The 72,089-nt window shown below is 39.9% G+C and overlaps 2 protein-coding genes across 3 annotated transcripts; both read left to right on the forward strand.

Moving 5' to 3' along the window:
* The first annotated feature begins 672 nt into the window (after positions 1-672).
* Positions 673-28,336, forward strand: LOC124275171 (BTB/POZ domain-containing protein 6-like). The gene is made up of 4 exons (XM_046710670.1): positions 673-755; positions 15,863-16,140; positions 17,756-17,855; positions 28,304-28,336. The coding sequence occupies exons 2-4, from the start codon at positions 15,872-15,874 to the stop codon at positions 28,334-28,336; spliced, it is 402 nt and encodes a 133-aa protein (XP_046566626.1). The 5' UTR covers positions 673-755; positions 15,863-15,871.
* A 17,539-nt stretch (positions 28,337-45,875) lies between these two features.
* LOC124275135 (BTB/POZ domain-containing protein 3-like) lies at positions 45,876-56,952 on the forward strand. 2 transcript variants are annotated; one of them, XM_046710626.1, is made up of 3 exons: positions 45,876-46,035; positions 55,068-55,348; positions 56,679-56,952. In XM_046710626.1, exons 2-3 carry the CDS (start codon positions 55,077-55,079, stop codon positions 56,935-56,937), a joined length of 531 nt encoding a protein of 176 aa, XP_046566582.1. In that variant the 5' UTR covers positions 45,876-46,035; positions 55,068-55,076; the 3' UTR covers positions 56,938-56,952. The 2 variants fall into 2 exon arrangements, with proteins under 2 accessions (XP_046566582.1, XP_046566581.1); XM_046710625.1 differs by having other exon boundaries at positions 45,877-46,021.
* The last annotated feature ends 15,137 nt before the right edge of the window (positions 56,953-72,089 follow it).

The following is a 72,089-nucleotide window of genomic DNA, read 5'->3' on the forward strand; positions in this document are numbered from 1 at the left end:
GCGTTGATAACATGTAGATTTAAATACTGTTACTGTGGATGACAACAACGTTCTACTGACGTTAGACTGTATGGGAGAGGGGTGGGGGTGAGTGTTATCGTATGACCAGAAATTATTGAGAATTTTAGGAATATGTTTAATTGGATTTCTAGTATAAACAACCTGTACATGGTGATCTCCAACACTGGCAGAGGAGGGATACAGCCTTTCCTTTCGTATACCCTGAATAAAATCAGTGCTTCATTCCTGCATTATTTTCCAGCTATTTACATGATGCAGTGTAACTCTTCTGGGGATGAATGATCTTCCAGTCTTCGGATTCAAGATCAACTTTGTTTTGGAAATGAGACATCTCTTGCTGACGATTGCTGAAAGTTTCTTTTTAATCAAAATTGTGAAACGTATATATGAGAGACATTGTTACAGAGGTGAGACATCTACCTCCAATGTAGATAGGCTTCTATTGAATACAGCGTTGATAACATGTAGATTTAAATACTGTTACTGGATGATAACAACGTCCTTCTGACGTTAGACTGTATGGGGGAGGGTGGGGGTGAGTGTTATTTATTCTGGTCTTACAATACGTTAATCACAGAGTTGTCCTCCGTTTGATATTAAAATAAAGTGCACGTAAAATACACTGATTAAACGGAAGTCGGGTCAAACCAAGAAACTAGGATTACAGGTATCCGACAGGTGAAGGTTGCTCTCGCCCCTCTCTGTGTTCAAACCATCTGTACCATCTTACTCAGGTAAGGTGTACACTGTACGTACATCTGTACGGAACGATGATTTGTCTAGTGTACGGTGTGTGGTGGTTTAGACTAGCCAGAGGTAGCTATTTGTGGATGTTGATAACATGACCACACCCTGATGGTATAACTGTAATATACACATTGTAACAAACCACTTGTACCCATAGATTCCGTGACACGTATACAACTGTAATATACATATTGTAACAACCACTTGTACTCATAGATTCCGCGACACGTATACAACTGTAATATACACATTGCAACAATCACTCGTACCCATAGATTCCGTGACACGTATACAACTGTAATATACATATTGTAACAACCACTTGTACTCATTGATTCCGCGACACGTATACAACTGTAATATACACATTGTAACAATCACTCGTACCCATAGATTCCGCGACACGTATACAACTGTAATATACATATTGTAACAATCAGTTGTACTCATAGATTCCGTGACACGTATACAACTGTAATATACATATTGTAACAATCAGTTGTACTCATAGATTCCGTGACACGTATACAACTGTAATATACATATTGTAACAATCAGTTCTACCCATAGATTCCGTGACACGTATACAACTGTAATATACATATTGTAACAATCAGTTGTACCCATAGATTCCGTGAGACGTATACAACTGTAACATACATATTGTAACAATCACTTGTACCCATAGATTTCGCGACACGTATACAACTGTTATATACATATTGTAACAATCAGTTGTACCCCTAGATTTCGCGACACGTATACAACTGTAATATACATATTGTAACAATCAGGTGTAACCATAGATTTCGTGACACGTAAATAACTGTAATATACATATTGTAACAATCAGTTGTACCCATAGATTCCGTGAGACGTATACAACTGTAACATACATATTGTAACAATCACTTGTACCCTAGATTTCGCGACACGTATACAACTGTAATATACATATTGTAACAATCAATTTTACTCATAGATTCCGTGACACGTATACAACTGTAATATACATATTGTAACAATCAGTTGTACCCATAGATTCCGTGAGACGTATACAACTGTAACATACACATTGTAACAATCAGTTGTACCCATAGATTCCGCGAGACGTATACAACTGTAATATACATATTGTAACAATCAATTTTACTCCATAGATTCCGTGACACGTATATAACTGTAATATACATATTGTAACAATCAGTTGTACCCATAGATTCCGCGACACGTATACAACTGTAATATACATATTGTAACAATCAGGTGTGCCCATAGATTTCGTGACACGTAAATAACTGTAATATACATATTGTAACAATCAGTTGTACTCATAGATTCCGTGACACGTATACAACTGTAATATACATATTGTAACAATCAGTTCTACCCATAGATTCCGTGACACGTATACAACTGTAATATACATATTGTAACAATCAGTTGTACCCATAGATTCCGTGAGACGTATACAACTGTAACATACATATTGTAACAATCACTTGTACCCATAGATTTCGCGACACGTATACAACTGTTATATACATATTGTAACAATCAGTTGTACCCTAGATTTCGCGACACGTATACAACTGTAATATACATATTGTAACAATCAGGTGTAACCATAGATTTCGTGACACGTAAATAACTGTAATATACATATTGTAACAATCAGTTGTACCCATAGATTCCGTGAGACGTATACAACTGTAACATACATATTGTAACAATCAGTTGTACCCCTAGATTTCGCGACACGTATACAACTGTAATATACATATTGTAACAATCAATTTTACTCATAGATTCCGTGACACGTATACAACTGTAATATATACATATTGTAACAATCAGTTGTACCCATAGATTCCGTGAGACGTATACAACTGTAACATACACATTGTAAAAACCAGTTGTACCCATAGATTCCGCGACACGTATACAACTGTAATATACATATTGTAACAATCAATTTTACTCATAGATTCCGTGACACGTATATAACTGTAATATACATATTGTAACAATCAGTTGTACCCATAGATTCCGCGACACGTATACAACTGTAATATACATATTGTAACAATCAGGTGTACCCATAGATTTCGTGACACGTAAATAACTGTAATATACATATTGTAACAATCAGTTGTACCCATAGATTCCGTGACACGTATACAACTGTAATATACATATTGTAACATTCAGTTGTACCAATAGATTCCGTGAGACGTATACAACTGTAACATACATATTGTAACAATCAGTTGTACCCATACATTTCGCGACACGTATACAACTGTAATATACATATTGTAACAATCAGGTGTACCCATAGATTCCGCGACACGTATACAACTGTAATATACAAATTGTAACAATCAGTTGTACCCCTAGATTTCCCGACACGTATACAACTGTAATATACATATTGTAACAATCAGGTGTACCCATAGATTCCGTGACACGTAAACAACTGTAATATACATATTGTAGCAATCGGTTTCACCCATAGATTCCGTGACACATAAACAACTGTAATATACATATTGTAACAACCACTTCTACCCCTAGATTCCGTGACACGTATACAACTGTAATATACATATTGTAACATTCAGTTGTACCCATAGATTCCCCCTGACACATAAACAACTGTAATATACACATTGTAACAATCAGTTGTACCCATACATTCCGCGACACGTAAACAACTGTAATATACATGTGTAACATCAGTTGTACCCATAGATTCCGTGACACGTACACAACTGTAATATATATATTGTAACAATCAGTTGTACCCATACATTCCGTGACACGTATACAACTGCAATATACATATTGTAACAATCAGTTGTACCCATAGATTCCATGACGCATATACAACTGTAATATACACGTTGTAACAATCAGTTTTACTCATAGATTTCGTGACACGTACACAGCTGTAATATACATATTGTAACAATCAGTTGTACCCAAAAGATTGCATGACACATATACAACTGTAATATACACGTTGTAACAATCAGTTTTACTCATAGATTCCGTGACACGTATACAACTGTAATATACACATTGTAACAATCAGTTGTACCCATAGATTCCATAACACATATACAACTGTAATATACACGTTCTAACAATCAGTTTTACTCATACATTCCGTGACACGTACACAACTGTAATATACATATTGTAACAATCAGTTGTACCCATAGATTCCGTGACACGTAAACAACTGTAATATACATATTGTAACAATCAGTTTTACTCATAGATTCCGTGACACGTATACAACTGTAATATACACATTGTAACAATCAGTTGTACCCATAGATTCCATGACACATATACAACTGTAATATACACGTTGTAACAATCAGTTTTACTCATACATTCCGTGACACGTACACAACTGTAATATACATATTGTAACAATCAGTTGTACCCATAGATTCCGTGACACGTAAACAACTGTAATATACATATTGTAACAATCAGTTTTACTCATAGATTCTGTGACACGTATACAACTGTAATATACATATTGTAACATTCAGTTGTACCCATAGATTCCGCGACACATAAACAACTGTAATATACATATTGTAACAACCAGTTGTACCCATACATTCCGCGACACGTAAACAACTGTAATATACATATTGTAAACAATCAGTTGTACCCATACATTCCGCGACTCGTAAACAACTGTAATATACATATTGTAACAATCAGTTGTACCCATAGATTCCGTGACACATACACAACTGTAATATACATAATGTAACAATCAGTTGTACCCATACATTCCGTGACACGTATACAACTGTAATATACATATTGTAACAATCAGTTGTACCATAGATTCCGAGGCACGTATACAACTGTAATATACACATTGTAACAATCAGTTGTACCCATAGATTCCATGACACATATACAACTGTAATATACACGTTGTAACAATCAGTTTTACTCATAGATTCCGTGACACGTAAACAAGTGTAATATACATATTGTAACAATCAGTTGTACCCAAAGATTCCGCGACACGTATACAACTGTAATATACATATTGTAACAATCAGTTGTACCCATAGATTCCGTGACACTTATACAACTGTAATATACATATTGTAACAATCAGTTGTACCCACAGATTCCGTGACACGTATACAACTGTTATATACACATTGTAACAAACAGTTGTACCCATAGATTTTGAGACACGTAAACAACTGTAATATACATATTGTGTTGCGGTCAAATGCTTGAGCTATATTTAGATTGAGATCATGTGATCTAGGGTAAGTCACATGACTGTAAAAAGGGGAGATAACTTGGGAACAGAAGCATGCAATGTACAGTTTCAGTGTGGAGTTCAGTGTTGCAATACGGTTTTCAACCAGCAGCAGCAGAAGTAACAGAAAACAGTGTACACAGATAAAAACACAGAATAAAAGTTTGCTGTGTTGGAACCGTGGGAGTTGTTAATATATGTACAGACATTTGCAGCGGTGACAAAGTTGAAAAACCTGGACAGCGAGCGTGGACTACACATGCAGTTTGACAGTGCACGTGATATTCAGCTAAGTTTGATATTTCGCATTCTAACTTCGGATATTATAATGACAGTTGATTATTTTTGAATGAAGAAAGGATATTGCTGTGGAATATTGACTTAAAGTGACTTTTTAGTGAATTGTTGAATATCCTCTGTATCTTCACACTTCGCACGTGAATTTCGTTCCTTTGACCGGAAGTGACGGCAAGAGGTTTGTTTACAAAGTGGCAAGCACGTTTCCAGTTTAAATTCGCCTCGCCGCGCACAAGTTTGAAAGTTTTATGCAGACATTTTGAATGGGACATTGACATATTTTGTGAATAATTGTATTGTTGACTGATAATTTGTGTCAACATGTCGTCTAAAGGTGCATATGCTCTACCAGAAAGGAACATTGAACGCAAGGAAGACGATATGTCAATCAGATCAAGGACTTTGTCAGAGAAAGGACGTTTGTATAAAATACAAAGATTGAAGGAAGAGAAGTGTAGACTTTGTTGGAATGTAACAAGAGAAAAGAGCATTATTGAAGATTTGCTGAAGAAGAATAATGTAGAAGTGTCAGATATCCAGGAACATTATGATAGATGGAAGGATAAATACAGTGCTTTTCTTCAGTCATATGATTCATATTGCGATATGCTTACACCAGAAGTTGTTGATGCAGATGTTCAGTCATGGTTTGCTAAAAAAGACAGTATGTTTCGTAGTTTTAAGGCTGATATGGAAGTGTGGATAGAAGACAATTCACAGAGCCTTGAAAAGGTTGAAGGCTAGTGTAGCAAGTAGCGCTCAGTCAAAGAAGTCTGAGAAAGCAAGAAATCTTCAGGTCAGGGTTCAAAAGATTCAGTTAGGAGTAGTGTTTCATCTACAAGAATGAAGATGGTAGCAAAGCTGGCAGAGTTAAAGGCACGTTCACAGTGTCTTCAACAGAGACATGCCTTGGAGGAGGAAGAACAGTATCTAAAACAGAAGAAAGAAAAGTTAGAGATAGAGACAGAATTGGCGGTTGCTAATGCTCAGGTAGAAACACTTGAGGTTGGAGACAGACAGTGTGAGTAAAATGAATCATAAAGAACAGTTGAACATGTTTAAGAGTGGTAAATCAAATCCTCCATCAGTACTATGTCCCACTAGCCAGACTTGTGTACCGACTGTGCCTCAGACACAAGTGTTTGAAGATGTTCCACAGAATACTGAAAATGCCACCATGAAAGATGGTCATTGAGAATCAGCGATTAGCTACATTACCGGGCGTAAAGTTCCTGTGTTCAGAGGAGATCCTTTGGATTTTTAAGACATTCATCATGGCATTTGAACATTGCATAGAAAGTAAGACAGACAGTTTCAAAGATAGACTTTATTATCTGGAACAATATACAAGTGGAATGCCAGGGGAATTGGTGCGTAGCTGTATTCACATGGAGCCTGAGCAAGGCTACACGAGAGCTAAACAGCTGCTTCAGACCAAGTTTGGAAATAAGTTTAAAGTAGCTACAGCATACACAGAGAAAGCTCTACAGTGGCATATAAAAGCTGAAGACAGTGATGAACTGAACAGATATTCATTGTATCTGCTTGAGTGTTACAACAGTATGGCAGACATTGAGTATTTGAAGGAGCTAGAACACCCCAAAACATAGAAAATTATCATTTCCAAGTTGCCTTACAAGATGCGGGACAGATGGCGTAGTCTTGTGTTCACTATTCAGGGGAAAAAGGACAAAAAGTAACTTTCCAAGATTTAGTTACCTTTGTTGAAGAACAGGCACAGATATTAGCCCGATCCATTTGCTCACGGTAACATTGAGGATGGGAGACAAGTGCCACCACGAGGTTAACAGACAGAGACAAGACAAGATGAAAGGAACCAGAGGCAGTAACTTTGCAACTAACATCGAAACACCAGACAGAACAATTGTTGACAAGATGAAACATAGAGACATCCAAGTGCCTAGCAGACAGTGGATAAATACAGCAGTGTGTTCCTTTTGTGGGGAACAGCATGTTTTGAACTTGTGTAGAAACTGCGGAATAAGCCATATCCTGAAAGCTTGACTTTCTCAAATTAAAATCTTTGTGCTTTGGATGTTTATCCCCAGGGCATTTGAGTAAACATTGTACTAACAGACTGAAATGCAATGTGTGTGAACGCATGCATGCAACTGTTTTGCATTCTCAGTTTTATGACAAAGACAGTATTGCATTCAAAGGTTAATGCTAAAGACACTAAAACAGATGTGAAGGTTGCTTGTAATAATTGTGTGAGCATGTGTGAAGGTGTGACATATATGGTTGTGGTAGTGGAACAAGTGGCTCTTTGCCTATTGTGCCTGTCAGGGTGATTTTGGAGAATAGTGATAGGTGTTATGAAACCTATGCATTCCTTGATTATGGAAGCTCTGCTTCATTTTGTACAGAAAGCCTGATGGGAGATTTAGGTATAGAGGGTAGGAAAACTCAGATAATGTTGCAAACTATGAGTCAGAAAAAGTCAGTTCAGTGCTACACAGTGACAGGGTTGGTAGTGACAGATTTGAAGGGTGACAACTGTGTGAAGTTACCTAAACTATATACTCAGAAGGAGATCCCAGTCACCAGAAATGATGCATACGATTGGAAAGCTTTGAATAAGTGGTCTTACTTAGAGGAAGTTACATTGCCACAGATTGATGCTGAAGTACAGTTGTTGATAGGAAGTAATGTTCCCATTGCTCTAGAACCATGGCAGATCATAAACTCTCAGCAAGGTGGACCTTATGCAGTACGGACTCTGTTGGGGTGGATTGTCAGTGGTGAATGTGGCAACATTGATGGGTGTCTGACAAGAGTATCAGTGAACAGAATTGGTGTGATGGAAAATTTAGAGAAACAGTTAGTCAGCCAGTACAACCATGATTTCAGTGAAAGACTTGTAGATGACAAGCCTGAGATGTCTAAGAATGACAAACTCTTTATGGACATTATGAACTCTGCTGAGCTTGTTGATGGACATTATGAAATCCCTTTGCCATTTAAGTCATCATCTGAAACCTTACCCAGCAACAGAACACATGCAGAATACAGGGCAGAGCAGTTAAAGAAGAAGTTTTTGCGAAGTGAATCATTTCACAAGGACTATACAGTATTCATGACTGATTTGTTGAAGAAAGGCTATGCGCAGAAAGTACTGACAGATGACAGTCATCATACAGAGAAGACATGGTATGTACCACATCATGGTATTTATCATCCTCAAAAACCAGGCAAAATTCGTGTGGTTTATGATTGTTCTGCACGCTATCAGGGAACTTCATTAAATGACCAGTTGCTAAAGGGGCCGGATATGACTAGTTCTTTGCTAGGAGTCCTATTGAGGTTTCGTCAAGAACCAGTTGCGTTAATCTCTGATATTGAGGCAATGTTTTACCAGGTAAAGGTGCCACCAAGTGATCGCAGTGTCTTGCGCTTTTTGTGGTGGGCAGATGGTGACATCACAAGAGATTTAGAGGAATATGAGATGACAGTACATATCTTTGGTGCTGTGTCAAGTCCAAGTTGTGCTAACTATGCGCTCAGATTGACAGGGAAAGATAACTCAGCATATTTTGATAAAGGATTAACTGATAGCATCAGAAGAAACTTTTATGTTGATGATTGCCTGAAGTCTGTGAAAACAGACATAGATGCCATTAACTTTGTTGCAGACATAAGTGATGTTTGTTCAAGAGGAGGTTTTCATCTCACTAAATGGGTGAGTAACAGTCGGTTGGTTCTAGAGACAGTACCTGAACAGGAAAGAGCAGTAAAAATCAAGGATTTAGACTTGGACCAAGACAAGTTGCCAATGGAAAGAGCATTAGGACTCGGATGGTGCATTGAATCGGATCAGTTTGTGTTCAAGATCTTGATAAAAGACAAACCAGCAACTAGAAGGGGCATTCTTTCCATTACCAGTTCAGTCTATGACCCAATGGGCTTTGTAGCTCCAGTAATCTTACCAGCTAAACAATTATTGCAGGACTTATGCAGGATAAAATGTGGTTGGGATGATGAAATTCCAGACAAGTATCTCTCGTGCTGGAAGAAATGGCTTGCAGAATTGCCACAACTAGAGTACACTTCATTTGACAGATGCATGAAGCCAAATTGGTTTGGAAGGGTTGTTATTTCACAGCTTCACCATTTCTGTGATGCGAGTGAAACTGGGTATGGAGTAGTGACCTATTTGAGACTTGTCAGTGAAACAGGAGACATTCATTGTTCATTTATATTGAGCAAGTCCAGAGTAGCCCCTCTCAAGCAAATAACCATTCCACGGATGGAGTTAACTGCAGCTACAGTGGCAATTCGAGTTGATAATCTGCTCAAAAGAGAACTGGAGATTGCTATTGATGACAGTTTTTATTGGACAGACAGTATGTCTGTAATAAGATACATTGAAAATGTCAACTCAAGATTTCACACTTTTGTAGCAAACAGACTTTCAGTTATCCATGATGGCTCATCTCCACCGCAGTGGCACTATGTTGACTCGAAGCTAAACCCAGCTGATGATGCTTCACGGGGACTCTCAGTGAAAGATTTCATGAAGAGTGAACGATGGAAAAGTGGTCCTGAATTCTTGTGGCATCAGCAAGATGAATGGCCAGTGATTGTTGTGAACCGTGAGATTCCAGGCAACGATTCAGAAGTGAAATGGAAAACTGTAAATACAGTAAAACTCACAGATGCTAGCGACACAGTTATGAAATTGTTTCGTCATTTCTCACAGTGGTACAGACTGAAGCGTGCAGTAGCATGGATTTTCACAGTGAGGAGACACTTGAGGGACAAAGTCAAGGGGAACAATACAGATCTGCAACAGAAGGGTTCAGACATTGAATTAACATTGCAGGACATGGTTGATGCAGCGACTTCAATTGTTCAGTTTGTACAGAGACTTGCATTTGCACATGAAATTCACATCATTGAGAACTCTAAGGCTGGACTTTGTAAGTCAAGTAAGCTATACAAGCTTGATCCCTTTGTAGAAGATAACCTGTTGAAGGTTGGCGGGCGGCTCGACAGAGCATGTATGTCTGAACATACCAAACATCCAGTGATACTGCCTAAGGACAGCAATATTTCAGAGATGATAGTTAGGAATATTCATGAATCTTCAGGACATGTTGGCAGAAATCATGTATTGTACAAGTTACTCAGTAAGTACTGGATTCTTGGAGCTACCTCTTTAATCAAGAGAGTGATACACAGATGTGTTACATGTAGAAGACATCATGCTGGTGTTCTGGAACAGAAGATGGCTGATCTTCCCAGAGATCGTGTTACCCCAAATGATCCTCCATTTACATTTGTAGGAGCGGATTATTTTGGTCCCTTTGAAGTTAAGCGTGGTCGTGCCTTGGTCAAAAGGTATGGAGTAATTTTCACCTGTTTGACTACGTGCAGTTCATATCGAGGTTAGCACTCGCTTGATACCAGTTCATGTATCAACGCCTTGAGGAAGATTTGTAGCAAGGAGAGGTCAGATTCAGCAAATCAGGTCAGATAATGGTACCAATCTGAAAGGCACAGAGAGGGAACCGGGGAGGCAATCAAGCATTGGAATCAATCTACCATTAAGAGAAGTATGATACAGAAGAATGTTGAGTGGATATTCAATCCTCCTACTGGATCACATCATGGCGGAATCTGGGAGCGACAGATAACGTAGTGTCGGAAGATACTTTTTCAGTTCTCAAGGATCAGCCTGTAGGTGATGAGGAATTACACACAGTGCTGTGTGAAGTAGAAGCCATAGTTAACAGTCGGCCAATTTCAAGAGTTTCGGATGATCAAGTGATTTAGATGCGTTGACACCAAATCACCTGCTTTTGTTTAAAGGCAAGCCCGAACCTACCTCCGGGTATATTTTCTGAGGAAGCGATGCGCATTACCCCGTCGTCGATGGAGACAAATCAATACTTAGCAGATCTCTTTTGGAAGAGGTGGTCTCGAGGTATCTTACGTCGTTACAGGTGCGACAAAAGTGGTCAAAGCTCCGGCCGCAATATTCATGTTGGAGATGTAGTTCTCATCGTCGATGAAGCAGCACCTAGAAATTCATGGCTTATGGCAAAAATTGAGAAAGTTTATCCTGATCACAAAGGGTTTTGTGCGCGAGTGTTGAAGTCAAAACGAAGTCAGGTGTTTTGAACAGATCAATTTCAAAGTTGTGTTTACTGCTTGAAGGTGAATGTTGACAATATCAGTTTTCAGTTCTACTGCTAAGCTAGTGTGACAATATCAGTTTTCAGTTCTACTGCTGAGCTAGTGTAGAGAAGTGTACATTTGATAATTTACTTAACCAGTGGATATTTTAGGTTTATTATGCAACCATAATGTGTGTATGAGTGTGTGTATGTGATTGATTCACATTCTCAGAGCTATTTGATGCAGTTATAAAGTTATGTTCAGTTTAAATGTATCAGTTTATGTGAAACTGAATATGTTTCAGATCGTTTGACGCAGAGTATATTAGTATTGTAATTGTTACTTGTAACAATTAAGGGGCCGGAATGTTGCGGTCAAATGCTTGAGCTATATTTAGATTGAGATCATGTGATCTAGGGTAAGTCACATGACTGTAAAAAGGGGAGATAACTTGGGAACAGAAGCATGCAATGTACAGTTTCAGTGTGGAGTTCAGTGTTGCAATACGGTTTTTCAACCGGCAACAGCAGAAGTAACAGAAAACAGTGCACACAGATAAAACACAGAATAAAGTTTGCTGTGTTGGAACCGTGGGAGTTGTTAATATATGTACAGACATTTGCAGCGGTGACATATTGTAACAATCAGTTGTATCCATAGGGTCCGTGACACGTTTGCAACTGTAATATACATATTGTAACAATCAGTTGTACCCATAGATTCCTTCACACGTAAACAACTGTAATATACACATTGTAACAACCACCTGTACCCATAGATTCCATGACACGTATACAACTGTAATATACATATTGTAACAATCAGTTGTACCCATACATTCCGTGACACGTATACAACTGTAATATACATGTTGTAACAATCAGTTGTACCCATAGATTCCATGACACGTATACAACTGTAATATACATATTGTAACAATCAGTTGTACCCATACATTCCGTGACACGTATACAACTGTAATATACATGTTGTAACAATCAGTTGTACCCATACATTCCGTGACACGTATACAACTGTAATATACATATTGTAACAACGACTTCTACCCCTAGATTCCGTGACACGTATACAACTGTAATATACATATTGTAACAATCAGTTGTACCATAGATTCCAAGGCACGTATACAACTGTAATATACATATTGTAACAATCAGTTGTACCCATAGATTCCATGACGCATATACAACTGTAATATACACGTTGTAACTATCAGTTTTACTCATAGATTCCGTGACACGTACACAACTGTAATATACATATTGTAACAATCAGTTGTACCCATAGATTCCGTGACACGTACACAACTGTAATATACATATTGTAACAATCAGTTGTACCCATAGATTCCGCGACACTTATACAACTGTAATATACATATTGTAACAATCAGTTGTACCCATAGATTCCGTGACACTTATACAACTGTAATATACATATTGTAACAATCAGTTGTACCCACAGATTCCGTGACACGTATACAACTGTAATATACACATTGTAACAAACAGTTGTACCCATAGATTCCGTGACACGTAAACAACTGTAATATACATATTGTAACAATCAGTTGTACCCATAGAGTCCGTGACACGTTTGCAACTGTAATATACATATTGTAACAATCAGTTGTACCCATAGATTCCGTGACACGTATACAACTGTAATATACACATTGTAACATCCACTTGTACCCATAGATTCCGTGACACGTAACACACCATGCGGCTATCACAGTATGACGTGTACGATAACGTTGATACCTTAACTGAACTATGTGCATAATTCACACGTCAGCCTTTTGGAAGAGTTTTTATCGAGTTGTGTCCCTTTAACAATCTTGCTCAAGCCAAAACAAGCGTTAAATAGAAATCACTGTTTGTAGTGTCATAGTCCCTTTGTGTGCTTTTTCGAAGCTGAACAGGAAGTTAGGGACGCTGGAAAATTGTGATGAATTGTAAATAATGACATATTTACGTTTCAATTTCTGACAAGCAAACAAGCAAGAAAGCTATATGATGTGATAAACAACTGTAATATACACATTGTAACAACCACTTGTACCCATAGATTCCGTGACACGTAAACAACTGCAATATACACATTGTAACAACCACTTGTACCCATAGATTCCGTGACACGTAACACACCATGCGGCTATCACAGTATGACGTGTACGATAACGTTGATACCTTAACTGAACTATGTGCATAATTCACACGTCAGCCTTTTGGAAGAGCTTTTACCGAGTTGTGTCCCTTTAACAATCTTGCTCAAGTCAAAACATGCATTAAGTAGAAACCACTGTTTATAGTGTCATAGTCCCTTTGTGTGCTTTTTCGAAGCTGAACAACAAAGCTATGTGATGTGATAAACAAATGTAAGATTAACTAAGTTCACATGTAAATACAAGAGCATCACTTTGGCAGTATGGCAAGCCGTTTTCACATTTATTCAGAAATACTAATATCTTAAATTGTTTTAAAGATAACTTGAATGAAATTAGAGATATCTTCAGCTGATGAAGAAGATGAAGAATATCAGTTATATCTGGAAATAATAGCTGATATCTGGAAATGCATTATAGATGTCTTGACTTGAATTATAGATGTCTTGAAATGAATAACAGATATCTGGAAATAATAGCTGATATCTTGAAATGCATTATAGATGTCTTGACTTGAATTATAGATGTCTGGAAATAATAGCTGATATCTGGAAATGAATTATAGATGTCTAGATGTCTTGAAATGAATTATAGATATCTTGAACTGAATTATAGATGTCTTGAAATGAATTATAGATATCTTGAAATGAATTATAGAATTCTTAAATAGAGGTAATGAATTTAATTTTTATTCAAATGTATTTTGAATTGAATTTAGGATATCTTGAATAGAGATATTCTAAACGATTTCCATATATCTTTGAACCAAATACTTCCGGCTACATATATGTGAATACTTCCGATTCTGAAAATGGCGGGTAACCATGTACAACTCGTACTAGTCGAGAGCCACGACATGACCCTACATCAAGGCCGAGAATACCACCTTCAAGAATCCTGTTCAGATTCGTCGCTATATGGCTGAATTGATGCCGATGCGACGTAAAACTCAACTCACACCTATTCAGATTCTAGTGGCAGATTACCATTTTCTTGAGACTTTTTAGAAATATTTCCTGTGGGTGTTTTACTGAAATGTTAATATCAATGTCCTCCCAGATAATTTCATATTTTTATGATAGTAAATTTAGGTAATAATAGGCCTGTAACCCGTTCAATTCTTGTATCACCGGTAGCGAGGTGTCATGGTGACATGTGGTGCGCATGTGTCGAATTTCTATCCGTTTCTAAGGATGTTCTTCATTAACGGTGCACAATACTCTCGTTTCGAGCGCAAGCACTTTGGCAGCATCACACTGAATGTATATATGACGTTATTATCTGCTTTTATGTCAAAATTAATTTAATATCTCTCTCTCTCTCTCTCTCTCTCTCTCTCTCTCTCTCTCTCTCTCTCTCTCTCTCTCTCTCTCTCTCTCTCTCTCTCTCTCACACTCTCTCAACTACATACCCGCCATACCAATCGAAAACCGTTAACATTTCATTAATGATGTCGCAAGTTTCCAGGGGTTTTTCCATTGCGTGAGCGTGTTCGTAAACAAACATGGCCGCCTCCACTATCAAACTTGGTGATTATGTGAGAAAAGATGACAGAAGTTCTGGAGTCTGCAGTATTTGACTTTGGAAAACATGAAACGGCCGGAGTACTTCGTTCAAATTGAAAGAGTAAAATACAGGTTATGAGTCACGAGTAAAAGGCAATCATCTAGGAAAGGTACCAACCAATGATTTCAATCAAAACACTGGATTGTCTGGTCCAGACTCGATTATACACAGACCGCCGCCATATAGCTGGAATATTGCTGGGTGTGGCTTTAAACAACAACCAAACCAAACTCTCTCTTTCTCTCTCGCACGTAAAATACACTGATTAAGCGTAATGAAGTACGTAACCATGTACTTCTGTCATCAATTCTGACAGATTTTTGATAATGTTTGTTTACAAACTCGCCCTTGAATCTCTATTCAAGATATCTTCATTTCAGTTCAAAATATATTCAAAATAACTGAAGATGTTAGTAATTTCTCAATACATCATCTGTTAAGGATTGCTGGAACAATGAAATGTGGTGAGGTGAATTTCTGTTCTTAGTTGTAGTCGAATCATGTTTACACTACTTGGTTTACTTATATATATTCAGTGTTTCACCAACCACTCAGTGATATATATATATGTTCTCGATTTATCTGTTCAGAACCGCACGATGTCCGTTAAAAGACAAGAATCTGGGTATGTGGACAACTGGCAGGCAAGGAAGACTCTTACACAGTGTAATCTGCGCATGCTCGAAACCGAAGACTTCAGTGACGTCACCTTCCGGGTGGGATCACAGCAACAGGTGGTCCGAGCTCACCGTTATGTTCTTGTCAGTCGCAGCTGTGTGTTCCATGCCATGTTCTGTGGCCCCCTGGCGGAGAAAGGGGAGGTGACCATCCCGGATATTGATGCAGACATCTTCAAGGAATTCTTAAGGTGTGTTTAATCTACCAATTTTACAATTCATTTATTACCAAATAAAAATACCTTCTATAGTCGCTAGGCAGATATCATTGTCACAATCTATGTCAGAAACTGCTAACTAAGTTGTTTAATCATAAATGTCAAGCTACGACATGGCATTGTGGACACCGTTATATAATGATGCTTAGTTTTCAGTCAGTCTTTACATATAACCCCAAACCCAAACCATCGACGTCGACGGGTCCAGAGGTGCAATAGTGTTCGATGCTGAAATCTACAAAGACCCTATTTTAGCCCTGTTGTGCAACGACTACGTCGACGCGTCCAGTGATTCAATATCGTTTGAATCTATAAAACTGACCACGTCTATGGTTCAGTAACGAATCAGGCTTTCTGCTTCTGTGCCGTGATATTTTGAACAGAATTGTGTTGGCAAGGTTGACCGATATGGTGGTGATAGCTTCATAATGTGGGGAGCCATATCCTGCACACAGAAATCTGACTTCGTGCGCCTTCAATTCGGTACAGAGACGAAATCTTAAGAAATCATATGGTCCCGATCATTGACCGCCAGAAGGAGTTGATCCAGCAAGAGAATGACAGGCCTCGCACAGCAAATGCCACTGTTCACGTTTATCTTGAACGTCAGCGTTCCAGACGTTAGATTAACTTTCGCTAGCATTGCAAGGGGAATGGACCAGAATTCCACAAGGTCGGATTCAAAGATTTATTCAGTCCATGCCGAGACGGGGCAGAAACGTTTTGGGGGCTCATGGTGGCTACAAACGATATTGAAGGCAACGCCCAACCTTCACTTAGTGAAAATTTTACAAACTATACATTAGAGCTGGGACGGGTAACCTGGATACCCTGGGCGGATGGGTAATCAGTTGGACCCGGGTACCCGTCTCAATACCCGGACCTGTTATGACCATGTGACTAATTCATTAAACAATATAATATGTTATTCTTTCATGATTAATAGGTTGTGTTGTCTTTGAAGATTTAGACATAATTTACTGTCACCTGTTTTGAATATAATGCATGATTTAGATATTAAAAAACTCGAAATTTAAACTTCCGAATTGCAGAATATATTGCCATTTCTTACAACCGATGTCAGGAATTAACATAAAGGGTATCGGGTAGGGTAGGGTAATAGGAAGTGGGGTATCCGGGTAGAAAATATGGACCTGTCTCAGCCCTACTATACATGTGAACAGACATTGTAGCATTTATACTGTGAAATGTGGCTGCAACGGATCCAGAATTACATGTGTTTCTCACTTATTACTTAACAGGTTAAATTCGCGAGTATAGGTTATAGCGCACTGCAATAGGAAGTGCAAACCCTTTATGTTTATCAGCAAAAACTGTTGAATATCAAGTTGAAGTTCAGTGTAGCAAAAATCAAGGAACAAAGTATGTACCAATATCATCTATAGCTAAGCTGCAAGTATTGAAGAATGTGTTGCTGAAAATACAGAAACATTCCATTACCCCTCCATCTTCAACACCCACATCCTCCCCGATGTGACTTCTAATATTTATGGTAAGTAATGTTTAAAAGAGCGGTGATTCACAAGAACAAGTTTGTCTCCAAATGAACCATTGTGATTTATTGTAGGTATATATACACAGACGAGGCCCGAATCGACGCTGAAACAGATCACCGGACTAATGTACACATCCAGGAAATACTCTTGATGCACTGTCACGATCTCTGTGTAACTTTCCTGGCGAGTCCTGTCACAATACTGAGTCAAAAAGAAACTTCACATTCTTTCTTCAGGGCACTATAAAAGAACAAAGAGATGGTAAGATGGTTAAATTGTTATTATTTCATTGCTGAGATCTGTGTGATGTACTCGATACACTGACAGTGCCATAATCAGTTCCATTAGGCTACACCGCCGTTCCAAAACATGGGTATACAGAATGTCAAGTCACAAGAATAAAAATGCGCGAAATTTCTCAGTTCAATATCGTGTATGGCGCCCCGCTCATTCACCACTGCCAAACACCGTCTCCTCATCGACTGCCTGATGCTTGTGAACGCGTGGTTGGGGATTCTGCGCCATTGCTCTTGCAAGGCAGCGCCAAGTTCCTGCAAATTCTGAGGTTGGTTCCTAAGACCACGAAGCCTTCTCCCAAAGTGCATCCCAAACGTGCTCTATTGGATTAAGGTCAGGGGACCTCGATGGCCAGTCCATGGCGTTGATTCCAGCGTTTTGAAGGAAATTTCGTGTCAACATCGCGGTATGCGGCCGAGCATTATCATGCTGGAACTGTAGACCTGGGCCATGAGCCGCCATGAAAGGAACGAGTTCAGGGGTGAGCACCTGGTCGTGATAAGCAGCAGCTGTGAGGGTTTCCACGGATGACCAGAAGTCGGGAGCGGTTGTTCCCACAGAAAGCACCACACCATGCAACTTCCGCCCGAATCTGTCGACTTCCTGTACACAACATTGGGCATACCGTTCACGGCGTCGTCTCCAGACTCTATGCCTGCCGTCCGCGAATCTGAGGGTAAACCTGGATTCATCGCTAAAGGCGACTCGATTCCAGTCTCTCTGGGTCCATCGGAGGTGGCGTTGGGCCCACAGCAGGCGTTGGCGTTGATGAAGCGGCGTCAATATTGGCCACGATATGGGCGTCGAGAATGGAGATTGGCAGCCATAACCCGATTTGAATGGTCTGTGAGGACAGTCGACCTCTAAACATCTCAGCCCTGGTTACCGTGTAGCGGCAGAAATCTGTCACGTAGGTGACGTAGGACGATTGACGGTCTTCTGCTGCGTGACGTCACACGTGGACGACCGACCTGAGGCGATCAGAAGTGGTGCCAGTTTGTTGTAGGCGACCTGCATAAAGTCATACACAGTACGGCGGCTGCATCCCATTGCTCTTGCGGCGTCAATAACTGATCTTCCCGCTTGCAACATGCCAGCGGCGCGTTCCGTTGCACATTTGACAATCGTGGCATTTCAAGTACCGTTAGAACTGTGGTTTAAAAGTGTTTTTCAATTCTTGAGGCCAATGCAAACACGTGCATATGAAGAAAACTTCGATCACGAAGATCACGTGATCGACTGCACGTGCAAAACCTGATTTGGCACTAACGTCATTTGCACGACGAATGGATGGGTTTGAGTGGGTTTTGCTAACGTTTTTCTAGAGTCGAAGATAGGGATCCCATTTCGGATACATAGATGTATCATCAGAGAAAAATTATTCATTATTTTTCAAATTACATTTTGTGAAGTTTCTTTTTGACTCAGTATATACCTGGCTTCATATTCAGTATCCTAACATTAAAGCATTTCTCCATTTGTAGGGTTAAAGCGAAAGCAAATGCAGGAACCTGATGTTTGTAAATACGTCCAAAGATTGCAACTGTGTCACGTGTCAAATATGTTCTGTCGGGAAGCCATGCTATCTCGTTTTCTGTCGATCACAGGATTAAACTGAAAGGTTGTTAGCTGTGTGGGAGGTATAATGACATGAAGGTTCCAGTGGGTATTTCACTGCATGACGAAGATGGCGCACATATAATTGAACCACTGCAGACCGACGTGCAGCTTCTCGGGCATGGGCAGATGACTGACAACTTGTTCTCTGAGTCGGTACTACTGCAGCCAGGCACCACATACATCCTCTGTGTGAGAATGTATTTCAGGGATAAGAAGGTTTACTCGTATCAAATGGCGTTAATGGGTCAGTGGGGAGTCTACATGGGGTTAAATGGAAAGCAGACTGTAACCACTGATGGAGTTCAGTTCACGTTTTCAGACACCCATAATTACATTACAGACCCAACAGTTCTGAAAGGAAACATACCTGACTTCAAATTCAGTATCCCAACATTAAAGTAGCATGTGGGCTGGCGATGAATACATCTACCAAATGGGTGACGCTGACCACAACACCAATCAGATATGTATGTGTACCTCGTGTGGTAGAAACACCTCTATTATCTGATACATCGACGGCAGCTGTTGTCACACGACAAAACAACTCTTATACTTGAAAGCGTTAATCAGGAAAGGTAACTAACTTCATGTTCTATAGTCTCATGTTTCTACTGAATGAGTCAAACCTGCCTCATATCTGTTTGCAAAATATCCTAATCATAAAATGTAGCTTGATTCATAACACATCTTCTAGCAGCATTTGTCTGTTATTCTACTGTACTGCTTTGAATGTGTGAAATAGTTTCTCCACGCTCTATAGAGTGATTCCACCTGCCTACCTAATGCCCGGTGATTACAACGAATGTGATCATCAATACAGTGTGGAACCAACAATGTTTGTATAATTAACATTTGTACTCTAATATTAACAATGTTTTGAAGTAAATATTAAAATCCACTAAAAAGTAAATACAATGGCAGTACAAAATACAGGGGACGTACAAATTCAGCCTTGTACAAATACAGGGGCAATATAGAATGAAAGAAGTGGTTATAGCAACGAAAACAGTGATGATAATATAATATTCACCTAACTGCCACATTCGTCAACCTTCCAAATCAGATCTCGGCTGGGAATATTGGGAGAAATATTATCTTCTCACAATTGCTGGTCTTCTAGAAATGGGGGGTGAGGGTGTGTTTGTGTGTGTGTGTGTTTGTGTGTGTGTGCCCGCTCCTCAAGCTGAAGACCTGGGTTCGATTCCCCGCATGGGTACGATGTGTGGAGCCCACGTCTGGTCGGTCGATCGGTCACTCACTCACTCACTCACTCACTCACTACTCACTCACTCACTCACTCACTCACTCACTCACTCACTCACTCACTCACTCACTCACTCACTCACTCACTCACCCACTCACCCACTCACGCACGCACTCACGCACGCACTCACTCTTGTAATGGGATATGACTAATGATCTACTGAAGAAAGTTCAGGAAGTTTCTGTACTGGAACTTTCGCTGGGTCGGTCAACGCTGGAAGCTTTCGGTTGGTCTAAAAACTTCCAGCCTTAACTCTTTGTCAGATATACTAACTAGTGCACCATGTAACATGAACTTGTTAAAGACATTGTAAACAGGGGCTACAGTCAGCTTTTATTGAATAAAGCGTTTTTCTCTCAAATAATCCCAATAAATATTATTGTTGACGTTGTTGTTGTTGTTGACGTTGTTGTTGTTGCTGTTGTTGTTGCTGCTGCCATATTCACTTTTATTTGTGTTTGTTTGGGTTATGTTCACGTGTATTTGTGAAGTGTGTGAGGGGCACATAAAATACTTGTTTCGATCCCGACAAAGATCTCATGCGCTCATAATCACTATAACAAATGTTATACAATTGTGAAGTCTGGGGTGTAGATTTTACAATGTTAAAAAATATTGACGCACTGCTCCCAGAAAAGCTACACCTTCAGGTTTGTAAATCATTGCTAGGAGTAGGCAAGAAAACGCATAACTGGGCCTGTCGCGCAGAACTAGGTGTGTACCCATTACTAGTACCAATCATCAAAAAGATAATTGATTACAAGTTCCTTATAGATAACACAACAAATACCATCTGATGCCATGGAAGCAGTGTCTGTGATCACAATATAGGCTGGGTTCATAAACTTAATAAAATAAAGCAAACTTTTGAAATAGCGAACACGAATAAATGTAATCTATCTACCATGAATAAACTCCAGTCAAAATGTGAAGACATGTTCAAGCATACATTAAGTGATTCCCATTCTTCAAATAACAAATTAAGAAAATACAGATGGTCAAGTCATCTATGAAACTCGAAAATTACCTATTTCATTGTAAAAACAAAGCTTATCGATCACATTTTTCAAAACAACGGTTAGGTAATCATAAACTCAAAATTGAAACTGGAAGGTATACAGAACCTGCAACCCCTTTAGAACAACGTCTCTGTGAAATGTGCAGTGTCTTAGACGATGAGCAACACCATATAATATCATGTACCAAGTATAACGAAGAAAGGGAATCACTTATACACACAATGCTTTATTATGACCAAGAATTTACTACACTCTCAAAAAAAGAACAATTCTTAATAAGTTTCACGAACAGAAGTCCTGAATTAATTTCCAAAATATGTCACCATATTTACAACTTTATGAATTCTATATCTTACCATAGTCTCCTCTTATATTAATTCCATGTCATTATACCACATGATTTCTAAACAACAATGTTATAATGTACATCATTTATGTGTGAAATGTATCTATATTTCTTGTACCTGCTGTGTTTATGTTTGTAGCTTATAGAATATTGCCACTGTTTCTTCATGGAATGCTATGCAATAAATATCTTATCTTATCTTTTCTTATCATTCTCGACGTCCTTTGCCGAACTCGCCATCATCAGAAAGGTTCCTTTGGGAGAACTACATTAATTAATGTATACGGAAGACTTACTGACATTTACGAAACAATCAACGCCAGGACATGTCTCACTTACGAGGGTCGGTCAAAACGTAGTCGACCTCACCTATAATATGATACAGCTGCAGCTGTTTTTATGTTCCATGAAGGAACAGTGGCAAAATTCTATAAACTATACAATGTATTTACTAAAACAGTAGGTGCAAACATATAGAAATACACAGGAACATTCCACATATAAGGGGCGGTGGGGAAGACCAGTGGTTAAAGCGTTGGCTCGTCACGCCGAAGACCCGGGTTCGAATCCCCACATGGGTACAATGTGTGAAGCCCATCTGGTGTCCCCCGCCGTGATACTGCTGGAATATTGCTAAAAGCGGCGTAAAACCAAATTCAGTCAGTCAGTCCAAATATAAAGTATGTACATTGTAGGAAAACCAAGTTCTATGGATAGTCAAGAAGTTACATTGTAACAATTTTACTTGGAAAACATAGTATAAGTCAAGAGGCAAAATAGTGATGAAAGTTATGAGAGCGGATCACTGAAAATCAGTGATGACACCCGTTGTTTGTGACACCAGGGTAAACAGGTCATGCCCTGCCTGTAGTATACCTTGCATAAACAGGTCATGCCCTGCCTGTAGTATACCTTGCATAAACAGGTCATGCCCTGCCTGTAGTACACCTTTCATAAACAGGTGTGTCACCGTATGCCTTATGCCTACGGAGATCGATGCTGAATATTCTGATATAGCTCTCAAACATGAACTTAAACACTTTAGCATTTTAATTTCTGAAAATATGTTGCTTTTATCGAAAGGAACCCATAGCATTATATGCAGATGTTGACCAAAAAAATTATTTTAGATGCTTGGTGTTTTACTAATCATTATTTAATCATTTGGCTGTTTCCGCAAACAATAGTACTGAATGCGACTCTCAAAAGAATCGTTAGCAATAGGTCCATTGTGTGTGCTCGTCGCGATGAAGAAGAAACAAATTATGAAGATCCGGGTTAGAATTTGCGGTCCAACGTGTGGTCAGGTTCGCTGACTTGGTTGACACATGTCACCGCATCCCAGTTGTGTGGATCGATGGTCATGATGTTGATCACTGGATTGTCTGACTCGACTATTTACAGACCTCCGCCATATAGCTGGAATATTGCTGAGGGAGACGTAAAACGTTTGTGTTCTATTTACTCGCAATGACCAGATATAGTTTCTACACTGACGAAGCTTTATTGTCTGCAAGAGGGGAATGAACTCGTTTTACACGAAGTGCCCACATTGTAATAAACGCAGGCCCAAAATCTCAATTTCATAAATATATAACGGCTTAGCCTCCATATCAACTAAGTTTCATCTGTCGGAAATGGTTAATTTCAAACTCAAACAACGTATGTTAATAGAGATCCACGAACGGCCTGTCCCGTCTGTCGTCCATCAACAGGAAGGGTATTGCTGATAACAAACAGTCGTACAGAATAATGTAAACATTATCTGAATCAGGACGACGTGACATTCACACTGGGGCTGCAGCTTCGGCGACCTCTGTCCGGGTTCAGTGCCAGCACCCGGTGTTTGGGTTCACCCAATATTTCCAGAATGTGATCATTTCCGGTTCCTTCCCTGCATTTCTGTAGACAGGAGCCCAGTCTTATGTCAACAGGGTTAGCTGGTTCTCTAGGGATGACTTTGGTTCCACTATATCCGATAGAAAGGAGCCCAGTCCTATTGGCACAAGGTTAACTGGTTTCATTTGCCATTGGTTCCACGCTATGTATATCAGATAGACAGGAATATAGTCGGATGGGTTACAATGCATCTAGAACAGGTGGTCGGAAACCCAGTCAAGGCTCCAGGCACACATGCACATGGCGTCACACGGGAATGTGTGATCTGATCTGATGGCTCAAAGTTCAATGGCGATTGAGTAGCCTTTCTTGCCGAAAAATGTTTTCTCGTAAACTAAACAATGAACCCTGTGGTATTTGACAAGTTTCTATCGTCAGTTCTATTTTGTGTCCTGGGCTCAATATAGTATTACAGTCGAATTCTATTCACTAACACCCGGTAATATGAAACCGCAGTGTCCTAATAATTGTCCTTAGATCAGGTACACCCCAGACTTCTGAGCTATGGCAAGCCGTTTTCACATTTATGAAGAAATAACTTACTGTAGAAATCCACCCGTGAAGAAGTAGTGATGTTCACTAACCCATACTTGTCGTAAGAGGCGGTTAACGGGATCGGGTGATCACGTTCGCTGACTTGGTTGTCACATTTCATCGTTTCTCAACTGCGTAGATCGAAGCACATGCTGTTGATCCCTGGATTGTCTCTTCCAGACTCGAGTATTTACAAATTGACGCCATATAGCTGGAATATTGCTGAGTGTGGCGTTAGACAACTCACAAAACTGTAGAAATCGTGTTTACCCTTCCAACAAAGAAATTATCTATCATTTGCTCATAAATCCCAAATATCACAGAAACTTCATTTCAAACATATGTTTTGTAATACAAATGATCCCGAGCAACACAAATACATTGGTGATATTATTTAAACCGAGCAACGATATAGTGGCAAGCGAAATCCGTGAAACAAACAACGTAGCCCTTACACAAGGGGTCCTAACAGTGTGGCCCTATCAGGTCATCTGTCGATTTATAGCGGAAGAGGACACTCCCAATGAGGCATTTTCAGTTTTGCTGTTCAGAGTTATCTGCCCTTATGACACGTGACTGCAGAAGTTCCTGCGAAGAAGCTGATGGCTGTTGACAAAACAGCAGCTACATAGTTTTGTTGTAATAATGCAAAGGCGGGTCACAATGTCAAATGACTAAATTCCAGCCAAACATTTTCATTTTGCTTTGATATTGTGTCAACATGCCGGTGTTTTCTTTCCGCGGAAGATTTGTTTTTATTCAATCCATGGCCCATTTGAACCCCCACGTGTGTTAATCAGAGTCCTCAGCTCTTTTCTAGAAGTAACACACAGCATGTTTACCCAGTCAGCGTAGCCGACTGAACGGCCTACTGTGTGTTGATGTAGGGACGCGACTCCTGGAATACATGTACAAGGAGAACAGGGGGTACGAGCACTGTCAGCCTGCTCTCCCTCTATGTTCACGATGGTGTTGGTACCCCCGGGTTCTGAAGGTACGTTCAATTCCTTCAGTGTTCAGACTGGTGTGGGTGAATCCTTGATGGATGAACTTGACGTTCTATGTTGTTTATCTTCAACTGAAGATATAATTTTAGCGATGACCTGGTTCGGTTGTGCACAGCGGTATGGTAGCCCAGTGGTTAATGCGGTATTATGTAGCTCCAAAAGTTGGAGTTCTATTCTCCGCATGTATGTATCGTGGGAAGAAAATGGCTGGTGGTTCTTTGGAATACTGATAAAATACTGATAGAACAGCCTTAAACACATAATGAGTACAAGTGAGCAGGGTATGAATAAATCAAACAAACACAAAACTAAGATTTCTTTCTTTAATCCTAAAACAGAGACCATACAACAGATCTGGAGGTTGGAGGTTGGAGAAAACACTGCTCTATTGATTGGTCTGTGACATTTCGTGTTTAAGGGGACTTTTGCGGGCGGACATTTAACATCTTAATAATTGACTTCATCATGTTCATGCACATTTAATAACGAACAAATTATCTGATTATTTTCAGCTAGCCAGTCGGAATAGCTTTAACAATATATTACTGGCCCGATTCACAATCAGCCATCATTTGGCTAGCGTGCCAGTAGCTATTTCGAACGCTGTAGGTGAGTGAGTGTGTTTAGTTGTACCCATGTGGGGATCGAACGCGACGAGTGAGCGCTTTAACAATTAGGCTACCCCCTACTCCCTCAATAAGTTATAGTTCCAGCAGATGATTAAAGGCTAGACAAGTGAATGAGTGATTTTCAGAGATCCACTTATATAAATTTCACCGCTATTTTACGCCGAACCTGCTTCGGCGGATAGTTTTATGTTCAAAGGGAATGTTAAATCGTTTCTAAGTGACTTAACTATCTATCTAACTAATTAACTCTTCAAATCTCACTTATACAGTACTCTCCCTAATGTACTGTGATGTCACTTGCATTGTGACGTCATAACTCAGTTATGACGTCATAGTCCTAACTGCCAGTTCACCTGATGAAGGGACCTGGAATGGTCTCGAAACGTTGTGAGAGAAATTAAAAAAGAAGTTTAATCCATAAAAATATCTTGGACTTTTCTTTTGTTTTAAACTTTTAATATACAAGCTATATCAAAAATCGATTCGTGCCAGTTGTTATCAGATGTAATGCCACCACCAATGTCACGTCATGGACCACCCAGTCGGTTCTCTAGACAAGCAAGTGGAACACTTAGTCTGAGTCACAGTCACTGGACCACTTTACTTTCCCTACTACGGTACCTAGAGCTAGCCCTCCCTGCAATGCTAAAGCCCCAAATGATATATTTGATATCAGAAGACACGAGGGTGAGATTCTACTATGACGAAACCCTGCATCAAGTTGACTTCAATACAATTTATGTAGTCCATGTGTGCTTGTCACGGACATATCATGTCAAGTATTAAAGTCAACTTTTGAATGTAACCTAAATCTTGTATCGTGCAACTAGCCCATAATACTCAGTTTTCCGTCTATATAATCTAATTTATATAAACGTGTTTATTTTGGGAGAAATACAGTATTTTCCTCTATTAATGCCAATAGAAGACTATTTTCAAGTCTTTATTGAGACTATATCTTCATTATTAGTGAATATAGAACAATTAAAATAATATGTGATGGTAGCCACTAACGTCTGCTATCACATGTCCAGATTTGACTCATAAGATTAATGAATATTTTTTGGCTTTATCATAAAACTTGATGCTTGAGAAACACAGTCTCTAAGTTTCAAGTATCATTTTCAATCTTTCTTGGCCAAGTCAGAGGTTGTCCCCTCTGACGTCCGGCAACTCCCTATAAATTCCCAAACCATTCTAGTTGGGGGGAGTTCCCACGGTGGACTCACTCCAACTAGGACCTCTGGGAACGCTGGACACAGGAATATGTTGGTAAGTTCCTTGTAATCTTACCTTCAGTCTGGCGTTCCAATTATTACTTCACGTAATACACTATTCCTGTCAGGGGTATTTGTATTATTACTGGTTCTTCAGGTCCATATAGGCTTAATAGGAGTTCAGCTCATTGATACGTATTGCAATTTTAATTTGGGTTATTCAGATCTACATGTATAGTCCTAATAAATGTATTAACATTACTGTTTGGTTGTGCTCTTTTTAATATATATTATTTTATCTTGGTTCACTGGTGCGGTCATTATGGTGTCTCTAGACGACCACACATGGTTGAGCCAATGACCCTTAACGCAGGGGTCATTACCGCTGCCAGCACCGTGACACTATTTATCATAAAAAAACACTCTTTGTTAGTTTTCAATGAAAAATGTACATGTCTGAACACAGTACTGCCATTAGATTTGCAGTGCAGCGATGTCATAGCATTGTGAGGGCATCAAGTTCATGACGTCATAGCATTATCATGGCATTGTGCAAAATCTACTGTCAAAACGATTTCTCCTAGAAGATATCGTCTGATGTCACACAAGAGATATCTCCTGTTGAACACAGTTTTGGATGATAAATATATATACTCAGAGACTAGGCGTTATTCCAGCTCTATTTGGCCGGAATGATCAAAATGAGGACGGACACCCAGGTAAAACCCCACCCCACCCACCCCCGCACACAGAGTATGATCTTTCTGTCTTCACACTCTTGTTGCAGCTTGCCAGTGGTTTCATCATTCGCAGCAAGTGAACCCATTGTAACTACCCAATCTTCAGGAGTCTACATTTCTAGATATTCATATCTTTGATGAAGGAAATGTGTCGTCATGGATCTCTTAGCGATATGGCAATTTAATCCAAAAAAAGGACCGCTTGCTTATCTGTTACGTCACAACTCTACCGCGAATCACGTTTTTTGCCAGGTGTTAATACACCACTTGGACTCGCACCTGTCAGACAGATATCGGGCAATACCCTAAACATATCATCAAGCCCCGTAACACTGGGACGGGTTCAATTAATTTTCGCTTTTCCTGATTCAGCTCTTTGATGACATATATTTAGTGCCCGCCTAAAGTCGAACACGTGGCATGGACGGTGAACTGACGAGACTCCAAGACAATCCTCCTCCCCTGTGGTATACACCTATAACACGTATCACCATCCCCAGATTCCACACGTATCACTTTTTTTTGTGTATCTCGGATCCAACATGTGTCGTAAAATGGTAGACTTGCACGAGTCTATAAGTATATGAATAAAATATGAATACATGAATATGAATGAAAAGGACATATTTTCTCTCTATTAGACTGGCGTCCTTAGATGTACAGTCCGCTAATCTAGGCATACCTCATTAAAGGATAGAATTACTTCACATCCACTGGCTTAGCAATCAGTACAACCTTTGAGCAAGGCTAGTAAAATGGTTAAAGAGGAACATTTCGTAGAGCGTTACATCCTGTTCAAATTGAACAGAGACTACTCGGGCACTTGAGGCAGATAAAACCGAACAATGTGATACGTATAAATATACGAGTTGTACTTGGGGTTTTTTTTGTTTTTTACTCCGGACACCGAATTGACCGTATACGCACTGAATTATATTAAAATTGCTTATTGCTTTAAAGTATGGGGAAAAAATATGGTATTTCATGCGACTAACTTGTAATTCCAGAAGAGCCTCAAAGCGTTACCATAGTTAGAGCTGTACCGAAAGAGACAGCCTTTGTACTCCCTGGTAGTAAATTTCTTTGTGGGTGGTGGGGCAGTTTGACGGTTAAAGGGTTCGCTTGTTACGCCGAAGACCCGGGTTCTATTCCCAACATGGGTGCAGTGTATGGAGCCCGTTTCTTATGTTCCCCGACGTGATATTGCCTGAATACTGCTAAGGAGTGACTGAGATGAGAACAGTCAATTTGGTCTGTATTTAACCGAGTCTTGTATTGAGACATTCTCTTCCGAGAGGTTACTCAAGCCATATCTTCCCACGTACTTGGGTAACTTTGGAAGAGAATAGTATTGTGACTGTCTAATTATCTGCCTGATGCTGAGAGTCGGCCAGGGTAACCACAAGTAATATCTGTTGTCTTTCAATATAATCTAAAGTTCTAAATCTTAGTCTCTGAAAATATATATACGGTTTTGATTGAAACGTAGTCGGTCATACAGACCCTGAAGCAAATATATCCAAGAAAGCCCACGCAAGTCTAGATTTCCACAGCTTCAGGTCTGAAAATGAAGAAAGTCTCAGGGCTCCTTTTCATAATATTATGTGCATGTCAGAGAGTAGTTGTTAGTCTAATTGAAACGAATAAATGCATTTAAATTGGAAAAAAGTGATTCAGACAGACTGACTGAGTTTGGTTTTACGCCGCTTTTAGCAATATTCCAGCAACATCACGGCGGGGGACACCAGAAATGGGCTTCACACATTGTGCCCATGTGGGCATTCGAACCCATGTCTTCGGCGCGACGAGCCAACGCTTTAACCATTAGGCTACCCCTGGATGATTCAGAACCCGAGGTCATATAGACTTGCTTCATGTAAGGCTTTTGCATTACAGACGGGGTCGGGTTCCATGACAAATAAGAGTGTACATGCAGGGACCGTGAGACAGACATGGTATGATCATACCACCGACTTTCTGCTGTCCGGTAGACGATCCGAACTCATGAATTAAGACATTAATCGGAATGTCCCTTTTTCAATCTAGGTTTAAAGGCTATATCAATATCTGTCAAAGACAGCGTATCTGCATAAGTTGTGTCGTCATCATCAAAATGCTACAGACCTCCATCGTCGGGAAATCCTAGTTTCAGAACTATCCCTGTTTTAACGCCAATATGTATCACGAGGACACTTACTTCGTTAATACAGACGTATGACAAGTTCACTGAATATTGCACCGTCTGGGAAAACGAGGTTCTATTGAAGCTGGTGAACGTCAAAAGTGGACACTTATAAACCCGTTGAATCAAATTTGAGTGTGTATTGTTTTACGCCGCTTTCAGCAATCTTCCAGCAATATCACAGTGAAGGACACCAGAAATAAGTTTCACACATTGTATTCATGTTGGAAATCGATCTGGGGTTGGTCCGTCTAATGGCTAAAGTCTAGTACATCTTTCACTGATCTGACAAATGTTTGTCTGGGCCGACTTTCATTATCATTGTTTATCCACCCTTCAGATATTTTCCATTATCTTCCAACATATTTTCTTTCTGTTTGTGAATGTCAAAGGTGAATACTGCAATGTCGTTTAATATCATAAAAGTCTTAATTATTGCACCATAAATAAAAGAAAACTTCCAAATTTTTAAGTATTTGAGTGAAATGAATTACAGTAAACAGATGAGAGGGGGATATTATCGGCCGTTCTGTGATAGAACGGGGATCTACACGCTTTGACGTGAATCTATCTAAAATATCGCGAGATTCCTCGTTATTATCCCATTGATAGTAATTCTAAAATGGCGTCACCTTGCCCGCTGCATGCAATCTAAGGTGCGCTTTGTCTGAAACTATCCCGATTTTACAAGTTGATATATACATAACGGCTCCGATACAAGTAAGAAAACCCACGAGATAACCGACTCACTGCATGATGGGTATTTTTGTATCATCAAAACGAAAAACAATCGATGGAAATGATAAGTCACGAATTCTGGCACGTTGCAGACGTGTCGGCCCATTATCAGTCAAATACATATTTGTTGTCGGTCCGTTTGTTGTGACAACATGTTTTCTAAGAGCAAATGTTGGCAAAAATCCTTCGCCAGAACCAATTTCCCGGGAACATGCTGTGTAGGCAACATTAAATTCAGTTTTCTGGGAATATTTTATATTCAGCGGTACCATTGAAAAGAAATAATCTGAGAAAATAAATATTTGACAAAATTATGTTACCTCTTGTTTCAAAAACTAATGTATGTCACACAAAATATATTGTGAAATGTAAATTGTTTTGCTACGTTAAGAGGACACAGTTATAAAACTTCTATTCCCTCGCTTAGGCAGATCCAGAGAGGGGTGGGTGCAGGATTGCGCCCTTTTGTCCTGAAAGTGTATGAAATGACCCGTGAAAACGGGTGAAAATGAAGTGTGCACACCCCCACACCCCACACACACACCCCCTTTCTGAAGAAGCTGTATCCGCCCCTGCCTGAGCACCTCCGAAGATTAAATGGCTAACCCTACTGCATACTCCTTCCCTTTGTTTGTTGCGACGCGTTAAAGTGCTAGCCAGCGTAGCATACCCAGTAGCCTGTCTCACAGTCACTGAACCACAATATTTTCCATACTGCCTTGCTCTCTCTCTTTGTAATACAAAGCACTAAGCAAGTCTAGATTCCCTCAGGTTCCCATTTAACTAAGGGTCCTTTTCATTTGAAATGGGTTTATTTGTTACTATCAAAATTTTAATATATTCAGAGACTAAGTCTTAGTCTACATACCCAGGGAACCAGACTGTCCACAGTGAAGCTTTATCAACAGGGCGTCACAGGGTCTGGTTCGGTACGAGCAAAGTGTCGATGTTAGACGATTATGTCCATTCGCATTGCACACCACCACCACCCACCCCCCGCCCACACACGCGTTAATTTAATATATACTTTAATATATCAGACGAGTTCGAGATGGCAGCTCACCCAGTACACGTTGTCCTTAAAGACCTGATCTCCGTTGTACTTTGACAACAGTAGTTGATATCCAGAATGACAAGAAATCTGATAAATAAGTACATGTTCCAAATGCTGTTAATGGGGACCATCCAAAAGTTGGATTTGACAAAGCTATTGTCCTGCGGGGATAAGGGTATTTGTCAAATTAACCTCACTATGATCAGTAATTTCACTGCTCTGGCCTGACACAAATATTGTATTACATGCGAAATACGACCATGCAGTCTGTGTTTGTTAAAATAGGTGGTATGAATATTCGAGCTATTGTTATAAAACTATAAACGAATGATTTGATAATTATACATTCTAGGTCATGGCATGAAGATTTACTAAGGAGATATGTCCTGCGATCTGGAGTCTAAGTTTCAAAAGGCCCGTTTAATTAGAGACACAGAGTCAGAATTATCAACCCATGCAAGAACAACTAACGGGATCGACTCATCGGGACTTGAGTTATCAGGACTTGATTGATGCGTGTCTTGCTACCCCAATTGCGTCCATCGGTGTCCATGGCCGTCATAAGAACGTGCACAGGCAAGTCAATTGTCCAGCTGAGTCAGAATAGGGTCACATTGCTGACTGATGTGTCTAAACTGGAAGTGTCCTGAACATGTCTAAAAAAAAACGTTCGCTTCGCCAAGGCCTTGAATAATATAACAACGAGAGAGTTGTTTGGCGCTGTTTGAAATCTTCGTAGAAAGATCATGCTCTGTTTTACTTCAAAACTTTGTGAAATGTTAGGACCAAAGGATGGAGCAGCTGGAATATGGATATGCCATCCGTCAAGTCTGGGAACTCTTGAAACACCTGAATGTTTACTGTCAACACTAAATTGCAAAATTCTGTCAGCATTTGATCCGCTCAACAGTTGCGGAAACACATAGAGATGGAAGCTGTATTATATCCACAGTACAAAGTCTGGTACTGATAGGTGAGTCGCTTTTACAATAATCCAGCAATATCACGGCGGGGGGACCCCAGAGAACGGTTTCATACATTTTACTATGTGGGGAATCAAACCCGGGTCTTTAGCGTGACGAGCGGACGCTTTAACCGCTCGGCTACCACACCACCCCTGACGCTGGTTACGTGAACAGAGACAGGCACAGATACAGTACTGTAATTATCCTATGTTTCTCATTTCAGCTAACTAGTTAACAGCACAAACGTACTTGTGAAATATTTAGAAACATGCAATTTTGTGTTGGGCAGGTTATCTAGATATGGTTACGCAACGCCGGGTTCAGGACATCATCACAATAACCTGCTGATATCAAATGGAAGTAGAGTATGTGTTTGTGAAGCAACACGGGACTTGGATGAAGGTGAGTTGGAGTCTCAGGCATGTCCCGATAACAGTTACGTGGACAGCCTCTATAGTCCGTTTGGCTCAAAAGCGGACCGATGAATTGCAATCTAACTCGAAAACTAATAAACAGAACATACTCAATGAAACGCTGATCATAATCGAAACATCATACCCACTTTGTGAGGTTTTTGCAGTCTAACAATCTATCATTAAAATATTGACACAGTTCACTATTTGTTACGAGGGAGGAGTGCAGAGAAAGTGACAGCCAGGTGTTCGAGAACGGATGGAGACGGCACAGCACAGGTTAATGAATAAATAACTTTGTCTGTGAACGTGCTTCTCGAACACCTAGCTGTCCCTTTCTCTGCACTCCTCCCTCGTAACAAACAGTGAACTGTGTCAATATTTTAATGATAATTTGTTAAACAATTTTTTTATTTTTATGACAAAAATTCTGCAAAAACCTCAGAGTGGGTATGATGTTTTGATTATGATCAGCGTTTCATTGAGTATTTTATGTTATTAGTTTTCGAGTTAGATTGCAATTCATCGGTCCGCTTTTGAGCCAAACGGACTGAAGCTGCTTGGCAATGTCGCATAGAAATGTAGGGGAAATAGGATCACTTTATATCTCCCTTGTGTATTTATTAATTTTCGATGGATATTGAATACATTCTACGAGGGGACTTTGGGGTTTAGTGACACTTTCTGTTAATGTAAATTTCTAGGTGGTTTGATGAGAGGGTTCTATCGTCGTGGTCGGTATTATCGCACAGAGACACGCTCATATATCGGTTTCATAACACAAGCCTACTGAGATACTGTGCCGAAAATTTACACAGATAAACCACTCAAAAACACTGCACTAACTGTGTGCCAACCAGTAATTGGTTTCTTCCCTTAATATATGGGACTATGGTTAAAGCTTTCTCTCGTTACGCTGAAGACCCGGGTTCGATTCCCACATGGGTATAGTGTGTGAAGCCCATTTCTGGTGTCTCCTGCCGTTAATATTTAAATGATATTGTTCGTCTTTCACAAATGGTGACTAGATTTTTAAAACCAAACCTACATTCACCGCCAAAACAAGCACACGATGATCACTGCAAACGCAGGCGGACAGTCACCCTATCACTGCACTCTACAGGACAGTGGTTCCAGGGGGTGCTTATGATCAAGGCGTGTGCAGCCGGAATATTGCTAAAAGCGGCGTAAAACTAAACTCACTCACTCTCACCTTAATACCAAGCTCCAGGCAGGATAACTAACAAGTATTGCATTTAAGCACCGTTTAGTATATAGATCTTGAATTAGAATGAGTGATTGAAGTGGATCCGAGATTAGTCACGATGCAAATACAGAACGGGTTTTACAAGAGAAAGGATACGGCGGCTCCACTCCATGTTGTCAGACTGTTTGTTTTACTTCCCTTGTAACAACTGGACGTGGTTTGAACGCAACAATAATAGCGTTGAAAACACATTAGCTGACTCCCTTTCTCCTAAATACTCTGGGCACTTAACTTATCTGGTTGCGTACGTAGGTGAAAGAGCAATGTGGAAGTCGGAAATGTTTAAATTCAACGTATCTAATCTACATCTAGATCTTCTCCACCCCGCACCATTTGTTCTTGAAGTGGCTGTTGGTGTAACGTTGTTGTGGGAGATGCCTCACGACGATGCACACAGCATGCCCAGGTTACTCGCAGACAAATGCTTTGCATAGACCTTCCTCGTAGCGTACCTTTGTTACATCGTAGGGACGGTGGGAGAGCCAAGTTGTTAAAGTGTCACGCTGAAGACCCGGGTTCGATTCAGGACATGGGTACAATGTGTGGAGCAAAAACCATACTCACTCACTCAATAGTTACATGGTACACCATTTGGTGCCAAATATTAGACTCAGGCTAAGGTATCTGAAAAATATATAATTTTGGTTAGAAGGTGTAAACTATAGAATTGGACTGACTGACTGAGTTTGGTTTTACGCCGCTTTTAGCAATATTCCAGCAATATCACGGCGGGGGACACCAGAAATGGGCTTCACTCATTGTACCCATGTGGGGATTCGAACCCGGGTCTTCGGCGTGACGAGCCAACGCTTTAACCACTAGACTACCCCACCACCCCTATTATTGAATTGGAAAGGAACCCAGGTGAGCACTTGAGATAACTGGACTTGTTTTAATTAGGACGATAGTGACACCACATAAGCTGGGCGGAAGGGACTGCTATATGGTTCAGAGGCTGAGAGACTACATCTTTTCATACATGAATGGTAGGCGTTCAATAACATCACACAACACTGTTGGTTGCCAGGGCTGTGTGTCCCAGTAGAGCGAACTGTACACACAACTGTGGTTTTGTACTAAATTAATTACCTGGGGACGGTGGGGTAGCCTAGTCGCACCCAAGGTCCGTGTTCGACCGGTACAGCTGACAGTTTCCACATAGCTCCCTCCATGGTATACAACCGCCTCCGTGCACATGGTGTAGTGGTTTGAGCGTCCGCCCGGAGTGCGGAAGGTCGCAGGTTCGATCCTGGCCGCGTCATACCAAAAGACGTTAAAATATGGTACTTGTTGGCCCCTGCCTGGCGCTCGGCATTAATGGGTACAACAAGGACTGGTTGGCTCGGAGTCAGTATAATGTGTCTGAGTGGGGTATTCGTGCTTAACTGCGGCATGGTATCTCAGTGAGCTAGCACCATAAACCAGCTTCAGTCTCGGCTAGTACAAGCAACCACACATACACACGCATGCACGTCGTCATATGAGCGAAATATTCTCAAGTGCGACGTTAAACCCCCATTTCACATCACCTCACCCTCCATGGTGTACTGGTGTGCAGCCCTTACACCGCCAGACCCTTTATTTGCAGTTCCAATACTAGATTCAGTCTAATCATGATATAAATCACAATACCCGTGCGTTAAACCCAAATTACCAACGTCTACGAAACAATTTGTCGTTCTCCGTTAGAAAGGTACTCATCGAGTTATCCTAAACGACTGGATAACGTCAGTAACACGTGACCCAGTACGTCGCAGTCAGTCGCACATCATGTTTCAACGTAAACACGTGGGTAAATGCAGCAACGCCCTGTCAGTCTGCCACACAAACATACACTCAAACCATTTGTTAAATCAATAGCTTCATGACTATCTCTAAGATAAATTGACTGAACTATACTATATTCACACTTTGCTAAGGATCAAATCATTGATTCAACAGAAAACTATGATGTGGGGTCAAATTTGGTTTAAATGTCTAAGCTTATTGTAAGCATGGATCCTATGTTTCAGTATGTCATTTCATCTTGTGGATCCCATACCTGCTATTGACAGGTGTTGTGTACTTGTCAATGACTCGTTTCATGATTTGCAAAATGGTTGACTGGTGCCATGGCATCCATTTTGATGGTTACTCATGTATCAAGTGCGTAAGATTAGATTAAAGTGACTCTTTGCCTAAAGAGGGGTTACCATATTATTATTTTTCCAGTTATATATGGATACAATTTCAAATTATGAATCTACATTTAAGTAAATTTGTGAATTTTATGATCCTTAGCGAAAGTGTGAGTAGTATAGACCATTCTTAATGAGGCCTCATGAATATTCATATCTGTACCAAAACGAGGCTAAATTGGGCAAGGACACAATCGCATAATGGCGACAAATCTCAATGTATACTTCCTGGTTTCAAATTTCCCTTGAACGGTACATTACGAAACTGTCCAGTAGTTCATTGAAATCGCAGAGGAATGGGAAAGGGCTACAAAAATGTTTCTGTAGCATATCCACGGATTGAAGGGTGAATAATTACTGTACTTCACGACACATCACGATAAATCATATGACCTAGATATCTAGGTTAACGTTTACCATGTTGCGCAGCATTTATGAAGGGAAGCTACTCTAAAGTCACAATAATGGAAATATTACCAAGGGAAGTCAATTACGTTTACTTTATCAACATATGAACAAAGCAAAAGACTCAACGTATTTCCTGACCTGGATTCAAATCATCCACTTCCACATGGGAGTAGTGTTGTTAATTCTTGACCTGGATAATCAAGATTATAAGTAATATGTAGATCAAGATAGCTCTCCTCGAGTGGATCTGGACCAAACACAATTGTATTATTCATGTGATGAAATTATTTGTTTGGTATTTTTTCTGTTTAAAATGTTTTGTCCTATCGACTCTGTTTTATAGATATAGGGTATTTATTCACGCATATATTGTCAGTTGGCGATGTGCGCGTAACTACATGTTACAATCGCAGAGGAACAACGAATCGCCACATCACCATTTAGAAACTATTTATTTCAATCAACATGAGTGGGACACAAAGTGCAAGACAAAACTGGATGCTTTTTTTTCAAGTTCTTTCTTGGCTTATTTAGAGGTGAATAATTACTTTACCTAAATGGACTTATGGTACCTGCATGGGGAATATTTGAACCAATTTTCAATACTGATTTACTAGACCATAGAATTGATTTATTGTAGATCTGGTGTATTTATTCTGTACCACTGTAACTGAAGACCTTTTTAAGGTGAACATATTATCAGATTAACATAACAGTACTTACACTACAGCAAACAATTAACCTAATTAATAACGAACACGTGGAGTGCAGTTAATAAAAATTTATTCTGAAATGGTGTCTTAAAAGTCCAATAACAATAGACACATTCACAATAACTTCCAACTGTAACACTGATGAATAACAATACAATTTTCAGAGGATGCAAATTGAAAATATATTAAGTGCATTATTTATGTTGATAGAAATATCTTTTTAGATTAGTCTGACATGAATGGCAACAATTACAGCTGGATCAATTCATAATTTATCATAGTTTTCTCCCCTTACACATTATCATAATCTCTTACCTATGAATGATTTTTTTTCTGATTCCCAACTAATTCTTTTCAAACAGGATGAAATACATTCTTTTTCATCAATTATTAATTAAACAGCAGCAAATGAGTTACATCTACAACTATGCCATTATGAAAGACCTTTCTATTATCCAGCTAAATCCATCAATGTGTATGTATTACAGCTGTCTCTTTTTTCATCCATCATTTACACAACACAAAAGCACCAAACAATTTCATTTACATTCATGTCTGTCAATTCTTGTGCTGTTTGGTCAAGGTACTTCACAAAACCTGGGAAGATATTCAACAAATAAAAGAGTTCCAGCTAATCAGTGCCAATGTTTGAAATGATGGAATACTGTAAAATGTTCAATCAATTTTTATCATCATACATGAATTTACAAACTCCATACTTTTCAAGTTCAAGTTTTCTGTTCAATGTTTCTATTTTGTCAACCTTTTACATTGTAGGAAAACCAAGTTCTATGGATAGTCAACTTCTTTATTGCAATGAGTGCGACGTTTCGGGTGTAGGTACTAACACCGTTATCAAGCCGAAACGTCGCACTCATTGCAATAAAGAAGTTGACTATCCATAGAACTTGGTTTTCCTTCATCTATACAACTTCTAAAATGCCTCTCAAAGAAGTTATGTACATTGTAACAATTTTACTTGGAAAACATAGTATAAGTCAAGAGGCAAAATGGTGATGAAAATTTTGAGAGCGGATCACTGAAAATCAGTGATGACACCCGCTGTTTGTGACACCAGGGTAAACAGGTCATGCCCTGCCTGTAGAACACCTTTCATAAACAGGTCATGCCCTGCCTGTAGTACACCTTGCATAAACAGGTGTGTCACCGTATCCTTAACGTGTACGGAGATCGATACTGAATATTCTGATATAGCTCTCAAACATGAACTTAAACACTTTAGCATTTTAATTTCTGAAAATATGTTGTTTTCATGGAAAGGAACCCATAGCATTATATGCAGGTGTTGACAAAAAATGTTATTTCAAATGCTTGGTGTTTTACTAATCATTATTTAATCATTTGGCTGTTTCCGCAAACAATAGTACTGAATGCGACTCTCAAAAGAATCATTAGCAATAGGTATATTGTGTGTGCTCATCGCGATGAAGAAGAAACAAACCATGAAGATCCGGGTTAGAATTTGTGGTCCAACGGGTGGTCAGGTTCGCTTACTTGGTTGACACATGTCACCGCATCCCAGTTGTGTAGATCGATGCTCATGCTGTTGATCACTGGATTGTCTGACTCGATTATTTACAGACCTCCGCCATATAGCTGGAATATTGATGAGAGCGGCGTAAAACGTTTATGTTCTATTTACTCGCAATGACCAGATATAGTTTCTACACTGACGAAACTTTATTGTCTGCAATGGGGGAATGAACTCGTTTTACACGAAGTGCACACATTGTAATAAACGCTGGCCCCAAATCTCAATTTCATAAATATACAACGGCTTAGCCTCCATATCAACTAAGTTTCATCTGTCGGAAATGGTTAATTTCACACCCAAACAACGTGTGTTAATAGAGATCTACGAACGACCGGTCCCGTCTGTCGTCCATCAACAGGAAGGGTATTGCCGCTGATAACAAACAGTTGTAGAGAATAATGTAAACATTGTATGAATCAGGACAACAGGACATTCACACTGGGACAGCAGCTTCAGCGACCTCTGTCCGGGTTCAGTGCCAGCACCCAGTGTTTGGGTTCACCCAATATTTCCAGAATGTGATCATTTCCGGTTGCCACAAGTGTCTTCCCTGCATTTCTGTAGACAGGTGCCCAGTCTTATGTCCACCGGGTTAGCTCAGGGCTCCAGATAAGGGCCGTATCGTCACATGTACGGATACAAAATATGCACAGTACGGGTAGCAAATAATTTAGAAAACGTAGCAGGTACGCACCACAGCAATAGTACACGGTCATTTACAGACGTATTTATCTGAAGAAAAATATTGGTTTTTTGTTTGTTGACCTGTTTACACAAGACTATCAATGCTGTGGTGCATATCTACACATGCCAATAATGGTTGTCACCCCCTTCAATTTTTTTTATTGGAGAGGAGGTGCGGGGTGTGGGTGGGGAGGGGGGTGAAAACCATTATTGGCATGAGTAAATGAAACGAAACAATAATGTACTCTTAAGGATTCCCAGTACTCCTGTAGTGAAAATGTATGGAGTACGTACTCCTGATGTTGAAAAATTATCTGGAGCCCTGTTAACTGGTTCTCTAGGGATGACTTTGGTTCTACTATATCGGATAGAAAGGAGCCCAGTCTTATTATCACAGGGTTAACTGGTTCCATTGGCCATTGGTTCCACACTATGTATATCAGATAGACAGGAATATAGTTGGATGGGTTACAATGAATCTAGAACGGGTGGTCGGAAACCCAGTCAAGGCTCCAGGCACACATGCACATGGCGTCAGACGGGAATGTGTGATCTGATCTGATGGCTGAAAGTTCAATGGCGAATGAGTAGCTTTTCTTGCCGAAAAAGTTTTCTCGTAAACTAAAAAATGAACCCTGTGGTATTTGACAAGATTCTATCGTCGGTTCTATTTTGTGTCCTGGGCTCATTATAGTATTACAGTAATCTATTCACTAACACCCGGTAATATGAAACCGCATTGTCCTAACAATTGTCCTTAGATCGGGTACACCCCAGACCTCTGAGCGTATGGCAAGCCGTTTTCACATTTATTAAGAAATTACTTACTGTAGAAAGTACTGTAGAAATTCACCCGTGAAGAAGAAGTGATCTTCACTAACCCATACTTGTCGTAAGAGGCGATTAACGGGATCGGGTGATCACGTTCGCTGACTTGGTTGACACATTTCAGCGTATCTCAACTGCGTTGATCGATGCTCATGCTGTTGATCACTGGATTGTCTCTTCCAGACTCGATTATTTACAAATTGACGCCATATAGCTGGAATATTGCTGAGTGTCGCGTTAGACAACACACAAAACTGTAGAAATCGTGTTTACCCTTCCGACATAGAATTATCTATCATTTTCTCATAAATCCCAAATATCACAGAAACTTCATTTCAAACATATGTTTTGTAATACAAATGATCCCGAGCAACACAAATACATTTGTGATATTATTTAAACCGAGCAACGATATAATGGCAAGCCAAATCCGTGAAACAAACAATATAGCCCTTACACAAGGGGTCCTAACAGCGTGGCCCTATCAGGTCATCTGTCGATTTATAGCGGAGATTTAGAGAAGAGGACACTCCCAATGAGGCATTTTCAGTTTTGCCGTTCAGAGTTATCTGCCCTTATGAAACGTGACTGCAGAAGTACCTGCAAAGAAGCTAATGGCTGTTGACAAAACAGCAGCTACATAGTTTTGGTGTAATGATGCAAAGGCGGGTCACAACGTCAAATGACTAAATTCCAGCCAAACATGTTCATTTTGCTTTGATATTGTGTCAACATGCCGGTGTTTTCTTTCCGCGAAAGATTTGTTTTTATTCAATCCATGGCCCATTTGAACCCCCACGTCTACTGTCCTCCGTTGACAGGATTTTATAATCTATCTTTACTTATTGTTAATCTGTAACTTGTTTTAGTCACCATATGGCTGAAATTTGGCCAAAGTGACTTTAATTTTTAACTCGTTCACTCACTCACTCATGGGACTCATGTTTCGGTTTGGTGGCCCGCATGATACAGTGGGAGGTTTGGAACTCTAGTCGGTTATAATATGGGGGGAAAGCCCGGAGTGATGCAGGCCTCAGACGTTTTCCACTTTGGTGAAACCAGGGATACTCTACAACCTTATATAGTCTCCCTAGTGAAACTTACTAGTATCGTGCTGACAATTCTAGAGAAGTAATCAGGTGTACACACGATCATGGCTTTCTGGCGTACCCCCGGGACGCAACCCTGAGCGGCAAAACGGGTGTCGGCATGGGAAAGCGAATTTCAATATTGTCTATTCCCGGTAAAGCCAAAAGGCGAATTGCTATGAAAACATCGGATTTCCAGACGACCTGCTAAAGGAAATACCTTCCTTCGTTTCACTCAAGACCATTCTCTATAGACGGTGGCACAAGACCATTCTCTATAGACGGCGGCACAAGACCATTCTCTATAGACGGCGGCACAAGACCATTCTCTATAGACGGCGGCACAAGACCATTCTCTATAGACGGCGGCACAAGACCATTCTCTATAGACGGCGGCACAAGACCATTCTCTACAGACGGCGGCACAAGACCATTCTCTATAGACGGCGGCACAAGACCATTCTCTATAGACGGCGGCACAAGACCATTCTCTATAGACGGCGGCACAAGACCATTCTCTATAGACGGCGGCACAAGACCATTCTCTACAGACGGCGGCACAAGACCATTCTCTACACTCGGCGGCACAAGACCATTCTCTATAGACGGCGGCACAAGACCATTCTCTACAGACGGCGGCACAAGACCATTCTCTATAGACGGCGGCACAAGACCATTCTCTATAGACGGCGGCACAAGACCATTCTCTATAGACGGCGGCACAAGACCATTCTCTATAGACGGCGGCACAAGACCATTCTCTACAGACGGCGGCACAAGACCATTCTCTATAGACGGCGGCACAAGACCATTCTCTATAGACGGCGGCACAAGACCATTCTCTATAGACGGCGGCACAAGACCATTCTCTATAGACGGCGGCACAAGACCATTCTCTACAGACGGCGGCACAAGACCATTCTCTACACTCGGCGGCACAAGACCATTCTCTATAGACGGCGGCACAAGACCATTCTCTATAGACGGCGGCACAAGACCATTCTCTATAGACGGCGGCACAAGACCATTCTCTATAGACGGCGGCACAAGACCATTCCTAGACTCATGATCCATCAATGTGACATCGGTGAACAGTCTGTGACTCAAACATTTATTGTTATTTATTTATTAAATTTCTACCATGACTACGGTATCAGACGACGACTCACATTTTTTTGTTTTTCTTGTGTGTTGAGAGTCCCAGGAACGCTAAATTCGGTGTTCACTGTAGCTTGATCGTTCCGCAAAAGCGACACCTAAATTGAGGAGGTTTGGTCCAAAATTCCGCTTTCCCGGGCCAGAACCGTGAAACGTGGCCGCTTGGACGACCTTAACACCTTGTGCCCCAGTATCATACAGTTGGTGGATAATCTATGTATACCACACGTAGTTATGCATCGCAACGTGTCGTGTTTATGGACAAAAAGCTACTACTAAAATAAACATTTACAGAGCCGTCAATTTTAATTGAAGACAAGTCTCATGGGGATTTTGCACCTGGCCAGAGTCGGACGATACAATCATTGAATAGATTCGATTAGATTCAATGTTTGAATTGATGTTTATGTTCCTGTCTCGTTCAGCTGACAGTTTAGAAAGGTAAACATGTACAACTACAAATATCCCAGCTAACCTTTGATAGAGATGAGGACTTCTAAGACGTAAGTTCATATAATGTAAGAAGGAAAAGAAACAACAGTCAAACAATGGTGTGTGGAACTCGAAGGGAGTTCGAGTTATCTTAGGTTCAACACAACCGGGCGATGTGGTAGCTTAGTGGTTAAGGCGTTCGCTCGTCACGCTGAAGACCCGGGTTCGATTCCCAAAATGGTACAATATGTTAAGGCCCATTTCTGGTGTCCCCGCCGTGATAGTGATGGAATACTGCTAAAAGCGGCGTAAAACTCACTCACTCACTCACTCACTCACTCACCCACCCACCCACCCACCCACCCACCCACCCACCCACTCACACTCACTCACTCACTCACTCACTCACTCTCTCTCACTCACTCACTCTCACTCCTCACTCACTCACTCACTCACTCACTCACTCACTCACTCACTCACTCACTCACTCACTCTACACAACCGAAAAATAGCTTGCCACACGAATTGGCGATTAGTTTGAGAACCCTGCTCCCAGCTCAACTATTGTCACTGCTTGTGTTAACACCTCTCAGTTTATTTGTCATATGTATAATCAGTCTTCGAAAATGTGTCAAGTTGGCGAAAGTATATGAAAAAGAGTGAGTGAGTATGGTTTTACTCCGCTGTTAGCAATATTCCAGCAATATCACGGCGGGGTAAACCAGAAATGGGCTTCACATATCACGGCGGGGAAACCAGAAATGGGCTTCACATAGCGGTACTGGAGATTAGTTAACACTCAAAAACACATTTACATAAACTGATTGGGTTGGATTGGATTAAACAACATAATAAACTCCCATAATACACTGATTGCTGATGCGGATTTTATCTTTTGAAAGTCAGTAGATTCTGGTTTTCTTTTAGAAGAGTCTTTACAGAGTTATGTCCCTCACGGTGCTGACATAAGCTCATTGTAGCCTTGTCCAGATCATTCATTTCAGCACCTGCCCTTACTTAATGTACATGTGCTTTATATAAGAGTTGAAATTTGTCGCTCAACACATATTCAGGTTATAGTCGAAGATTTAGTCCAGTATTAGGTAAAATATAGAAACCGACACCGGACCTCCGCTGCCTCTCCGGTGTTATACAGGACACAGAATGTATGCATGCATATACTTGTACATTTGGGATTACACTTTCTTATTGAAGTACAAATTCTAGTACATTTGGGGTTGAGTCCCATGTGACGATTGCTGAAAGTTTCTTTTTAATCAGATTTGTATATATAAGAGACATTGTTACAGAGGACGACATCTATCTCCAATGTAGATAGGCCTCTACTGAAAATACAGCGTTGATAACATGAAGATTTAAATACTGTTACTGGATGACAACAACATTCTACTGACGTTAGACTGTATGGGGGAGGGGTTGGGGTGAGTGTTATAGTATGACCAGAAATTATTGAGAATTTTAGGAATATGTTTATTTAGATTTCTAGTATAAACAACATGAATGATCATGTACATGGTGATCTCAACACTGGCAAAGGAGGATACAGCCTTTCCTTTCGTATACCCTGAATAAAATCAGTGCTTCATTCCAGCATTATTTTCAGCTATTTACATGATGCAGTGTAACACTTCTTGGGATGAATGATCTTCCAGTCTTCGGATTCAAGATCAACATTGTTTGGAAATGAACATCTCTTGCTGACGATTGCTGAAAGTTTCTTTTAATCAAAATTGTAAAACGTATATGTAAGAGACATTGTTACAGAGGAAGATATATATCTCCAATGTAGATAGGCTTCTATTGAATACAGCATTGATAACATGTAGATTTAAATGCTGTTACTGGATGACAACAACGTTCTACTGACGTTAGACTGTATGGGGGAGGGGTTGGGGGTGAGTGTTATTCTGGTCTTACAATACGTTAATCACAGAGTTGTCCTCCGTTTGATATTAAATAAAGCGCACGTAAAATACACTGATTAAACGGAAGTCGGGTCAAACCGAAACTAGGATTACAGGTATCCGACAGGTGAAAGTTGCTCTCGCCCTCTCTGTGTTCAAACCATCTGTACCAGCTCAGGTAAGGTGTACACTGTACGTACATCTGTACGGAACGATGATTTGTCTAGTGTACAGTGTGTTGTGGTATAGACTAGCCAGAGGTAGTTATTTGTGGATGTAGATAACATGACCACACCCTAATGGTATAACTGTAATATATACTCTTTTATTCCTCCATAGGAGATTACAAGAACAGCAGGGAAAAACAATTAAATTAAATCATGGATAATTTGTTATGCGTGTAATTTAAGAGTCAGTATCGTGGCAGAGGCTGTAGAACCCCTCGATCAGCACAGACTGGTACAGCTTGAGGTCATCTACCTGCAGGGTGACTGGGGGCTGGCAGGACAGGATGCAGGATACTATGTCTGCATCAGATCTTGTGTGGAGACTGACACTCAGCTCTATTGGGTTGATACTGGCGATGTTGCACCACAGAGTGTCTCTCGCAGACTCGTTAGCAGCACAGCAACATACAATATGTGTTAACCAGTCGTTGTGATCACAGCCACAGTCAGAACAGGTACCAGGAACTTTGTCTGGGCGCCATGCAGAACACATTTGCACTAGGAATGTGCACTTCTTCTTCAGTCTTGGCAAGGCCTTTGCAATCTTCCAGGCTGGATGAGGTTTGATGGAAGAATGAATATTCAGAAAGTGCTTCAGGTCTGGATCTGACGACGTCCGGTGCAGCCACTCTTCCTCCACCTGTTCCTGTATAGCTTTCTTCACAGTTCTCTTCCATGATGATTGAGGCATAAACTGATGAGTCTGTAGGAAGGAATGTAGGTGAGGCAGCAGGTTATAATGTTCAAGAATTTGGCATATATCCGGAAGGAATCCTTGAGTAAGTCCTGTGCATTTGTTCTTGAAGGCATGAAGTCTGTTGAGGAAAACCTGGTGTGCAAGGAGATGGTGTTGGGTATTGCAGAGGATACCAAAGAAGAACAGCTTTCTCATATGTATTGCTGCTTCCAAGGGCTCCATCCTATTAATGAGTTACAGATGTCTGTTCTTGTTGATCTTGGTAAGCGTTGGCACACTTTTAGGCAGAAACGTTGGGCTCGTTCGAGAGTTATAATCTCGCCTTTAGTAAGGTTAAACCGCAACTCTGAGCCGAATAGGGCTCTTGGGATGCTTACAGTTCTTACGAGGTTTGCACTAGTGATTGGGTTTAAACCTTTGCAGTGGCAACCAGACTTCATCAGCATCATCGTTGAAGATTTCATTTTGGAGCTTGCACTGACCGTCCTGTCCCAGGAATTGAATTGTGAATTAAGAGTCACACCAACATGTTTGAGTGAGTCTGAGATTGGTATTTCTTTTTGATAGAGGATTATGTTGCAGTCCTTCTTCTTTGATTTACCAAATAGCATTACATTGCTCTTAACAGGTGAAAATGTGAATCTCCATTTTTTGCTAAAAGTCTCACAAAGAGCGACCATGTCCTGAAGATAAGATGAGATTGGGCTGATGAGACAGATGTCGTCAGCTTGTGTCGGTGCTGCAATATGGAGTCTAACACCATTGCTCCCTTCTTTGTCGAATCCAAGGCTTTCAGAAGGTCGTTGATGTAAACGAGATATAATTTTGCCGAGAGCACACTCCCTTGCCTCACTCCCCTTTCAAGAGTAAACAATTCTGATATAGTTCCATTGACCATTACACTGCTCGTCATGCCTTTGTATGTGTTGTCCAGAGCCTTCCATATGGGTCTAGGTATATCTAGCTGGTTCAGTTTCCAAAGAAGCCCCTCGTGCCACACTGTATCGAAAGCTTTGGTGCTATCGAGAAAGACAACTTGAACTTTATCATTCCTCTCCAGGTAATGATGAACGGATTCCTGCACTATGAAGGAGGTGTGTGTCGAGGATAATCCCTTTGGAACCCGCACTGCTGGTGATCTGGGAATGTCTTACAGTCGTTGAACTGTGGAATTCTCTTGGAAATTACCATTTCAAACAGTTTCGATATTACTGGCAGCAGGGTTACCAGACAGACAGACAGACAGACAGGTTTTATTCAGTAATGTAGGCACAGTGGCCCATAGTACAGTTGAATTTTCATTTTAACAAATATTGGTCACGTGACACGAAATTATGGTTTTACATGTGATTTAAGGATGGACATCAAATGTTTTATGAAAATGGCAGCTGATTTAATAGTGTCATCGTTATTAGAATTAAGTATTTTATATATCGTTTGTGGGGCATCATTAAAGCATTTTAGATACTTCTTTCGGCCAGCAGAGAATGCCTCACAGTCTAATAATAAGTGACGTTCGTCTTCAGTTTTACCAGAAGAACAATGAGAACATGATAAATCTTCCAATGTATTTTTATCTTTCTATAACGCTGTATTTTTAAGGCATGTAGAGAGATTCTAAATTTACAAAAATTTCTTAAAAGGGACTTATCATTAAGGACCCTAATATATTTTTCAGGTCCGAACATCGATTTACATTGTGAATAATGACTTAGAAAACTCGATGAATTTACTGATGCGTGCCAATTCTGAATATATATATCTTTTATTCGTTGCTTAAAAGTTAACAAAAACATTTTTATATCACCAACATCTTGCTTAAACCAAACATAAGAAAACCCGCTTGAAAATAACACATTTCGGACACCAGAAGCCCAAGAATACTTTCCACGTTTGTCTAGGGATAATAATAATTGATAGCTTTGATAGGGGTAGCGATAATCAGGCATTCTTATAAGTTTAATCCAGTATCTGATAGCTCTCATTTGACTCTCAATATGCATGCTATAGCGGCCTGTATCGCCAAGTACGGCTTTGTTGGAAGCAAATTTACCTACAGTAAGAAATCTTTTAAAATATGATGCATGCACATTTTCTATAGCTTCGAAATAGTTTACTCCCCAAATTTCAGATCCATATAACAATATTGGTGCTATTTTAGTGTCAAAAGTAAGCAAGCTGAGTCAAATGAAATAAACTTATTAGCCTTAAACAGTTTAAAATAGGAAATAATGCCTTCTTAGCTTGTGCTGCAAGGGTTTTAGATGCCATGGACCAATTTAATCGGCTGGAAAATAGAAGACCCAAATATTTATAATATGAAACAACATTAATACTTTTGCCACGGAATAACCATTTTTCAGAATGTGCCACTATACCCCCATTTCTAAAGACAACTATGTTAGATTTTTCCATATTCAACTCTAGTCCCCATGTGTCACAAAATGTTTGAAGAATATTTATCTGTCTCTGCAGTCCGTTTACCATGAATGAAAACGTAACAATATCATCTGCAAAGAGAAGCAAAAGTAAATCTTTGATTTGGGGAGTAACAAATATTCCATTATTACACGATTTATACATATGGTTACCCCTCTATATGAATCCGGAGATGTTCTCTCTTTGTTATGGCCTTTGTAGATAGGGACAATTATTCCCCTTTTCCATGGATGAGGTATGTGTCCTGTTGTGAGAATCCTGTTAAAGAGCTCCGAAAGAAAAGTATACAAGTAGGGTCCCCCATATTTCAGGTGTTCGTACGAGATTCCGTCGAAGCCTGCAGCTTTGTTATTCTTAAGTTGCCTACATATGTTCTCTATCTCACTGCTTGATGTCATAAGTTCCTTCAGATCATATTGAGTAGAGTAAATCTCATCTCTGAGATGCTTAACCTTCTCCATTATCTCTTCTTTAAAGGCGTTGTCAAAGCTGTCATCCAGATTTGAGCAGAACACAGATTTCATGTGGTCAGCAATGGCGTCGCATACCTCTATCGGGGTATTGAGAAGCTTGTCTCCCTTCACAATAGCTCCAACTTGAAGTTTCTTGTTATTTGCACGTAAAAGAGACCAAAATTTGTGGATGTTGATAACATGACCACACCCTAATGGTATAACTGTAATATACACATTGTAACAACCACTTGTACCCATAGATTCCGTGACACGTTGTTGAGTTGAGTTGAGCTTTACGTCACATCGGCATTTTTCCAGCCATATAGTGACGAGAACAAGTTTGCATTAGTAAATATTGTAAGTACATACCCGGAATGATTGATTTTATTGATTACATTGTCATTCAAAAGCAGAAAAAGTCATAGCATCAAATTTAAAGGCAGGCGGTTTGTTACATTTCATAGTTACAATTTATGGTTGTTACATTTCACAGTTACAATTTATGATACAGGTCAACTAACCCCTCAGGTAGTTCAGTATCAGATAGGCGCTCACGCGTCAGAACAGATCTTTTAGGTTTGTTGCATCATAATGTGAGTGCCTTGCAGGCGATAAGTCCACGCATTCAAGCTGAATATGCTTGACGGTGAACACCTCATCGCAAGAGACACACATTGGGGGTCCATCCACCATCCGTTTTCAGCAGATAGTCATGTGTAAATCGACTGTGGCCAATACGACATCGTCGTAAAATTACCTCATCGCGTCTTGACTGACAACCCGAGTAGGTATAACCGATTGTTGGCTTCAATTCATGGAGTTTGTTTCTTCCTACTTGAGTGTCCCAACTTTTTGCATCAGGTCGAGTATAGCTTTTGATAGTGGGTGTAACTGTAATATACACATTGTAACAGCCATTTGTACCAATAGATTCCGTGACGCGTATACAACTGTAATATACACATTGTAACAGCCACTTGTACCCCCTAGATTCCGTGACACGTATACAACTGTAATATACACATTGTAACAACCATTTGTACCAATAGATTCCGTGACACGTAATCAACTGTAATATACACATTGTAACAGCCACTTGTAGCCCTAGATTCCGTGACACGTATACAACTGTAATATACACATTGTAACAACCACTTGTACCAATAGATTCCGTGACACGTAATCAACTGTAATATACACATTGTAACAGCCACTTGTACCCCTAGATTCCGCGACATGTATACAACTGTAATATACATATTGTAACAACCACTTGTACCCTAGATTCCGCGACACGTAAACAACTGTAATATACATATTGTAACAATCAGTTGTACCCAAAGAGATTCCGTGACGTAACACACCATGTGGCTATCACAGTATGACGTGTACGATAACGTTGATACCATGAAGGTCACATGCAACCAAAACATCAAACATAATTAAAACACAATTATCACTTATTCATGACATATAATATACATTGCGGGTTATGAAAAAACATAAAAACAAAATTATAAGCGTACAATCGCAAATCAAAAGTGCAATATTTTGTACTTGGGTTTTACTTCCAAGAAACGAAGCAGCCGGGATACCCAACCCCGTCAGAGCGGGTGAGTGTGCACTCAAGTGTAACGGCTGGTTCATTTGCAGATGCCGCCTTCACGGCTCATTTTTGTGTGTATATATAGAGATGTTCGGTTTTGTAAATACATGCTCATTTTTTGTGTATAACATTTTGCAATCAACAGACATCATAACATGTCATGTGTACAAGTATCACATCTGTCTGTCTGTGTAATTACATAATGTGACAGAGACCGAACTCGGGCCATAAATCAATGCGTTTTGTTTATGGTGTATAGCCTGTTAGGTGTTAAGTTCCAATTGCATGTGGTCAGTGATTGAAATTGTTTATTGAATATTGTCATTAGCAGACGGGCAGGCAGACACATAGGTGCCAATAAAACAGACACTGAGTTTTGTCTGTGACAACGACATATCTATATCACAGTAAGAAATTCTGTCGACGCTATAAATAATGACATTGCTTTTAAGTATCGAACTGAGAAAGTGACTCGGTAAGAAGAACGTGTTGTGAAATAGACAAATGAAATTATATAAAGAGTTAAATCGGTAATCTACTGTACTAAAAAGCTCGCGCCTGTGAAATATCAACAAAACATTAGAAAAATAGCTCACACCAAAGCCTTCACCGAATAGTCACCGGACAACCCGCTTCCAAGTTGCGCGAACCTATTTCACTGCGCACGTGCTATGAGCGCAGCCCAGCTTTTGAAACCACTTCAATTCCCCCAAGCGCTGGGGGAAAGTTAGTGAATCGTTTGAACGACGATTTCGCGCGGTTTTTTTCATCGCGTTATTTTTCAACTTTATAAGTTGAATTTGCATTTTTGATGATTTGTTTCGGTAAGTCCATACCGAAAGGTATCAGAATCTGCAAAGTTGTGTTTTACGTTGCATGTGACCTTTAACTGAACTATGTGCATAATTCACACGTCAGCCTTTTGGAAGAGCTTTTTACAGAGTTGTGTCCTTTAACAATCTTGCTCAAGTCAAAACATGCATTAAGTAGAAATCACTGTTTATAGTGTCATCGTCCCTTTGTGTGCTTCTTTTCGAAGCTGAACAGGACGTTAGGGACGCTGGAAAATTGTGATGAAATGTTAATAATGACATATTTACGTTTCAATTTCTGACAAGCAAACAAACAACAAAGCTATATGATGTGATAAACAACTGCAATATTAACTAAGTTCACATGTAAATACAAGAGCATCACTTTGACAGTATGGCGAAGCCGTTTTCACATTTATTCAGAAATACTAATATCTTAAATTGTTTTAAAGATAATTTGAATGAAATTAGAGATATCTTCAGCTGATGAAGAAGATGAAGCATATCAGCTATATCTGGAAATAATAGCTGATATCTTGAAATGAAATATAGATGTCACAGAAATAATGGAATTATAGATGTCTTGAAATGATTATAGATGTCTAGATGCATTAGAAAATGCATTATAGATGTCTTGAAATGAATTATAGATGTCTTTGACTTGAATTATAGATGTCTTTGAAATGAATTATAGATGTCTTGGAAATGAATTATAGATGTCTTGAAATGAATTATAGATAGATATCTTGAAATGAATTATAGAATTCTTGAAATGAATTATAGATGTCTTGGAATGAATTATAGATATCTTGGAAATGAATTATAGATATCTTGAATGAATTATGATATCTTGAAATGAATTATAGATGTCTTGAAATGAATTATAGATGAATATATAGAATTATAGATATCTTGAAATGAATTATAGATGTCTTGGATGAATTATAGATGTCTTGAGAATGAATTATAGATATCTTGAAATGAATTATAGATATCTTGAAATGAATTATAGATGTCTTGGAATGAATTATAGATATCTTGAAATGAATTATAGATATCTTTGAAATTAATTATAGATGTCTTGGAATGAATTATAGATGTCTTGAATGAATTATAGATATCTTGAAATGAATTATAGATATCTTGAAATGAATTATAGATATCTTCGAAATGAATTATAGATATGAAATGAATTAGAATGTCTTGGAATGAACAGATGTCTCGGACTGACTATAGATATCTTGAAATGAATTATAGATATCTTGAAATGAATTATAGATATCTTGAAATGAATTATAGATATCTTGAAACGAATTATGGATGTCTGGAATGAATTATAGATATCTTGAAATGAATTATAGAATGGTTATAGATATGAAATGATAAGTAATATAGATATCTTGAAATGAATTATAGATGTCTTGAAATGAATTATAGATATCTTGAAATGAATTATAGAATTCTCAAATAGAAGTAATTGAATTTAATTTTTATTCAAATGTATTTAGAGATAAACATCATGTGTTGGCGAATTTTCCGGTGTTATTGAGTATTTGACGGGAATTCATTTGGAACCGACGGCGTACTGTTATTTTAATGACAGTAAATTTAGATAATAATAGGCCTGTAACCCGTTCAATTCTTGTATCAACGGTAGCGAGGTGTCATGGTGACATGTGGTGCGCATGCGTCGAATTTCTATAATCCGTTTCTAAGGATGTTCTTCATTAATACTCACAATACTCACAATACTCACTTCGGCCTCTCGTTTCGAGCTCAAGCACTTTGGCTGCATCACACTGAATGTTTATATGACGTTACAACATATGTCATATTTGGGATTACACTTTCTTAGTAAAGTACAGATTCTAGTACTTTTGGGGTTGAGTCCCATCCGGGATTCGAACCCGCACCCTCAGAGTCAGGCACCCTAATCGCCAGTACACAAAGTCAGACGCCTAGACCGCTTCAGCCACCGCGGCTTCCTTCCAAAATGGAAGTCGGACAACTGGTAGTCTAGACCGCGGACTTTGTGTACCCCTCTGATAAGTGTTGATTGGCACGGTCTCACGGCCGAAAGCCATGAAATACACAATGCCATTTTAGAAAGTGGTCAAATGCAACAAAATGCAATGTCATATTTGGGATTACAATTTCTTAGTAAAGTACAGATTCTAGAACTATGACGTTATTATCCGGCTCTCTTTATGTCAAAATCTATTTAATCTCTCTCTCTCTCTCTCTCTCTCTCTCTCTCTCCATACACGCCATACGAATCGTCGTAAACCGTTAACATTTCATTAATGATGTCGCTTTACAGGGTTTTCCATTGCGCGAGCCGGCCCCACTATCAAACTTGGTGATTCTGTGGGAAATGATGACAGAAGTTCTGGAGTCTGCAGTATTTAACTTGGGAAAACATGAAACGGCCGGAGTACTTCGTTCAAATTGAAAGTATAAAATACAGGTTATGAGTCACGAGTAAAAGGCAATCATCTAGGAAAGGTACCAACCAATGATTTCAATCAAAACACTGGATTGTCTGGTCCAGACTCGACTTTACGCAGACCGCCGCCATATAGCTGGAATATTCCTGGGTGTGGCTTTAAACAACGACCAAACCAAACTCTCTCTTTCTCTCTCGCACGTAAAATACACTGATTAAGCGTAACGAAGTACGTAACCATGTACTTCTGTCATCAATTCTGACAGATTTTTGATAATGTTTGTTTACAAAGTCGCCCCTGAATCTCTATTTAAGATATCTTCATTTCAGTTCAAAATATATTCAAAATAATTGAAGATGTCAGTAATTTCTCAATACATCATCTGTTGAGGATTGCTGGAACAATGAAATGTGGTGAAGTGAATTTCTGTTCTTAGTTGTAATCGAATCATGTTTACACTACTTGGTTTACTTATATATATTCAGTGTTTCACCAACCACTCAGTGATATATATATATATGTTCTCGTTTTGTCTGTTCAGAACTACACGATGTCCGTTAAAAAAGACAAGAATCTGGGTATGTGGACAACTGGCAGGCAAGGAAGACAGTTAAACAGTGCAATCTTCGCATGCTCGAAACAGAAGACTTCAGTGACGTCACCTTCAGGGTGGGGTCACAGCAACAGGTGGTCCGAGCTCACCGCTATATGTTCTTGTCAGTCGCAGCTGTGTGTTCGATGCGATGTTCCGTGGCCCAATGGCGGAAAAAAGGAGGTAACCATCCCGGATATTGAGGCAGACATCTTCAAGGAATTCTTAAGGTGTGATTAATCTACTAATTTGCAATTCATTCATTACAAAATGAAAATACCTTCCATATTCGCTGGGCAGATATTATTTAATACAGAATAAGATTATTTTGATTTATCTAAAAGTGTTAAATCAACGTTCTGTCAACGCTACTAATACGTATTCCGTGGCCTCCTGGTGATGAAGGGGGGGGTAACCACCCCTGACAGCTTAGAAGTCATTTTCAAAGCATTCATGGCAATCTATGTCAGAAACTGCAAACTAAGTTCTGCAATCATATATGTTAAGCTACGATATGACATGGACATTATGGACGCCGTTTAATTAGTTTGGCATATAAATGGCGTTTGATTGATTTAATTTCACCATTATAATGCTGCTTTGTGTCCATGGAACGAATGCACAGCGCAAAAGGCATTGGAAACTGTGTAATACATGTTTACGTTCGAAAGTGTCAACCTGCATGAAAAATATAATGGGAAAAAAAGTGGTTCGGAATATGCACGTGCAGTTTTAAAGAATCGTGAGCAGTGGCATTGCCTATAAGGCCGGTTTGCACTTTTAGACGGTCATTGGCATTTTTACCCAAACGAAAGTATATCGTTATGCCGCAACTCACGGCTGTACATCGAAACATTGCCGTTGGAGGTCTGAGGCTGGAGAGTCTCAGTCTGCCGTTGCAAGTCACCTCAATGTTTGCCAGGGTACCATCGGTCGTTTGTTGGACTGATATCATCAAACCAATTCTAAGCAAGAGAGGGCTTGAACTGGTAGACCTCAGATTACCTCAGATAAGCACATCCAGGTACTTTATTTGCGGAATCGATGATGGTATCATGATGTGGAGCAATATCATACGCGCAGTAGTCGAACTTTGTGCGCCTTCAGGGCAATGTAACTGCTATTCGGTAGAGAGACGAAAGTTTAAGGATTTACATGGTCATAGACCACCAGAGGGAGTTTCAGCAAGATAATGCCAGGCCTTACTCAGCAAATGTCACTTTTCAGTTTCTCCCATGGCCTTCCAAATCGCCTTCCATATTTGGGTTGATAACGTACTACAATAGCAGATGCAAACCCTATATGTTTTTTGGCAAAACTGTTGAGTATCAAGCTGAAGTTCAGAGTACCACAAATCGTGAAACAAAGTATGTACCAATATCACCCATAGCTAAGCTGGAAGTACTGAAGAATGTGTTACCTCTCCATCTTCATTGCCCACATCATCCTCCCGATATGGCATGCTTAACGTTCTGAATATTTATGGGAAGTAATGTTTCAAAGAGCGGTGATTCACAAGAACAAGTTTGTCTCCAAATGAACCATTATCATTTATTGTAGGTATATATACACAGACGAGGCCCGAATCAACGCTGAAACAGTCACAGGCCTAATGTACACATCCAGAAAATATTCTCTTGATGCATTGTACGATCTCTGTGTAACTTTCCTGGATAAGTCCCTGTCACAGGACAATGTCTGCCAGATCCTGGAGGAGTGTCATGGTTACGGGGAACTGGACTTGGAACAGAAGGCCCTGAAGATCTTGACTGAAGGAGGGAAGAGAGTCACCAAGTCTCCAGGATTTGTGGATCTTTAACTCTGATTGTCTAGGGAAGCTCCTCAAATCGAACACACTGAAACTGAAGAGAAAGATATATTTGACGCAGTTCTGTCCTGGACAAAGGAAAGATGCCGGAAGGAAGGTGTGAGTGACACGTCTGAGAACAGACAGATGTCTTGGGTGACATGAGGTATGACATCATATTCACCAACCTGCCCCTGGATTATCTGAGTAAGGTTGTGGGCCCATCTGGATTACTGACAACGGAGAGAGAGAGTTAAAATTATGGACAGAGCTTTTTGATTCTACTGTTGACATTTCCCATTTGAATATTGAAAGCGAAAGCAAATACAGGAACCTGATATTTGTAAATACACCATCACTCTAATTTGCATTCTATTATCAACTGAATGTACATCGATGACAGCTGTCGTCACAAGACTGTGACGAAACCCTGTACTAAAGTTGACTTCAATACAATTTATGTAGTCCATGTGTGTTTGTCACGGATATATCATGTCAAGAATTAAAGTCAACTTTTGAATGTAACCTAAATCTTGTATCATGCAACTGGGCCCATAATATTTAGTTTTCGGGCTATATGGTCTAATCTATATAAACTTGTTTATTTTGGGAGAAATGCAGTATTTTCTTCTATTAATCCCAGTGGAAGACTATTTTCAAATCTTTATTGGGACTATATCTTCATTATTAGTTAATGTAGAACAATTAAAATCATACGTGATGGTAGCCACTAACGTCTGCTATCACATGTCCATATTTGACTCATAAGATTAATGAATATTTTTTGGCTATATATTAAAACCTGATGCTTGAGAAACACAGTCTCTAAGTTTCAAGTATCATTTTCAATCTTTCTTGGTCAAGTCAGAGGTTGTCCCCTCTGACGTCCGCCAACTCCCTATAAATTCCAAACCATTCTAGTTGGGGTCAGTTCCCAGGTGGACTCACACCAACTAGGACCTCTTGGAACGCTGGACACAGGAATATGTTGGTAAGTTCCTTGTAATCTTACCTTCAGTCTGGCGTTCCGCTTATTACTTCATGTAACAGACTATTCCTGTCAGGGGTATTTTTTATTATTACTGATTCTTCATGTCCATACAGTCTTACAAGAATATAAGGCTTAATAGGAGTTCAGCTCATTGTTACATATTACAACTTTATTTTGGTTATTCAGGTCTACATGTGTTATAGTCCTAATAAATGTATTAACATTACAGTTAGGTTGTGCTCTTTTTCATATATATTATTTTATCTTAGTTCACTGGTGCGGTCATTATGGTGTTTCTAGACGACCACACATGGTTGAGCCAATGACCCTTAACGCAGGGGTCATTACCGCTGCCAGCACCGTGACAAAGACCAAACAACCTTATACTTGACAGTGTTAATCAGGAAACATAATGATATACAGAGTACCTGTCCTTGTGCATTTCACCCTATAGATGTACATATCAATTCTGTATGAACGACCATGTTTAAAATGAACAACTGAAATACATGTGTATATGTGTGTCTTGTGTATGGTCTAAGGGAAGTAACTCTATGTCCATCATGTAACTTCATGTTCTATAGTCTCATGTTTCTACTGAATGAGTCAAACCTGCGTCATATCTGTTTGCAAAATATCCTAATTATATAATGTTATAATCTTCTAGCAGCAATTGTCTGTTATTCTATTGTACTGCTTTGAATGTGTGAAATAGTTTCTCAACGCTCTATAGAGTGATTCCACCTGCCTTCCTAATGCCTGGTGATCACAACGAATGTGATCATCAATACAGTGTGGAAACAACAATGTTTGTATAATTAACAATTGTACTCTAATATTAACAATGTTTTGAAGTAAATATTAAAAACCACTAAAAAGTAAATACAATGGCAGTACAAGATACAGGAGACGTACAAAGTCAGCCTTGTACAAATACAAGGGCAATATAAAATGAAAGAAGTGGTTATAGCAAGGAAAACAGTGATGATAATATAATATTCACCTAACTGCCACATTGGTCAACCTTCCAAATTAGATCTCGGCTGGGAATATTGGGATAAATATTATTTTCTCACAATTGCTGGTCTTCTAGAAATGGGAGGTGTGTGTGTGTGTGTGTGTGTGTGTGTGCCCGTTCCTCAAGCTGAAGACCTGGGTTCGATTCCCCACATGGGTACGATGTCTGGTCACTCACTCACTCACACCCACTCACTCACTCACTCTTGTAATGGGATATGACTAATGATCTACTGAAGAAGGTTTCAAGTAGTTTCTGTCCTGGAACTTTCGCTTGGTCGGTCAACGCTGGAAACTTCCGGTTGGTCCAGACACTTCCGGTCTTAACTCCATGTCAGATATAGTAACTAGTGCACCATGTAACATGAACTTGTTAAAGACATTGTAAAATGGGGCTACAGTAAGCTTTTATTGAATAAAGCTTTTTTCTCTCAAATAATCCCAATAAATACTGTTGAGATAAATATTATTGTTGACGTAGCTGTTGTTGCTGTTGCTGTTGTTGTTGTTGCTGCTGTTGCAATATTCACTTTTATTTGTGTTTGTTTGGGTTATGTTCACTTGTATTTGTGTAGTGTGTGAGGGGCAAATAAAATGATTGTTTCGATCCCGACAAAGATCTCATGCGCTCATACTCATTATAACAAATGTTATACAATTGTGAAGTCTGGGGTGTAGATTTTACAATGTTAAAAAATATTGACACACTGCTCCCAGAAAAGCTACAGCTTCAGGTTTGTAAATCATTGCTAGGGAGTAGGCAAGAAAAACACATAACTTGGCTGTCGCGCAGAACTAGGTGTGTACCCATTACTAGTACCAATCATCAAAAGATAATTGATTACAAGTTCCATATAGATAACACAACAAATATCATCCTTAAAGATGCCATGGAAGCAAATATCAGTCTCTGTGATCACAATATAGGCTGGGTTCATAAAGTTAATCAAATAGAGCAAACCTTTGAAATAGCGAACACGAATAAATGTAATCTATCTACCATGAATAAACTCCAGTCAAAATGTGAAGACATGTTCAAGCAATCACTAAGTGATTCCCATACTTCAAATAACAAATTAAGAGCATACAGATTGGTCAAGTCATTTATGAAACTCGAAAATTATCTATTTCATTGTAAAAACAAAGCTCATCGATCACATTTTTCAAAACTACGTTTAAGTAATCATAAACTCAAAATTGAAACTGGAAGATATACAAAACCTGCAACCCACTAGAACAACGTCTCTGTGAAATGTGCAGTGTCTTAGACGATGAGCAACACCATGTAATATCATGTACCAAGTATAGCAAAGAAGGGAATCATTTATACATACAATGCTTTATTATGACCAAGAATTTACTACACTCTCAAACAAAGAACAATTCCTAATAATTTTCACGAACAGAAGTCCGGAATTAATTTCCAAAATATATCACCATATTTACAACTTTATGAATTTTATATCTTACCATAGTCTCCTCATATATTATTTCCATGTCCTTATACCACATGATTTCTCAAAAACAATGTTATAATGTACATCATTTATGTGTGAAATGTATCCATATTTCTTGTACCTTCAGTGTTCATGTTTGTAGGTTATAGAATATTAATGTTTCTTCATGGAATGCTATGCAACAATAAATATCTTATCTTATCTTCTCTTATCATTCTCGACGTCCTTTGCCGAACTCGCCATCATCAGAAAGGTTCCTTTGGGAGAACTACATTAATTAATGTATGCGGAAGACTGACTGACATTTACGAAACAATCAACGCCAGGACATGTCTCACTTACGAGGGTCGGTCAAAAGTAGTCGACCTCACCTATATAATATTATACAGCTGCAGCTGTTTTATGTTCCATGAAGGAACAGTGGCAAAATTATATAAACTATACAATGTATGTACTAACAAAGTAGGTGCAAACATATCGAAATACACAGGAACATTCCACATATAAGGGGCGGTGGGATAGTCTAGTGGTTAAAGCGTTGGCTCGTCACGCCGAAGACCCGGGTTCGAATCCCCATATGGGTACAATGTGTGAAGCCCATCTGGTGTTCCCCGCCGTGATATTGCTGGAATATTGCTAAAAGCGGCGTAAAACCAAACTCAGTCAGTCAGTCCAAATATAAAGTATGTACATTGTAGGAAAACCAAGTTCTATGGATAGTCAAATTCTTTATTGCAATGAGTGCGACGTTTCGGTGTAGGTACTAACACCGTTATCAAGCAAGTCACGTCACTAACACCATTATGAAGCAAGTCACGTCACTTGCTTGATAACAGTGTTAGTACCTACACCGAAACGTCGCACTCATTGCAATAAAGAATTTGACTATCCATAGAACTTGGTTTTCCTTCATCTATACAACTTCTAAAAATGCCCTCAAAGAAGTAATATACATTGTAACAATTTTACTTGGAAAACATAGTATAAGTCAAGAGGCAAAATAGTGATGAAACTGAAAATCAGTGATGACACCCGGTGTTTGTGACACCAGGGTAAACAGGTCATGCCCTGCCTGTAGTACACCTTTCATAAACAGGAGTGTCAGCGTATCCTTAACGTGTACGGAGACTGATGCTGAATATTCTGATATAGCTCTCAAACATGAACTTAAACCCTTTAGCATTTTAATTTCTGAAAATATGTTGTTTTCATGGAAAGGAACCTATAGCATTATATGCAGATGTTGACAAAAATGTAATTTCAGATGCCTGGTGTTTTACTAATCATTATTTAACCATCTGGCTGTTTCCGCAAACAATAGTACTGAATGCGACTCTCAAAAGAATCATTAGCAATAGGTATGTTGTGTGTGCTCATCGCGATGAAGAAGAAACAAACCATGAAGATCTGGGTTAGAATTTGCGGTCCAACGTGGGTGGTCAGGTTCGCTGACTTGGTTGACACATGTCACCATATCCCAGTTGTGTAGATCGATGGTCATGATGTTGATCACTGGATTGTCTGACTCGACTATTTACAGACCTCCCATATAGCTGGAATATTGTTGAGAGCGGCGTAAAACGTTTATGTTCTATTTACTCGCAATGACCAGATATAGTTTCTACACTGACGGAGGTTTATTGTTAGCAAAGGGGAAAGGACTCGTTTTACACGAAGTGCACATTGTTATAAACGCAGGCCCAAAATCTCAATTTTATAAATATATACAACTGCTTAGCCTCCATATCAAATATGTTTCATCTGTCGGAACTGGTTGATTCCAAACCCAAACCACGCATATATGTTAATGGAGATCTACGAACGGCCGGTCCGTCTGTCGTCCATCAACAGGAAGGGTATTGCCGCTGATAACAAACAGTCGTAGAGAATAATGTAAACATTATCTGAATCAGGACGACGTTACATTCACACTGGAGCTGCAGCTTCAGCGACCTCTTTCCGGGTTCAGTGCCAGCACCCAGTATTTTGGGTTCACCCAATATTTCCAGAATGTGATCATTTCCGGTTTCTTCCTGCATTTCTGCAGACAGGAGCCAGTCTTATGTCCACAGGGTTAGCTGGTTCTCTAGGGATAATATGAAACCGCGTTGTCCTTACAATTGTCCTAAGATCGGATACACCCCAGACCTCTGAGCGTATGGCAAGCCGTTTTCACATTTATTAAGAAATTACTTACTGTAGAAAGTACTCTTAGAAATCCACCCGTGAAGAAGAAGTGACCTTCACTAACCCATACTTGTCGTAAGAGGCGGCTAACGGGATCGGGTGATCACGTTCGCTGACTTGGTTGACACATTTCATTGTATCTCAACTGCGTAGACCGATGCTCATGCTGTTGATCCCTGGATTGTCTCTTCCAGACTCGATTATTTACAAATTGACGCCATATAGCTGGAATATTGCTGAGTGTGGCGTTAGACAACACACAAAACTGTAGAAATCGTGTTTACCCTTCCGACATAGAATTATCTATCATTGTCTCATAAATCCCAAATGATCCCGAGCAACACAAAAACATTTGTGATATTATTTAAACCGAGCAACGATATAGTGGCAAGCGAAATCCGTGAAACAAACAATATAGCCCATAAACAAGGGTCCTAACAGCGTGGCCTTCTATCAGGTCATCTGTCGATTTATTGCGGAGATTTAGAGAAGAGGACACTCCCAATGAGGCATTTTCAGTTTTGCCGCTCAGAGTTATCTGCCCTTATGAAACGTGACCGCAGAAGTTCCTGCGAAGAAGCTAATGGCTGTTGACAAAACAGCAGCTACATAGCTTTGTTGTAATAATGCAAATGCGGGTCACAATGTCAAATGACTAAATTCCAGACAAACGTTTTCATTTTGCTTTGATATTATGTCAACATGCCGGTGTTTTCTTTTCCCGGAAGATTTGTTTTATTCAATCCATGGCCCATTTGAACCCCCACGTGTGTTAATCAGAGTCCTCAGCTCTTTCTAGAAGTAACACACAGCATGTTTACCTAGTCAGCGTAGCCGACTGAACCGTCTACTGTGTGTTGATGTAGGGACGCGACTCCTGGAATACATGTACAAGGAGAACAGGGTTACGAGCACTGTCAGCCTGCTCTCTCCCCTCTATGTTCACGATGGTGTTGGTACCCCGGGTTCTGAAGGTACATTCAATTCCTTCAGTGTTCAGACTGGTGTGGGTGAATCTTGATGGACGAACTTGACGTTCTATGTTGTTTATCTTCAACTGAAGAAATATTTTTAGCGATGACCTGGTTCGGTTGTGCACAGCGGTGTGGTAGCCCAGTGGTTAATGCGGTATTATGTAACTCCAAAAGTTGAGTTCTATTCTCCTCATGTGTAAATCGTGGGAAGAAAATTCCTGGTTCCCCCGTGCGGTGGCTCTCCTGGAATATTGATAAACAGCCTTAAAACTTATAATGAGTACGAGTGAGCAGGTTATGAATCAATTTTGAAAAGTCACTGGCCAGGAGAGCAAGTTGGCATAAATGTTGCCAGCCAACACCATACTTCACTGACCCTGCAAAATATCAATATCAAAATGCACATCGGTCAGGACTGGTGCAGGATGTTTGGTAATCGAAGATGGTACGTGGTACTACGTACGTTATTTTCGCCCTTGGAAACAAGATAAATCAAACGAACACAAAACTAAGATTTCTTTATTAAGGGCTGGACAAGTGAGAGTGATTGATTTTCAGAGATCCACTTACATAAATTTCACTGCTGTTTTACGCCGAACCTGCTTCGGCAGATAGTTTTATGTTCAAAGGGAATGTTTAATCGTTTCTAAGTGGCTTTTCTTTGTTTTAAACTTTAATATACAAGCTATATCACCAATCGATTCGTGCCAGTTGTTATCAGATGTTAATGCCACCATTATTGTCCATGCCGGGCGGGTCACATCATGGACTACCCAGTCGGCTCTAGGACAAGCAAGTGGTACACTTAGTCTGTGTCACAGTCACCGGACCACTTTACTTTCCCTACTACGGCACCTAGAGCTAGCCCTCCCCTGCAATGCTAAAGCCCCAAATCATATATTTGATATCAGAAGACACGAGGGTGAGATTCTATTTATCATAAAAATACTCTTTGTTAGTTTTCAATGAAAAATATACATGTCTGAACACAGTTACTGCCATTATATTTGCAGTGCAGCGATGTCATAGCAATAAGGACGGCATCAAGTTTATGACGTCATAGCATTATCAGGTACTTTGTGCAAACCTACTGTCAAAACTAGGCGTTATTCCAACTCTATTTGTCCGGAATGATCAAAATGAGGACTTGGACACCCAGGTAAACCCCACCCCCATTCACTCCCCCACACACAGAGTGTGATCTTTCTGTCTTCACACTCTTGTTGCAGCTTGTCAGTGGTTTCACCATTCGCAGCAAGTGAACCCACTTGTAACTACCCAATCTTTAGAGTCTACATTTCTAGATATCCATATCTTGATGAAGGAAATGTGTCGTCATGGATCTCTTTAGCGATATGGCAATTTAATCCAAAAAAAGGACCGCTTGCTTATCTGTTACGTCACAACTCTACCGTGAATCATCACGCTTTTGCCAGGTGTTAATACACCACTTTGGACCTGCACCTGTCGGACATGATATCGGGCAATACCCTAAACATATCACCAAGCCCCGTAACACTGGGACGGGTTCAATTAATTTTCGCTTTTCCTGATTCAGCTCTTTGATGACATATATTTAGTGCCCGCCTGAAGTCGCAGCACACGTGGCATGGACGGTGAACTGACGAGACTCCAAGACAATCCTCCTCCCCTGTGGTATACATTATTATAACACGTGTCACCATCCCCAGATTCCACACGTATCACTTTTTGTATCTCGGATCCAACATGTGTCGTAAAATAGTAGACTTGCACGAGTCTATAGCTATATGAATAAAATATGAATACATGAAAATGAATGAAAATGACATATTTTCTCTATTAGACTGGCGTCCTTAGATGTACAGTCCGGCTAATCTCAGGCATACCCTCATTAAAGGATAGAATTACTGCACATCCACTGGCTTAGCAATCAGTACAACCTTTGAGCAAGGCTAGTGAAATGGTTAAAGAGTGAACTTTTCGTAGAGCGTTACATCCTGGTTCAAATTGTACAGAGACTACTCGGGCACTTTAGGCAGATAAACCGAACAATGTGATACGTAGAAATATATGAGCTTGTAATTTGTTTTTTTGGTTTTTACTCCTGACACCGAATTGACCGTATACGCACCGAATTATATTAAAATTGCTTATTGCTTTAAAGAATGGTGGGAAAAATATGGTATTTCATGACTAACCTCGTAATTCCAGAAGAGCCTCAAAGCCGCTACCATAGTTAGAACTGTACCGGAAAGACAGCCTTGTACTCCCTCGTAGTAATCTTCTTTGGTGGGGCAGTTTGACTGTTAAAGGGTTCGCTTGTCACGCCGAAGACCCGGGTTCTATCCCAACATGGGTACAGTATGGAGCCCGCTTCATGTTCCTGACGTGATATTGCCTGAATACTGCTAAGGAGTGACTGAGATGAGAACAGTCAATTTGGTCTGTATTTAACCGGAGACTTGTATTGAGACTGACTGACTGGACTGACTGAGTTTGGTCTTTACGCCGCTTTTAGCAATATTCCAGCAATATCACGGCGGGGACACCAGAATGGGCTTAACACATTGTGCCCATGTGACGAACTTGTATTGAGACATCTCTCTCGAGACGTTACCAAGTTTTCATATCTTCCCACGTACTTGGGTAACTTGGGGAAGAGAATGGTATTGTGACTGTCTAATTATCTGCCTGATGCTGAGAGTCAGCCAGGGTAACCACAAGTAATATCTGTTGTCTTTTAATATAATCTAAAAGTTCTAAATATATATATATGTTTTTATTGAAACGTAGTCGGTCATACAGACCCTGAAGCAAATATATCCAAGAAAGCCCACGAAAGTTCTAGATTTCCACAGCTTCAGGTCTGAAAATGAAGAAAAAATCTCAGGACTCTTTTCATTATATTATGTGCATGTCAGAGACTAGTTGTTAGTCTAATTGAAACGAATAAATGCATTTAAATTGGCAAAAAGTCCCAGTGAGATGGATGATTCAGACTGACTGACTGAGTTTGGTTTTACGCCGCTTTTAGCAATATTCCAGCAACATCACGGCGGGGGACACCAGAAATGGGCTTCACACATTGTGCCCATGTGGGGATTCGAACCCAGGTCTTCGGCGTGATGAGCCAACGCTTTAACCATTAGGCTACCCCACCGCCCCTGGATGATTCAGAACCCGAGGTAATATAGACTTGCTTCATGTAAGACTTTTGCATTACAGAAGGGGTCGGGTTCCATGAAAAATAACAGTGTACATGCAGGGACCGTGAGACAGACAAGGTATGATCATACCACCGACTTTCTGCTGTCCGGTAGAAGATCCGAACTTTTGAATTAAGACATTCATCAGAATGTCCCTTTTTCAATCTAGGTTTAAAGGCTATATCTATATCTATCAAAGACAGCGTATCTGCATAAGTTGTGTCGTCATCATTACAATGCTGCAGACCTCCATCGTCGGGAAATCCTAGTTTCAGAACTATCCCTGTTTTAACGCCAATATGTATCACGAGGACACTTACTTCGTTAATACAGACGTATGACAAGTTCACTGAATATTGCACCGTCTGGGAAAACGAGGTTCTATTGAAGCTGGTGAACGTCAAAAGTGGACACTTATAAACCCGTTGAATCAAATTTGAGTGTGTATTGTTTTTACGCCGCTTTCAGCAATCTTCCAGCAATATCACAGTGAAGGACACCAGAAATAAGTTTTCACACATTGTATTCATGTTGGAAATCGATCTGGGTTGGTCCGTCTAATGGCTAAAGTCTAGTACATCTTTCACTGATCTGACAAATGTTTGTCTGGGCCGACTTTCATTATCATTGTTTATCCACCCTTCAGATATTTTCCATTATCTTCCAAACATATTTCTTTCTGTTTGTGAATGTCAAAGGTGAATACTGCAATGTCGTTTAATATCATAAAAGTGTAAATTATTGCACCATAAATAAAAAGAAAAACTTCCAAATTTTTAAGTATTTGAGGAAATGAATTACAGTAAACAGATGAGAGGGGATATTATCGGCCGTTCTGTGATAGAACGGGGATCTACACGCTTTGACGTGAATCTATCTAAAATATCGCGAGATTCCTCGTTATTTTCCCATTGATAGTAATTCAAAAATGGCGTCACCTTGCCCGCTGCATGCAATCTAAGGTGCGCCTTTGTCTGAAACTATCCCGATTTTACAAGTTGATATATACATAACGGCTCCGATACAAGTAAGAAAACCCACGAGATAACCGACTCCACTGCATGATGGGTATTTTTGTATCATCAAAACGAAAAACAATCGATGGAAATGATAAGTCACGAATTCTGGCACGTTGCAGACGTGTCGGCCCATTATCAGTCAAATACATATTTGTTGTCGGTACGTTTGTTGTGACAACATGTTTCTAAGAGCAAATGGCAAAAATCCTTCGCCAGAACCAATTTCCCGGGAACATGCTGTGTAGGCAACATTAAATTCAGTTTTCTGGGAATATTTTATATTCAGCGGTACCATTGAAAAGAAATAATCTGAGAAAATAAATATTTGACAAAATTATGTTACCTCTTGTTTCAAAAACTAATGTATGTCACACAAAATATATTGTGAAATGTAAATTGTTTTGCTACGTTAAGAGGACACAGTTATAAAACTTCTATTCCCTCGCTTAGGCAGATCCAGAGAGGGGTGGGTGCAGGATTGCGCCCTTTGTCCTGAAAGTGCATGAAATGACCCGTGAAAAACGGGTGAAAATGAAGCGCACACCCCCACACCTCCACAATAATAACACCCCTTCTGAAGAAGCTGTATCCGCCCCCTGCCTGAGCACCTCCGAAGATTAAAATGGCTAACCCTACTGCATACCTCTTCCCTTTGTTTGTTGCGACGCGTTAAAGTGCTAGCCAGCGTAGCATACCCAGTAGCCTGTCTCACAGTCACTCGAACCACAATATTTTCCATACTGCCTTTACCGCCTTGCTCTCTTTGTAATACAAAGCACTAAGCAAGTCTAGATTCCCCAGGTTCCCATTTAACCAAGGGTCCTTTTCATTTGAAATGGGCTTATTTGTTACTATCAAAATTTTAATATATTCAGAGACTAAGTCTTAGTCTATTATACCCAGGAACCAGACTGTCCACAGTGAAGCTTTATCAACAGGGCGTCACAGGGTCTGGTTCGGTACGAGCAAAGTGTCGATGTTAGACGATTATGTCCATTCGCATTGCACACCACCACCACCCACCCCCGCCCACACACGCGTTAATTTAATATATACTTTAATATATCAGACGAGTTCGAGATGGCAGCTCACTCCAGTACACGTTGTCCTTAAAGACCTGATCTCCGTTGTAACTTTTGACAACAGTAGTTGATATCCAGAATGACAAGAAATCTGATAAATAAGTACATGTTCCAAATGCTGTTAATGGGGACCATCCAAAAGTTGATTTGACAAAGCTATTGTCCTGCGGGGATAAGGGTATTTGTCAAATTAACCTCACTATGATCAGTAATTTCACTGCTCTGGCCTGACACAAATATTGTATTATATGCGAAATACGACCATGCAGTCTGTGTTTGTTAAAATAGGTGGTATGAATATTCGAGCTATTGTTATAAAACTATAAACGAATGATTTGATAATTATACATTCTAGGTCATGGCATGAAGATTTACTAAGGAGATATGTCCTATGATCTGAGTCTAAGTTTCAAAAGGCCCGTTTAATTAGAGACACAGAGTCAGAATTATCAACCCATGCAAGAACAACTAACGGATCGACTCATCGGGACTTGAGTTATCAGGACTTGATTGATGCCTGTCTTGTTACTCCCAATTGCGTCCATCGGTGTCCATGGCCGTCATAAGAACGTGCACAGGCAAGTCAATTGTCCAGCTGAGTCAGAATAGGGTCACATTGCTGACTGATGTGTCTAAACTGGAAGTGTCCTGAACATGTCTAAAAAAACGTTCGCTTCGCCAAGGCCTTGAATAATTATAACAACGAGAGAGTTGTTTGGCGCTGTTTGAAATCTTCGTAGAAAGATCATGCTCTGTTTTACTTCAAAACTTTGTGAAATGTTAGGACCAAAGGATGGAGCAGCTGGAATATGGATATGCCATCCGTCAAGTCTGGGAACTCTTGAAACACCTGAATGTTTACTGTCAACACTAAATTGCAAAATTCTGTCAGCATTTGATCCGCTCAACAGTTGCGGAAACACATAGAGATGGAAGCTGTATTATATCCACAGTACAAAGTCTGGTACTGATAGGTGAGTCGCTTTACAATAATCCAGCAATATCAACGGCGGGGACCCCAGAGAACGGTTTCATACATTTTACTATGGGGAATCAAACCCGGTCTTTAGCGTGACGAGCGGACGCTTTAACCGCTCGGCTACCACACCACCCCTGACGCTGGTTACGTGAACAGAGACAGGCACAGATACAGTAACTGTAATTATCCTATGTTCTCATTTCAGCTAACTAGTTAACAGCACAAACGTACTCTGTGAAATATTTAGAAACATGCAATTTTGTGTTGGGCAGGTTATCTAGATATGGTTACGCAACGCCGGGTTCAGGACATCATCACAATAACTCCGCTGATATCAAATGGAAGTAGAGTATGTGTTTGTGAAGCAACACGGGACTTGGATGAAGGTGAGTTGAGTCTCAGGCATGTCCCGATAACAGTTACGTGGACAGAGAAGTTATAGTCCGTTTGGCTCAAAGCGGATCGATGAATTGCCTATCTAAACTCGAAAACTAATAAACATAACATACTCAATGAAACGCTGATCATAATCAAAACATCATACCCACTCTGTGAGGCCAGGTGTTCGAGAACGGATGGAGACGGCACAGCACAGGTTAATGAATAAATAACTTTGTCTGTGAACGTGCTTCTCGAACACCTGGCTGTCCCTTTCTCTGCACTCCTCCCTCGTAACAAACAGTGAACTGTGTCAATATTTTAATGATAATTTGTTAAACAATTTTTTAATTTTTAAGACAAAAATTCTGCAAAAACCCCGCAAAGTTGGTATGATGTTTTGATTATGATCAGCGTTTCATTGAGTATGTTATGTTTATTAGTTTTCGAGTTAGATTGCAATTCATCGGTCCGCTTTTGAGCCAAACGGACTGTAGCTGCTTGGCAATGGCGCATAGAAATGGGCATACTGTAAAACATGGAGTGGAGTCTTGGAGTGGGGTCTTGGAGCGGAGTCTTGGAATGGAGTTTAAATGTAAATATTTTGAAGACCGAGTTTGTTTTGTTTTGATCATAAGGGAAACTAAACCAGCGCATTCGTTCCAACATCTGTAGCTGGTTGGTGTTATCAGTTTTATCAGAAGGCAGGAGCCATTTTGTATACACTTATCAATTAGCCCTGTCAACTCCAGAAATGTCATTCTGTAACTGTATTAACTGCGGGTCCTGTTCTGGGGCTTTGTTGACATCAAGAAAAAAATGTGTATGAATAGATCGGGAGGATGGATGTGTCAACGCGTAGATATGATCGACAGGGGAACTAGCTTGGAATTATACGTACAATAAGTTACCAGAGAGGGGTGGGTGCAGGATTGCGCCCTTTTGTCCTGAAAGTGTATGAAATGACCCGTGAAAACGGGTGAAAATGAAGTGTGCACACCCCCACACCCCACACACACACCCCCTTTCTGAAGAAGCTGTATCCGCCCCTGCCTGAGCACCTCCGAAGATTAAATGGCTAACCCTACTGCATACCTCCTTCCTTTGTTTGTTGGGTGACGCGTTAAAGTGCTAGCCAGCGTAGCATACCCAGTAGCCTGTCTCACAGTCACCGAACCAATAATATTTTTCCATACTGCCTTGCCTCTCTCTTGTAATACAGCACTAAGCAAGTCTAGATTCCCTCAGGTTCCCATTTAACTAAGGGTCCTTTTCATTTGAAATGGGTTTATTTGTTACAATCAAAATTTTAATATATTCAGAGACTAAGTCTTAGTCTATTATACCCAGGGAACCAGACTGTCCACAGTGAAGCTTTATCAACAGGGCGTCACAGGGTCTGGTTCGGTACGAGCAAAGTGTCGATGTTAGACGATTATGTCCATTCGCATTGCACACCACCACCACCCACCCCCGCCCACACACGCGTTAATTTAATATATACTTTAATATATCAGACGAGTTCGAGATGGCAGCTCACCCAGTACACGTTGTCCTTAAAGACCTGATCTCCGTTGTACTTTTGACAACAGTAGTTGATATCCAGAATGACAAGAAATCTGATAAATAAGTACATGTTCCAAATGCTGTTAATGGGGACCATCCAAAAGTTGGATTTGACAAAGCTATTGTCCTGCGGGGATAAGGGTATTTGTCAAATTAACCTCACTATGATCAGTAATTTCACTGCTCTGGCTCTGACACAAATATTGTATTACATGCGAAATACGACCATGCAGTCTGTGTTTGTTAAAATAGGTGGTATGAATATTCGAGCTATTGTTATAAAACTATAAACGAATGATTTGATAATTATACATTCTAGGTCATGG

The sequence above is a fragment of the Haliotis rubra genome, unplaced genomic scaffold, assembly GCF_003918875.1.
Source record: "Haliotis rubra isolate DU_JTF1 unplaced genomic scaffold, ASM391887v1 Scf199, whole genome shotgun sequence".
In the NCBI taxonomy this organism is placed as follows: Eukaryota; Metazoa; Mollusca; class Gastropoda; order Lepetellida; family Haliotidae; genus Haliotis; species Haliotis rubra.

Bases quoted from the DNA above. Each gene is read 5' to 3' on its own strand.
- LOC124275171 (XM_046710670.1), top strand. From the start codon at position 15,872: ATGTCCGTTAAAAGACAAGAATCTGGGTATGTGGACAACTGGCAGGCA. The intron at 16,141-17,755 runs GTGTGTTTAATC...GATTTATTGTAG, and splicing joins ATCTTCAAGGAATTCTTAAG to GTATATATACACAGACGAGG. The intron at 17,856-28,303 runs GTAACTTTCCTG...CTCTTGTTGCAG, and splicing joins TGCACTGTCACGATCTCTGT to CTTGCCAGTGGTTTCATCAT.
- LOC124275135 (XM_046710626.1), top strand. From the start codon at position 55,077: ATGTCCGTTAAAAAAGACAAGAATCTGGGTATGTGGACAACTGGCAGG. The intron at 55,349-56,678 runs GTGTGATTAATC...CATTTATTGTAG, and splicing joins ATCTTCAAGGAATTCTTAAG to GTATATATACACAGACGAGG.